Source organism: Danio rerio, chromosome 3 (assembly GCF_052040795.2).
Source record: "Danio rerio strain M-AB ecotype USA chromosome 3, GRCz13ab, whole genome shotgun sequence".
In the NCBI taxonomy this organism is placed as follows: Eukaryota; Metazoa; Chordata; class Actinopteri; order Cypriniformes; family Danionidae; genus Danio; species Danio rerio.
In genome coordinates this window covers 39186083-39258171 of record NC_141023.1, presented here as the reverse complement: position 1 = coordinate 39258171, position 72089 = coordinate 39186083, and the positions used below count along the sequence as shown (strand labels likewise).

Genomic DNA, 72089 nt, shown 5'->3' with positions numbered 1-72089 from the left:
GTCCTATTTCTGTCTTCTTGTATCACACGGCTCTTTGAATTTTATTGATTTCTAGTGTGTTTTATCATTTGTTAATATCCATTCTGTCAGTACTCTACCATGACAGAAACAATTAGATGCATGTATTAAAACTGCATATTCAAGGAGAACACATTTTAAATATTTAAAGCCTAGTTTGCCAAAAAATGAGAATTATGTTTTTGATTTTGCACCCATGTGTCATTACAAACCTGAATTTAAAATGAAAATTGAGATCTTTTAGATGAAAACTGGAAGTTCCCTCATCCTCCACAGACGGCAATATTCCAGAATGGTACCACAAACATCTTCAAAACAGATCATATGCCTTTAGTGGTTCAATGAGAATATTAAAATGCTAGGAGAACACTTCTGTGCGCACATAAAACAAACAAAATATACTTTTTTCAGCAGATTGTTCTCCTCAATGTCAGTATAGGGTGCACGTTCATGTGTTCGTTTGGCTGTACATCAGAGGTATTACTTCAGATGTGCCTGTGCTTTGTTTCAAACATCCAGTTATACATCACTGCAATGTTCGTAAACATGTGCAATACACTGACACTAAGGGGAAGAAACTGGTAAAGTTATAATTTAGACGTTATCTGTTTAGAACAGCTTATCTCTTTAACCCGACTGCATTTTTAAAATTTGCATTGTATTCTATTGACTTTTATAGTGTTTTTATTTAAACTGATTATTCTAGCTCTCCTGTACAGTGACCTTAAGTGTCAAGAAAGACGCTTTTAAATAAGATGCATTATTATTATTATTATATTATTAATTATTACATTATAGCAAATGTTATTCCATAGCTTGATGAGATTCTGATTGAACCACTGGAAGCATATGATCTGTTTTGAGGATGATTTTTTAGGTTTTTTTAAGTATCTTACTCAGTTTGGCACTTCTGGCCATTTTTCTGGCCATTGACATTGAACAAGTCAGAAACCTTGCTGTTTATGAAGATGAAAGAGCTCTGAAATTTCCCCTAAAGTTTTTTTATTTGTGTTTTGAAGATGAATGGGGTCTTTTGGGGTTTGGAACAACATGAGCATGAATAATTAATAACATATTTTTCTTTTTGGGTGAATTAATCACTTCAATCATGATTGCGTGTTAGTTTTTCAGTTGGCATTAAGTGGCCCAAAGTGTGCAAAGGAAATATCAACATCCAACAGCCTGAACCGCTAACGCAAGGGAGGATGGATCCATGCTTTCATGCAGTTTCTGCTAAATTCTGACCCTATACCATCTGATTGTCACAGCAGAAATCATGACTAATGTAGGTTTGTTGAGCCTATATGAACTGAAACCTCAGTTTAGTGTTATTGTTAGCTGACAGGTGTTCAGACCTTTTTTTCTAGAACATTCTTTGTAAACCGATGGTTCTGTGTGTGTGAAAGTCTCAGCAGATCAGCAGTTTTTGAAATACTCAGACCAGCCTGTTTGTGACAAACAAGTTTTTTTTTTTTTTGCATTTCTTCCCTTTTCTGATGCTCGGTTTGAGCTTCCTTTTGTTGGAACCTATAGAAGCTTTAGGTTACACTTTAGATCAAATAACACATATTCAACAATAACAAATACTTTCTCATTAGCATACTAACTACTTCCTATTGATAGTGTGATAGTTGTATGAGTTTAGATTTGAGTTAAGGAATCTCTACAATACTGTTGTGCAGAGCTTAGTAAGTACTTACAAACACCCTATATGCTAGTAAAATGTGTGCTAATAAGCAATTAGTTAATAGTGCTTACGTGTAAAGAAACGTGTAACCTGTTTTAACATTCATTCATTTATTTTCCTTCGGCTTAGTCACCTTATTCATCATGGGTCGCCACAGTGGAATGAACTGCCAACTTATCCAGCATTTGTTTTACAAAGCAAATGCCCTTCCAGCTGCAACCTACTATCTATACACTCATTCACACACATACACTACGGCTAATTTAGCTTATTCAATTTACCTATAGCACAGGTGTTTGGACTGTTGGGGAAACCGGAGCACACCGAGGAAATCCACGCCTACACGAGGGGGAACATGCAAACTCCACATAGAATGCCAAACTGACCCAGCTGGAACTCAAACCAGTGAACGTCTTGCTGTGAGATGACAGTGCTAACCACTGAGCCACCATGTCACCCGGTTTTAACATCAAACGCATCCAAAATAAAAATAAAGGTTCTTTATTGCCATTGATAGGTCTGTGAAGGGGCTGGGTTGTGACTAGAAAGGTATTCGCTATGAAAAACAGCCATACAAAACATTCCCCTGCAGCCCAAGAACGGTTACTCACTGAAGCTAAGCAGGGCTGAGCCTGGTCAGTACTTGGATAGGAGACCATATGGGAAAACTAGGTTGCTGTTGGAAGTTGTGTTGTTGAGGCAAACAGGGGGTGCTCAACTTGTGGTCTGTGAGTCCTAATGCCCCAATAAATATAAGGGCACACTGTACTGTCTGTGAGCACTGTCTTTCGGAGGAGACGTTAAACTGAAGTCCTGACTCTTTGTTGTTCTCATTAAAAATTCCATGGCAATACTCATAAAGAGTAGGGGTGTAACCCTGGTGTCCTGGCTAAATTCCCTCCCTCGGTTCCTACCCATCATGGCCTCCCAATCATCCCCATCCATCACGGTCTTTCCACTCCACCTATAGCTGGTGTGTGGAGAGCGTTGTCCTGTCGTGATTGTGAAGCGCTTTGGGTATATGGCCATACATGATAATAAAAACATATGCCAGAGTAATTGGCAGTTCATTCAGCTGTGGCGACCCCTGAGAGATCAGGAACCAAGCAGAAGAATTGTGTGTAAATGGTTATGTTAAGCAAATTTAACAGATTTAACCTTTCCATTTCACAGAAAGTTTGTGTATGGTGTAAAATAAGTTCTTTAACACTGAATGCTCTTTGAAAAACCAATAACTTTTTGATTAACCAAAAAATAAAGAGTTCAGATGCAAAAACAGTGCAAAAGAAAGTGCAGCCTGAAATTTCCATAATTTGCATTTTTTTCCAGAGTTCTATGTTTAAGTTGAGTTATTTCATTTTAAAGACCTTTAAAAGAGTGTATCCTTTAACATAAACTTGAACCTACACACAAGACCCTGATAAAAACTGTTATTTTTGAAGGAAGTTTCAAACGGCTTTGGGGTTTTTTCATCTAAAGTCTTTAAATGTTTTAAACTTTTAATTTTAAGAGAGCAAGCAAAAATTAAACCCCAAAGACACTTCAGAGTAAAATAAGACCACTTTGTGTGAAAGATGCAGCCTGCATGCTATACATTTCCTCACAGCACCTCCATATAAGAACATGAGAGGTGACTCATGCTGCTCTATGGGGATGTTTTTCATCTCGAAAAAAACACACACACACATATGTTCTTTGAATCATGAATTCTTACAGATGATCTCCTCGGCTATTAAAAAATCATCTCCAGCTATTTCCAGACACGCCAGCAGTGTATGCAACCCCACACTAACGCACAGATTCACCAGATAAACTTGGCCACAAAAAACAGCAGTCAGATCTGCAGTCAGGCAAACGCACGTGTTTCTTCACTCGTCATACGCAGGTCCGGCTCTCTGATGACGGGAAGTTTTCGAGAGGCTATTCTTCTCGTCGTCCTCCCATCATTTTCAACTTTCCTGTTTCTCACATAGCCGCGTTTCCTTCTATTAAAGCACGCAGAGACAGGAACTGCCACCCCTACCTCCCTCCCACATGCTCTCTATCTCTCTTTCTCTGGTTTAGACCCACACACATCCTTGTTCTCTCGGTTCATTTATCAGGGTGAAGTGTTTGACAGCGAGCGTGTCTCTGGACGCTCCGGTTCAGCGTGGATGCTCTCTGGACTCCTCTTTCCCTCTGTTCAGGATTCTGTGGTGGGACAATTACATACATCGATCTTCTGAGGTGTGGCTTTACCTCCAGCTCAGGATGGAAGCAGTAGCACTTTATAACTTTTGTGCCACAGAAAGTGATGAGCTAAGCTTTCAGAAGGGGGATGTTCTCAAGGTAGGAGCGTTTGGTTTTGTTTTATCCTCAGAGATTTGAGTTTTTTCCATGCATGATATGATTTAGTCAGATCTGTTGGCTGTTCTTCCACTAGATTACTAATATGGAAGATGATCCGAATTGGTACACAGCAGAGTTCGTGAACAGGAAGGGCTACGTACCCAAAAACTATATCAGTTTAAGACCGCACGCGTAAGTACTGTTTGTAATCATTACATGTTGATTTGGTGCTTAAGAAACATTTCACCATAAATAAATCATAAATAAGTCTTTAAATAAGTCATGACAACATACAGGGAAATATTTAATAAAGGGGCAGTGAATGGGATTTATTTTATCTAATTGCATCATGTGCTGATTAATCTAATTAATCACATTTAATAAGTACATAAATATTGGGTGGGAAATTTACCCCCAAAATGACATTTAAAATGAATGATGTTTATGAAGACTGCTAATTATATTACAAAAAAAAAAAAAAAACTGTTTACTACCATAAGCCTATGTTTTTATTATTTGTGAATTGCAACAGTTTAAAACTATTTAAAATAAAGTCACTGCTTGGTTTAACAAATTAAATTAAATCAGAAATAAAATGTATTTTTACAACAGAATTTTTCTATTAAATTAAATAATTCTCAAATACATTTAATTAAATATGATGTTGAAAGTGAATTCTTTTACTTACATAAAAAATATACAACATATTCAAGACATTTATTACACATTTCCTCCATGGATAAAATAATTATGCAATAAATATCTTCATCTTATGTTTTTTCTATATATTTTTTTTATTTTCATGTCATTTTTGCTATGTTTTGAAAAAAGGTTTTAAAAATTACACAAAAAATGACAATGCTTTTCGAATATAGATTAAGGCATCACACATGTGTGTTCTTGTGTAAGTTACTAGTGATGTGGTGTTCACACTGACCCTTAAAGAATGTAGAAATGAGCATTTACATCATCCAGTGTCTCTTTTTCCAATTGTTTGTTTATTTGGCTCAAATTGATTTTACTATGTTAATGGTAGCTGCGATCATGTGATGCATGACGCACTCAAAGACTCAGTAATATAATGTCGTAACAGTTGCGCTATAGGCTAGAGAAATGCAATATTGAACACTTGAATAAAAGAGATACAGATATGGTCTGCCTCTTATTATGTCCGTGTGTCTATAGGAACTTGGATTTCATGTAGGTTCTGCATGTAAAAGGAGCTGCATTGAGAACCAAATCGATACAAATGCACACGTCCATCAAACCTAAAGTTCAGTGTTTTAATGTGTATGTGATTCGTACCACCCCTAGTGGAGAGATATAAGAGCATGGGATGGGCAGGACAATGTGTCTTAATTGTAACACATAATTGTTTTTGCATAATCTAACTATTAGTAACAGCCCTAGTTTAAAATTCTTAACTTGCTTAAATGTTAGAGTTCACACAAATATTTTCTCACCATTCCTAAACTTTTATGAATTTTTCACTTTTATTGAACACAAAACAAGATATTCAGAAGAACGAAGGAAAAAGGCAGCTGTTGACATCCATACCACGGACAAAAAATACTATGGAAATCAATGGCTGTATTTTCCCAACATTGTTCAGAATATTTTGTTTAGGTTCAACAGCAGAAATTTTTTTCTATCAGGTTCAGCCTGATCTCGCGAGGAAACGTATTTTACGTTTTGTCAGTTTAGTGGCTAATTCATACGAATTCAAGTGCAGTGGTACGAAAATGTACGATTTTAAAAAGGAGGCGTGGCATCTAACCCCACCCCTAACCCTAACCGTCATTAGGTGATGAGCAAATCGTTCTAAATTGAATGAATTAGATCGTACAAATTCAAACGAATTAGCCACATAATAAAAAAGTTACGAATTGCAGTGAGATTTTCGTTGAGTTTGGAAACAAGTGAAGGATGAGAAAAAGTTGGCAGAATTTTCATTTTTGGGCAAACTATCCCTTTAATATTCATTTCATTCTTTAAAGATCTGGTAAATTATTACAAATTTCAAATAAATGTTGTCATTGAGAGGGCTTTTTTTGTAGAAAATTTAAATTGGCCCAAAAATCAAATGAATCCAATTGTTGTGGTTGAATTTCAGATTTCTTTTTTATTCTGAAAATGAATGAAACATATCTGAAAAAAGGATATATATTTTGGCTATTTTGACCAATTATTTAAAATATAAATTTAAAAAAAATCTACAATTACGCTAAAAAATAACAGAGTACGCCACTGTATCTCATGATATCCTGAGAAAGAAAGCACAGCCTCTAAAACAACAACAACGTCCTTCAGCTTACAGTGCTCAGCATATGCGAGTACACCTCCCACAAATCTCTCATTTCAATTCATATTTTCTATAGGATGCTTCGCAATATTTTATATGTGCACATACATTAGTTTAGTCAGTACTAAAGCCAAATCTGGAGCTTATCTAACAAAATAAATTACAATAATGGTTCAGAAATTAGTAGCCCAAATGTACTGTTGAAGTCAGAATTAATAGCCATATTATAGTCTACAGAACAAACTATTAGTTTTAGAAATGTGTTGAAAAAAATATTCTCTCTATTAAACATACATTGCGGGAAAAATAAACAGGGGGCTAATATTTCAGGAGGCCTTATAGTTCTGACTTCAACTGTTTATGTTAGGGAAAATATTCAATAAAATCTAAGATAGGGTAAAATGTTCAATAAAACAAAAAAAATACATAAAATTTTGTAGAAATATTGTAGCTTATAATTGTTTTTGCAATATTTTGTATGAATTTAAATTTATTATCTTTCCATTTCTAAAGATGTTCTGTGGCTAAAATATGATTTTAATAAATATATTTTTTAATAAATCTGTTTTGTTCAAATGCACCAATAAATATTAACCATATTTACTGGGAAATGGAATAAAATATTCATTTTAAAAATGAGGTGTACTCATTTATGCTGAGCACTGTATGATCTGTAGTTTTCTATAGCAATAAAAACAAAAACAAAAAAGACTCAATCGTTTTTACATCCCAGAAGCCTGTCTAGCTGTATACTGCATGCCTAATAATGGTGCTGACGTGCCTCGATCTTGCCCACAGATGGTTTGCGGGTCGAATCTCCAGACATGTGGCAGAGAATCGTCTGCACCAGCGGGACTGTGGAAGTTTCTTAGTCCGAGAAAGTGAAAGCGCACCTGGAGAATTCTCCATGTCAGTGAGGTAAGACACAAACCATGTCTGCAGCTGAGCTTGGGTCACTGTATTTTAATATTTGCTGCACGCCTCATAAAAGCATAACTAGAAATTGATTGTAGGGTCCATCAAGAGCACTCTGACCTACTTGGCAAACGACAGCAACATCCCCTGCTGCTTAAGAAAATGTACCATGAAGTTGTCTGAAAATGAGAGCACCAGAAAGCTATTACATCGGAGCACAGATTTCATTTAAAATTCATCAAGCGCATTGGTGCTTGCGATCACATTATTATTCCATCCGGCTCATTTAACATCCATTCCTTGATGGCCTGGTTGGGTTTGGATGGCAGAGCACAAGCTTTCCTGGCTGGGATAGTCAGATGTGCAGTTCGGAGCGGGTCTGGCCTCAGGTGTGGCTTGAGTTACTGTGAGATCAAATGTAAGGCACACTGCGAGAACTGAAATTGGCAGCTGGTGGGCAGGTGTGATGCACACATCTAATGTGTGATGCAGTGATAATGTGTGACTTCCATGCATGCCTTGAGAAAGCAGATGGAATTTATTAATCATCACCTCTGTAGCTGTAACTATTAATTAAAGTGGCAGAGGTGTGATGTCTGATCAATTAAATCTAACTCTGATATTTTGGCTTAGACACACTAGAGGATTTTTCAATTCTTGGTTTTAAAAATGTGGTGGACAGACACCCTTTTAAAATAATACATCAGTAAAAGGTGTATTATTTTACTTTAAAAAGTACTTGAATATTATTGTACTTGAAGAAACTTTGTTTGTTTGAAATGTTTGAAATATGCTCATTTTACAACTCCTCTAAAGTAAAACAGTTGAGCTTTACCATTTTTCAATTCAATCAGTCAATCCCTGAGAGGTTTTAGCTTAGAATTAATCATTGAAATGGATTAGACCATTATCATCTCGCTCAAAAATGGCCAAAGGATTTAGATAATTTCCCTATTTAAACTTGGTTTACTGTGAGATTAAATGATTGTATTTCATACCACACGACTATTCTAGTTACACATTGTTAGGACCAACTGAAAATAAAAAAGTAGCTGTCTTCAAGGTTGATATAGTGGAGAACTATACTCTCATTCTGTCGTAATGATCAAGGGACTTTTCTTCTGTACTGTGGGTGCAGCAGGCGCAATAATATTATGTGGCGCAGCCGGCACATACTCTTTGTGCAAGAGGGTGGTCACTTTGGAAGACATCTAGCTGGGATTATTTTCAGGAGCTGTATGATATCATTGCCTCATGTGCCCATATGTTCATTTTGGACCTTTTTCATTAAGATATTTTAGTGTATTCAGCTGCATAACCTACTTTGATAATACTTTAGTTGTATTAAATGTCTCAAATATTTTTTTTATATAATCTGGTCATCATTAATCATTTATTACGCAATCTGATCTGCCATGACTGCCGCAAATTACTTGATGGCTCCATTGTCAACTCCACCCCAAAATGCACTTTGCTAATTTCGTTGACCACCATCTGAAGCCTTTATATAAGTTAAACGCACCTATTGGGTCTGACAGTTTGATTTCAATCACTAAAACATAAACTGTGGCTGCACAATATTGGAAAAATCAGACATTGCGATATTTTGTTTTGCTGCGATAAATATTACGATATGCATATAATTTCACCAGATGATTTGAATAGGGACTTCATTAATTTAGATCGAGTGGGCAGATTAAGTATTTTTCTATGCAATGCATCTCCATAAACTACACAACAGAACAAAAGTGCTTTATGGTTTTCTGGGCAGTCTAGCAGTATCCAAATGTAGAAACTGAACAATCAAACATAAAATAACATGGTAAAAAATCATTCATTGTAAAAATCATTTCATGCAATTATAGAAATAAAATAATATTTAATAATATCTTTATCTTTTAATCTTTAATAAATAATCTAATCCTGCAGATACTCACATTGCAATATCGTTTCTTATATGATATATTGTTCAGCCCTATTATATACAATCTCCAATCATTTAACTGTTGAACTGAAAACTGATGTAATCTTTGTTTTGTCCAGTAATGTTAATTACTCTTCAAACTTTTTAAATCTTTAATACGGTACATTTACGAAAACATTTTTTGGAAATCTAGTGAAGTAAAAGTAAACACTCAAAATAAAAATATTTTAAAAATGTACTTAAAGGGTGATGAAACCCCCTTCTTTCATCTACTACAGATTAAAAAATTAAATCCGGAAAGATGTAAACTGAGGTTATGTAAACGGGCTTGACAGGGCAAAGTAGGGGAGAAAGAGGAGAGCAAGAAACTGTCATCTGTCAGTAGCTCAAACTGTGTGAGAGTGCTTGTTTTAAATGTAGACACGCACATATGTACTTACTTAAAAGGGATAAAAATCCTTGGGAACTGGATGATTTGAAAGTCGTGTCTATCAGTGTTTGAATGTCATATCAATCCACTGATGGATCTGCTGATAGACGCAGCTTTCAATCGCTCCAGTGGCTGTGTAAGCGCTCTTGTAAACCGATGATCATTATAGCCAATCACAGCCATATTTGTTGAGTGTGTGAACACAATGGTCGGTCAGCGGCACTCAAAATGCAAGCAGTAAATGCTGACATTGTCAGCATGCTATGCTGCTTACTGTGTGATCTCACGTATTGACCGAATAATTCAGAAGCAGCGTCTCAGACAGCAACGCGTCATCGAATTACTCACTATGCAAAGTTACATCACCACTAGTGACATTGCCTCTATAACAGTTTTAAACCTGGAAGATGAAACTAGGGGAGAAAAGCCTCAAAATTAGCCAGTTGTTAAATATTAAAGCAAATGATTCTAACATTGTCTTAATTAATGGTTAACACAGATAAATATGTTCAAATCTCAGAAAATATTTAATTCTATTTTCCTTCAAGAGTTTCATGACCCTTTACATACTGTAATTACGTAATATATGATATGTACGTAGTTATAATAATATGTATATGGTCTAAATAGTTTTTATTTATAGCCATCTTTAAAAAATAAGATATTTAATATTTCAGGATGTCAATGACACAACACGTCTGAGTATTTTTTGTACAAAAGTGGGTTGTGATGAGCATAAAAGGGGGCCACAGCCCACTGGGTGGCACAAATCAGGTTTAAAATTGGGCAAAAACCATGTGTTTAATGGCAAATAGAGGTCATATATAGCAAAATGAGCAATGTGAATTATTGAAAGATTAGATTTTTGATAGATTAGGCAATTGGGTTTAAGATTACCTTGAATTCAATCATTTTGCAAAGCATTTATCTTCCTGCAGATTTAATCTTTCACTCCAGAATTTAAAAAAAAAGTATCCTCTAATTTTCAGATAGCAAACGTTTGACTTTTAAAAACTATTTATATACACACAATATAGCATCAATTGGGATATTTTAATTAGTTATTAGTTTTATTAGTTTAAGACATTTGAAAAAAAATGCTTGATTAAACGAGATGTTGAGCATTAGCTGACAAACATGAAGCTTGTATTTATTTAACTATTAAGAGAATGCACTATTTTATTCTAAGCGTTTTTGAGTAAATTCTGCTTGAATCTACATTAAGTAACAAATTATTCTGTAATGTATTTCATGATAAAAAAGTGGGTGAATGCACACAAAAGAGGATTCTTTTTTAAATAATTTGACATTTATATTACAATTAAACATTTTAGAATGTTTTCTGAAGGATCATATGTCCCTGAAGATGCTGAATTTATTCAATGTTTAACAATATACAACATATATTTTTAACAAAACTTTTGTTTTTACTATTTTTATCAAATAAACCTAGCTTTGCAAAGCATCCTTTTTGACTCCAATCTTTTCCATCTATAAGTGTATGTTTAGTGCCTAGAAGCCTTTTAGCTGTGCTGCAAAACTCCTAATCAGATTAGAATGCACATGAAGTGCTTTCAAACATATCTGCATCCTCTGCTGTGTGTCAGGTCTGCTGGCAAAGGTCACCTGGTACTAAGAAGACACTGTGTGTATGTCATATAGTGTGTATTTAGTGTGTGTATGGGGTCAAGTCAATCCACTTGCATGAATGAAGATTACTGATGATAACTGACCCGTGAAATGTCTCTGAACCATCTGTTTGGTCTTAAAGTGGGGCACTGACTGACTCCTTCACAAATCCAAGCCTGAATAGCTTGAATGACATGGTCAGTATAATTTCATAGTAAATACTGCATACTGTGCTATATACACATTTGTTCACATTGCTAAAGAAAACATCCCTATTACTACTTAAACCCAAGTATTGGTCCATGTTTGTAATTTATACATGAATCATACCATGAAACTGGTCATACTGAGAAAATGTGCTGCTATATTTAATTATAAGTGAAAAGACTTTTTTTGCCAGGCTGACCACCGAGAGCAACACCTTTGCAACCATCCAGAACACCCTTGCAATACACTGGAAACCACCCAGCAACCTAGCTTAGCAACATCTTAGCAACAATTCAGACTACCTCAACAACATATTGGTAACCACAACTAGCAACACATTATTTATACTTGCGGCAACCAATTAGAATACCCTAGCAACATCCAGTATTCATACAGAAAACCCAAGCAACATCTCAGTAGTCACACAGAGCAACCTAGTAATGATTTAGATTTTTTTTAGATTTCTGGGTCTCTCAGTAGCAGAGGTCATCATAGTTTGGTAAATTTAGAGAGAAGTGAATGGGGAAAAAAGAGGAAAAAAAAGAGAACAATGTCACATTTGCCTCATCCAAACACCTTGTATATTCATTTATTTATCAATTTTTCTTCAGCTTAGGTCCTTGTTTTTCAGCGGTTGTCACAGCAGAATTTGGCACAGGCCAGTATAAGATTCCAACCGTATGATAACCTTGGATATAAACATCATGGTTTCGCGAAATTGTGATTAATGCTCAAAAATATGTTCTTTCATTGTCTGGGTAAAAACAAGTAGGGTTGTGCGATTAATCGAAATTAAATCACAATCACTATTTGAAACGTTGCGATTAGTTATTCGCAAGATGCTGCAATGTGAAATATATATGTATTATTTAGTTTCCACCACCCAAATGCGTGACTGCTGGCTGTGTGACAGTCTTACTAGTCAATTGAGTAAGCATACTTTTGTTTTGCACAATCAGAATTGCACAACTGAACTATGTCCACAATTAAAAAGAGAGAGAAAAAAAACAAGAAAGTTCTGACAAGTAGGATTATGGCTCTTGCTGCTTCAGAAGCATTACTAGATAAATTAATATCAAAGAAAAACAGCACATCGATAATATGGGAATATTTTGATCACAGACAAAACAAAAACAGATAATTTTTAAGAGCTGTTGCAGAACTGTTGCCACGGCTTACAGATTACTGAGCTGGAGCTTGACTACAAAATAAATCATAAATCAAATCGCAATTGCAATATCTGTCAAAAAAAAAAAAAAAAAAAACGCTTTTAGATATTTGCCCCAAATCAAACAGCCCTAAAAACACGAAGTTTTTTTTTTACTTTGAACACAATAGCTGCATCCAAAATCATATACTTCCAAACTGTATAGTATGCTAAAAACAGTATGCGAGCCAAGTAGTATGTCGGAATTTATAGAATTAAAAAAACAGTGAGCAAGAAGTACCTGGATGACCTACTACTTCCGGTGAGATTCTGAAGTTCGCATTCAATGGACGCTACAATATCCCATGATACACTACAAGTGAATTTATGGATGGAAGTGAAGCAGGTCACGTGATGATGACAAAATGGCATCCATAGAACGTCCGAGCGCCATTCATACTGCTCACATTCATACTGTTTAGAACAGGGGTCACCAATCCTGGTCCCGGAGGGCCAGAGTCCCTGCAGGGTTTAGCTCCATCTTGCTTCAACACACCTGCCTGGATGTTTCAAGTATACCCAGTAAGACCTTGATTAGCTTGTTCAGGTGTGTTTGATTAGGGTTGGAGCTAAAATCTGCTGGACACCGGCCCTCCAGGAACAAGTTTGGTGACCACTGGTATAGAACATACTTTTCTGTCTGTCAAGTAATACACTCTAATTCTAATTGCAGTACCTACTGAGTAGTAGGTGATATTTTATTTTGAAAAATATTTTAAATGTTTTGGAGCAGTAAACATGTCAGGCAAAATAATTCAATAGATTCATTGAATGAAATTCCGCCATCTTCATTAGTTTCAAAAACACAAAACAGCATCTTTGGATATCTTTTCTGATACTGTTATACTGATACTGAGATAATGTTGTTCTAAAAAAAGAAAAACAACATAGGAACGGTATGGCAGAATATTTGACGGTTTTAAAATCTTGACTTTTACAAATCATGTAAATCTTGAAAAAACGTAAGTCTCATGCCTAAGTGGAATGAACCACCAACTTATCCAGCATGTGTTTTATGCAGTTGGAAATACTGGAAAACATCCATACACTCTCACATTCACACCATGGCCAATTTTAGTTCTTCCAATTCACTTACAGCGCATGTCTTTGAACTGTGGGGAAAACCTGGAAGAAAACCCACACCAACACAGGGAGAACATGCAAACTCCACACAGAAATGCCAACTGACACAGTTGGGGTTTCAACCAGCAACATTCTTGCTGTGAGGTGACAGTGCTAACCACTGAGCCACCATGATGCAACACCTCGTATTACCATTAAATTAATTTTTTCATTTAATGCAAAGTTGATATAATACAAAGATTAGCTTAATATAATATTAAAATATTAAAAGCCTTTGAGGATTTAAGATGATATGCGTCTATAATCCTTTACCTGGCACCATATCAAAACAGTAACTGTCAGAAGTACTCTAGAAACACTGTAGTAAACATTCAGTGCTGTAGTACAACACATAATAAGTGAATATCCACCCTGAAATAATTAAAGATGACACTGCAGAGAATAATTCAGCCTGACAGTCATCTTTGGTGAAAGAACAGAATGCTAGCAAGCAGGTCTTGCGTTGGAGAGCAAAAACTGCCACTGTGCTTCTGATAAAATCATTAAACTGTCAATCACAGTGGTTTAAAAAAAACAACATTGTTAAAGCAGCGAACATATAGACCATGCAACATACCGCAGCCGTGTGCTGTAGTCTAAACCCATGCAAAATGCACCTGGCCTGCTACAAACCACAACAGTGAAGAGTGACGCACTGAATGTAGGTCATTGTTAATGACATTGACGGCTGAAAGAGAAGACTGATTTGCTGACAAGCCACTCGTGCGCATCTATATTTAAGTGCAGCTTCTGCCCTCACCAATGGCCTAAACCTCATCTTCAGCACATTATGCCATCAAAACTTCAGACCATCAAAGTGGAGTGACCTGCTAGAAAACTCAACTTCTTATATGCTTTCGACTTTCCTGGTGACTTTGAACATGAGATAGGATGCAATTTGTGTTATTTGAAATCTATTCACTTGTGACTATTTGAACTTACCACCATATTTGGCTAGACCTGTGACTCATTTCAAGACTGCACTTGTGACTACTAGTTTAATCCGTTTTTAAATAGCAACGTGTGACCCCTCTTTTAAGGAAGTTTAGCATATCACATTGACTGACGCAAGCTTTTAATTTTACAAAAGAGCAAGCTATTAAAAATTCACCTACTTAAAATGAGCAGGCTTTGGCATTTGGTTTGAACGTAAACTGAGTGACAAATGGATTTGATCACTGACAATGTGTATCTTAGTGAATCCACAAAAACAAAAGATTAGATGACTCCTCGCTTGTAGCTTTGATCCACTTCTCTCTCAAATATTAAGATATCTTATTAATATTCATCAAGTGAAAATTCATCTTTTAGACATGTTTTCTTCATGCAGATGAAAGAACAAAGTTTAAAACATTGAATTATTTAAATGTTATTAATTTGACATTGATTTGCAGAAAAACAGTGAAAAGTTTACTGAGAAGACAAAATGACTGATTGGAGAACAGCTGTTTACCAGCCCTAAGTGTTCAAGACAATGCAGGGAGGATGTTTTGAACATTACAGTTTTGAGTCTGCATTATTGTGGTCAACATCAGCAAGGTCTTTCGGTGAAGCAGTTTAGTTATGAAGTTTGTTTGTGTATGGCTGGCCAGATGCGTTGATATTTAGTTTGATATTTCTAACGCAATGAATTTTTTAAAAAGTTTTTGAAATGATAACTCTGGCACAATATATTGTGTATATGTGATGTCAAAAAGTACATGTTATATAGCATTATTATCTATAGCATGAAAGTAATTGGCGGCACAGTGGCTCAGATTTAGCACTGTTGCCTCACAACAAGAAGGTCGTGGGTTCGAGTCCTGCGCTATAGATGAATTGAATAAACTAACTTGACCAATATGTTGACTGTGTGTGTGAATGAGTGTGCATGAGTGTTTCCCAGTACTGGATTATGGCTGGAAGGGCGTCTGCTGCGTAAAACGTATGCTGGATAAGTTGGCGGTTTATTCCACTGTGGCAATCTCTGACATAAAGACTAAGCTAAAGGAAAATGAATGAATGAATGCATGTAGGTACACTGTTAAACCCAAAACGTTAAGGTAACTCAAATCATTTGAGGAAACCGACTGCAACAAACAATTTAAGTTCAAACACTAATCCTGAGTACTATGAACTTAATTTATTTGAGTAAATGAAGCAATTTGCATAGTAAAGCCCAATAAATGAAGAGAACTCAAACCAACTGAGTACTGTAAAACCTAATAAGTTATGGCAACTGTTTGAGGAAACCATTTGAGTTAAAAAACTAATCCATAGGAGTACTGTGAACTTACTCCATTTAAGTTGAAGTAATGAGGTATTTAATTAACTCATTACCAACAACACTTCAAGTTCAAACTCTAGAATTAACCTTCAATCAATTTTCAGTCATTTCATTTGATAAAGTTGACTGTTGGGTTTTACAGTGTAATACAGAGGTACTGTATTTGCTATATTGTTATTGTCATGTGATCTTTCAGGGAATCTTTATCGCTATTCACAATTTTTCTTTTTTTTTTGCTTGCTATTTTATAAGTACAGTGAAATATTTTGTAACATAACTGCATATCGCCTGCTGCACAGTAGTGATTTCAGATGGCAGCCAAAGTCATTTTGCAACCAACAGCAAAACCTGTTTAAAGGTAATGTGAAAATGGTAACCTTTATGGTGCTATAGACACATGCATGAAAAATGGTGGTGATCGTTGTCTGGAACAGGACTGTTATTAACTAAACTAAACTAAAAATAAAATAAAATAAATAGTAATAATAAAAAATAAAACAAAATAAATAAAACAAAACTAAAAATAAAATAAAATAATAAAATGAAATAAAATAGAGTAAAACAAAACAAAACTAAAATAAAAACAAAACAAAATAAAAGTTGGAAAACCTAAGTTTCAGATCAAGTATTAAAATTACTAAAATTAAAATGAAAACGAAGCTAATAAAATCTCTTTTAAATTTAAAACATTCAAACTGAAAAAAGCATCACGCTAAAACTGACAACATTAGTAGTCTGTAAATAATACTAAAATAGTGTTGTTGTTGTTTTGCAACTTCAGGCTTTTTGGGGGTTATGACATGATACCTTATACAGAGCTTTTCCTGTAAATACTCTGATATTCTGTAGAGCTGTGTGTTTATTCAGAATTGTTGTTTCCTTTGACCAGCTATGGGGACCATGTACAGCACTTCAAGGTGTTGAAGGACAGAGAAGGCTATTACTTTGTTTGGGAGGAAATCTTCCCTTCCCTAAACCAGCTGGTGGACTTCTACAAGACAAACAGCATTGCGAAGGAAAGGACAGTTTTTCTGAGGGATTTAGATCACACACTAAAGGTAAGACAACACAATTATGACTACTTTTTGAAAATACCAGTGCCAGCAATGATGACTTCACACCTGAATGACAGAAGCGTAGCTAATGACTCCATTGGAAAACATCAGCAAATTTGTGAAAACAAAAGTATGTATGTTTCAGATGCCACCACAAAAACAGGAAAGGTGATTTGTGTTCAGATTCACGTGTTCTAAGATAAAGGTCCCGTGAAGTACTTTTTAATTCAATGTTTGAAAAAATCTCGACTAAAACATGAAGAAAGGAAGGGACATAGTGTAGCCTCTCCCCCTTTTTAAAAAACAGCCAATAGTGTTTCATTTTTAGCACAGCTCTACTAGTGAGAGTGGTTGAGCTCAAGCACATCAAATGAAAAGCAAATAAGAAGCTTCTTGAAGGAGGCGGGGCATGTCAGATTCTAGAGAGCATTTGATTGGTCAAGTTTGATGAGATTCTGAAGTATGAGGTTATGTTAATAAAACCATTGATTCATTTAGGCGGAAGTGAACTACAAGCTTTACATATTTTTATCAGGTTTCTAGAGTTCACACTTAGCTGATGATTGATTATAAAGCTTGATTGGTATGCTGTCCTGGAAGAGAGCCCTGAGCTCATAAGATCCTTGAGCCTGGGTCTCCCTCCAGTTTGCAAGACGAGAGGGGAATTTGAACTCAGGTAGATCTCGAGAACTCCCCTGCTGTAGTAGCTAATGAACAGATAGTGATTGCTCTTAAGAGTTAACTACTTACTAGGAGCATGTCTATGGTGCTGATTTGGATTAGTCAATTAACTTAAGTTGCATGTTTTTGGACGGTGGGAGGAAACCAGGGAACCCGGGGGAAAACCACGTGAGCACAAGGAGAACATGTAAACTCCGCACAGAAACGTCAGCTGGCTTGGTAAGGACCAGAGCCAGTGACGTTCTGCTGTGAGGAAACAGTGCGGACCACTGGGCCACCGGGCCACCCATTTAGGAAAAGAGGAGGAGTAGGGGTGGAAGGGGGGGGGTCTTCAAAACAAAGATGGCTGTCATATGGAACTTAAGGTATTTATAGTAGCTTAGGAATCGTCTGATTGGTGAATCATAAATTGAATATTGCGGGTCGGCTATAAGCAATCACAAGTACGTGATTCTCTTGAAAGTAGTTTATAAATAAACTTCACTTATATCTTCTAAACGTGAATTTTGTGACTGTTTTGGACACACTAGCTTATCGATATCTTAAAAGCTAGCAATACTAATGCTTACATCTAAAAAAAAATATTTTAATTTTATGGGACCTTTAAGTGAACCTTGCGTAGACTCAATTATAATTTACTTAATTATTACAGCTCATATGATGACTTAAAGTGGTTCAAATGAAGTAAATATTTAAAATTACATGTTTTGGTGGACTTCACACTTACAGCTGTGCACGCTGTCTGTGAAGTGAGTTTTTTATAGATCACAACCTTTGTGTGGGAAGTGGCATACGCATGTTTCCACTTCCGTTTTTGTGCATACACCCTGTTTATATATGAGACCTCTTTGTCAGGTTTTTTAAGGACACATTCTATGTTAATCAAACTATTAACATAATTGAGCAATTCCAGCATTATGGATGTGATATTAGCAGTAAAAACAAAACATAAGTTCACAGAGAAAGTTTAAGTTAACATTATATTGAAACATCAGTTTATATTTTCCAAAACAACCAAGCACTAAGTTATGGGATCAGAAAAATATCGATCTGTAAACATTTTTATATTTTAAATAAGGAAATTAAACATTTGTTATGGATGTGACCAAAAAGTATGCAAGTTTGCAGTGTACAACATACTTTGTAGAAATTCTGTGAATTAAACTGCACAACTTAAAAGAAATAATGCTAATCAAAGGATAACAGTCGGCTCACTATAAAACAAAAATGACTGATTTTATTTATTTAACATTATTGCATGTATGAGAAAAAGGCTTCGTTATGACACTGGTGGGACTTCAAAATTGATTATGGTTTGAAAACATTGACAGCAACATTTCTGATATATTTACAGTACTTTAAAGGGCCATGACCCCAATCCCCCCTTTAAAATGCTTGCTTACACAGAAAACTTGCATATCAGGAAAAAGCAGCTGTTTTTAAAAACTGTTAAAACATCTTAGGTGTTTCATATTTGTGAGACATATGAAGTGCGAAGATGTCCAAAATGTGGCCTAAATGTGTAGAATGTAAAGGCAGGAGTGGCTCTGCTGACCTTTGTCTGTTATTGTTTCCCATCAGAGGCCTCATCACGCACATGCCCTGTTTGACTTCAATCCAGAGCACAACTCCCAGCTGCACTTCCTGCGGGGTGATGTCATAGACCTGCTGGACTGCTCTGATTCCCAGCGCTGGAAAGGTCGCTGTCGTGGCCGCGTGGGCTTTTTCCCTCCTGAGTATGTCCAACCCATTTATCACTGACTCTGAAGGACAATAACAACACTGCGTGTACATATCAGTAGTAGATTGCAGGCTTATTGTACTGGTTTGATATGATGGGAACGATCAAGCTGAGTGTGTTTAAAAATGACTTTGGGACGAGCAAACAGAAATGTTACTAAAACACAATCATGCTATTGACACTACAATAACACCTTTCAGGTTTTTCAGAATTCTCACAAACCATCAACTTCACTATACAAAACAATATGCTTTAGCGTATTAAAATGAAAACGGAGAGTCTGATTTTTCTATTAATACAATCTCTTCACTGCACTTTGCTTACAAAGTTTGGATATTGGCTCTAATACTTCTATAATCAAATGATTTATTTATTATAACACATATTGTCTCTGTATATATATACTGTAAATATATATGTTGTTGATAGCTGTTGTCTGATTTTCCTTTAATGATGTAAATGTTACCATTATGATGACTGAGTATGAATGTGTGAAATGAATACAAATGAAAGTTAATATGTACATGTCAGTCCTTTTGATGCTCCACATTCATTTTGTTTTCTCCAATGGAACTTTTACAGTTTATACTTAAAGTTATTTGTTTAATTTCAAACATTGTTGGGTATATTAAAAGGCACCTTTAATGAAAATCACCTTTTGTAAGCTGTTTGGACAGAATTATGTGTAGGTATAGTGTGTCCACATTCATACTGGGGTGATATAAAGACAATAAGCATCTTTTTTTTAATTTCCTGAGGTTAAAATAGCATCCAAATCCCTCCCATTTTGAGACCCACTACAACATGATGAAGGAATGCGTTTTTTTCACTGCCGACCGAATTGATTGACAGATGTATTAACATGTCTCCATAGTAACGCGTACAATGAGGGCTTAATTTGTGCCGGAACAACCTCATTTTACTGCTACCCTCCTCTCATGCACCTCTTGTTGTGAATCGTGAGGTCCCAGAACAGATCGGGGTAACGGATCCGGCATGCTACCCGAGGATGTAGAGGTGTCGCGCATGAAAGTGGAGAGAAAGTGGGGGGGGGGGTAGAGAGATAGTGGGGCGTTGGATAGCGGAGGGGTGTGAGAGCCGTGAAGTAAGTTAAGAGCTGGGGCGGGGGTTTGTACTTGCAGACAAAAGTGAAGAGGGTTGGGGGGGTCACGAAAAGTATACAGCGGATGGGGGAGGAGGGGAATCGGTAAATTAAGGTGCCGGATCAGATTTCAGAGGTGCTGGATCCGGCGTGTTCTGGCACAAATTTAGCCCGGGATATAATCATATCAACAAGACAGGACGAGCGCAAAGCAACCGGGATTAAAAGATCTGTTCAGCTCTCTGTGACCATCAATCATTGTCAAATGTGATCAAGAATGAGTTTTACAAGTTTAAAAAGTTTTTAAAACAGTGCATGTGTGTAATGAATTACAGCGATTTTACCTTCTTTTACATCACAGCCGCATATCAGTACAATTATATAAGAAGACGATTCAATCCTGGCTTATGGACGTTAAATCAGGTTTATTTTGTACATTAACATTACAGATATCTATAGAACAGTGGATATTAACGTGTATCCTGTTACATTTGCCATGCAAAAACAATGCAAAGTTAAATGCTGCATGTGTGTGTCTGTGTGACTGCGTGAACTTTGTAATGGCATTGTGTGTGACTAATCGTTGCAACTCCACAACAAATACATCAAATATTAATTGGGAAAGTTCTTACTGTAGTATTTCTCACAAACGTTACACGAGATCTGCTTCCTTCATGTCTGTCACTGTGCTTTTTATCTGATGCAGCCAAGGTGGAGATTGAGGCACACTCTGACAGGCACGCTGGAACGGTGTGCAGGGAGAACTAGCATTTAAGGCACAGCCACCAAAAAAAAGCTACATGGTCTACAGAGCAGAAAAACTAATTTTCTGAAAGATATAATAAATAATCTGATGGGTGTTTGAGCTGAAGCTTTACAGACACATTCTGGAGAGACAAAAGACTTCTCTTAAATCGTGAAAAGGAGGTAAAATAGGTGCTCTTAAAAAGTCTCAATGAACCGGAAGCTGCAACTTTTATTTTTTTTATTTTGTGACGCAGCTCCTAGAAAAACCGAATATAAAATGAGTAAACAGTGCGCGTGGCTTGTTTTTCTACAGCGAGCTGAGTGGATGTAGTAAAGTAGACATCTCATTCAGAAGGATCGGGGGGAAAAAGTTGGGGAAGAGTTATTACAACCTAACAGACACCTCCTCCTCACCATTACTGTTTGATGTCAAAAGTAGCTATGTCTCCATCCAAAGATGCAAAAGACATTTAAGTGCAAAACAGGAATATAGCATAAAAGACGTGCGAACAAAGCAGCATATTCATCTAATGAGTTAAAGAGAACAAAATCGTTACTTCCTGAGTTACTGGCATCAAATGTTAAAAGTAAAAGCAAAATTTGCTGCGGTAGAAGAAGCTGTGTCGATCTTTTTATTCATTTAATACTAAATTCTGCGCCTCAGAAGACGATGTCGACACACAATGAACACGCGTTCGAAGGCATGTGACGCAGAGCACAGACGCTCTTGACAGTTCTGGAGGTCATTAATAATGTAATAACACTAATACCGAAAGGATTATGGTGTTTAAGAATGACCAAAACAACATTTCAGATGTTTTACAGTGTGCTCAGCCTGCTGGTTTGTCCATTCATAGACATTTTTATATAACATGATCTCATAACAAAATCACATGACTTTTTAAAATGCGCCTACTGGAATTTTGTTTGGTAAAAGTGTTTCCATTATAGTTTATGTGCATCTTTTCTTGTCAAATCAAAAGTTTATCCTTCTCAGTTATGCGCATATGTTTTTTATGCACATTTTTAAAACTTATGCGCATCATGGCGTTTCCATCAATCATTTATATGCATGCACATAAACGCACATAAAAGTAGGTGGATGGAAACATAGCTACTGACAGTTGGAGGTGTGTGGTTAAATATGTTAGCATATTCCTAAAATATACATAATCTGACAATTAAACTGTAAAAAACAGAAAGTGCATTTTTGGATTTCAATTAAAAATCAGAAGGGCAAACTATTTTTTCCCTTAATGACATTCACAAATGAATTGTACACCACAAAACTAGCAATGTGAGCTGACAAAGTTATATGGCTAGTTTTGATTTCATGTGGACTTTAATAGCAACATTAACTAAATACTTTAAAAATATGATCAGTAATCTAAATTCCTTAGTTTGGTTAAGTAATTACTTTTGAATTGCTTTTAACTACTTTCAACCTATTTGTTCCCAAATTTAAGAGCTTGAAATGCAGATGTGATCGTTCTATATTTTAGTGACATTGTGGGAATAATTTGTTGTGATTTGATTCATTTTAAAAACATTAAAATGTAGTACAGTGGCTCAGTGGCTCAGTGGTTAGCACTGTCGCCTCACAGCAAGAAGGTCGCTGGCTCAAACCCTGGCTGGGTCAGTTGCCGTTTTTGTGTGGAGTTCACAAGTTCTTCCCGTGTCGAAAGACATGTGGTATAGATTAATTGGATAAGCTAAATTGGTCATCATAGTGTATGTATGTGAATGAGTGTGTATGGATGTTTCCTAGTGCTGCGTTGCATCTGAAAGGGCATCCGCTGCATAAAACACATGCTGGATAAGTTGGCGGTTTATTCCGCTGTGGCGACCCCTGATAAATAAAGGGACTATAAAGGAAAAGGAATATAAAGGAAATAAAATGTAAAGTAATTGCCAGTATGCAACATTTCTGGAATCACATTATGTAATTCAGATTAGCCTACATGTAATAGATTAACACACATGCATCTGAACATCCCCTTTTTGATACATTAACATAATTTAACACATTATATTACCAATATTTGCACGAATTACATTATTATGGTGTTTAAAAAGCTAATTCACGTCAACTCATTTAAAAGATTTCAAAAGAATCAGTGACACTCTGAAATGTATTGTGGCTAAACCACAGGCAGCCTTTCTGGGTCATCTGTCACTTCAAAATGAATGACTGCAGTATTAGGTGCTGTGTGTGTACAGTTAACAATAATACCAAATACTTACAAGACCAGCACGACGCAGCAGCTCATTTTACTGCCTAACTGCTGTGAAAGTATCATGGTATGTTTGAACCAATGGTTTGAACTCATGGAAAACAGCAATCTCTAAAAGTTTGATAACGCCGAGTTCTCGCGTTGGTTGTTAGTCACGTGACTGAGGTGTGCACGCTCACCTGCTTAACTTGAGCATTTGTCGTGAACACGCATAATAGAAAGTATTGCTGACAGGATCAACCAGATGAGCAGAGGTGACTCAAGGAACCGGATCTAACATTGTTTGCGTACGTCTTTTTTAATATACGAAATTTTAATGAGTGGTTTCAACAGTTAAACTGTACCTGTCAATAACAAAACTATGTTAAATGCTGTTTAAAATACAACTGAGCTCAAGTAATGGCACTGTCACAGGTCCAGTGCCTTGATGACAATCACATCAACGCGCGCACTAATGAGTCCAAGCCGGAGTTTTTGTACAGTGAAGGTCAGAGACTCGCGTTGGAGACACTGATCCACGCCGGACGGGACGCTTTTGAGGACTACATCAAAACAAACAGCATCCGCTGCTTTCTGTCGGACCTTGAGCTTGAGAGGATTCTCGGGACCGCGGAGGTTTATTCCCCGGGATCTCCTCAAAATAATGCTGAGGTTTACTGGGAAGGTGATGGGGAAGAGATTTCCCTACAGTACTGGCCCGACCGCTCGGACCGCTCCATCCCGCAGCTGGATATCGGATGGCCGGACCGGGCGTCCTACCGCGGGGTGACCCGTGTTCAGGTGTACACTCAACCCCCTTATGAGGGACAGTCACATATTAAAGGGGTCGTGAGAAAAATGATCGGCCAAGCACAGAAGGTAGGTGATGAATGTTTTATGAGGGGATGATTTTTGTTGTGAGCTCTGGTGAATAAGACAGTACTGTTCAAAGTACAGTGGGCATGTAGAGATCTACACGTGTGCTCGAGCTCATAAAACAGGCTGATGTCATATATATTTTTGAGTTGTAGGGCTGGGCACCGCTGGAACTTACTAACTAAAGATTTAAACACTTCTTAGGCTATATGGGGTTTAAAGCAGCACATCAATAAACAGCCTTAGTATTGTTACCACATATTCAACCATGTAGGCTACTGTTTTAAATTTGTTTTCTGAGCTCCTCCAAATTTGAATGTTATATATTTTAAACATTATTTACAGAAATAAAGTGTAATAGTATACAAAAAAGGTGTCCGAATTCTAATTAAATATTGCTATATAATAATAACAATTAACTGGCATAACATTTTTAGACTTTGCCACTATCATTCAAACCACTAGGTTTTACATATTTGTCTTAAAATTCTTAAAAATAAAATTCAGTGTTACTTATTTTAGGTAATGAGATTAAGTTGTTTTTTCCTTGCATCTCTTCTGTAGCCTGAATGATGATTTCACCTAAACCATTTTTAACAATAAATAACAAAACATTAAAGTAGATGATTTAATTACCTTTTCAATGTAAATAAAGTACTTTAATTTGATATAGAAGCAAATGATATAAATATAATATATAAATATAATAAATAAATAATGGTAATATAATTAATCCACACTGAACAAATAAGAGTATAAATAAATGTAAATAGTTATAATTACAAAGTGTTGATTTAACATTATAGTTGTCAATTATTAGCACCGTTTATTTTTTCCCCCAATTCTGTTTAACAGAGAGAATGCTTTTTTAACACATTTCTAAACATAATAGTTTTAATAACTCATTTCTAATAACTAATTTATTTTATCTTAGCTATAATGACAGTAAATAATATTTTACTAGATATTTTTCAAGACTCATTCGGTTTAAAGTGACATTTAAAGGCTTAACTAGGTTAATTAGGTTAACTAGGCAGGTTAGGGTATTTAGGCAAGTTATTATATAACGATGGTTTGCTCTGTAGACTATCGTAAAAAGAATATAGCTAAAAGGGGCTAATAATTTTGACCTTAAATATTTTTTTTAAACTGTTTTTATTCTAGTCGAAAAAAAGAAATAAGACTTTCTCCAGAAAGAGAAAGACATTTTATATTATCAGACATACAGTGAAAAATTCCTTGCTCTGTTAAACATCAAACACACTTAAGTAAATTAAATGGAATAGAAAATACCAGATCATACTCAAGATCCTCTTTTAAAAACATTATAGGAATATGAATTACAAGTTTAGGCAAAAGTTTATCATCCCATAAAAATATAATTCAGAAAAAAATAAACATTTGGACCACAATAACAAAGTACAGTATGTTTTTGACAGCTCTTACATTGTATAGTTTTTGTTTGTTTGTTTGTTTTGTTTTACCACTAAGTTCTTGCTGAGACCCTTTCCTTTGCAGGTTATTGCAGTTGTCATGGACTTATTCACCGATATTGACATCTTTAAAGATCTCCTAGATGCAAGTTACAGGCGAAAGGTTGCTGTGTACATTATGCTGGAGGCCACTGGAGTAAAGCACTTCATGAGGATGTGTGAGAAAGCAGGCATGCACACTGGACACCTCAAGGCATGTCACAATTTGACCTAGAGTTTAAGATTATTAATGATTCGTTCACAGAAATAATTAAAATATACAGCGCTTTTATTACATTATTAAAACCAAATGAGAGAAAACTTTTGTTACCAAAACTACTCCAAATCAGAAAGTCAACAGCCTGAGGCGACTGTGAACACTTATGACTCTTGACACTCTTGTTAATCGAGACAGAACAGATTTCTGTTGCTGGAATTTAATTATGCAACACACACACAAAACATTTTTAAATAGACCAGAATTTTATACTGCATTAAGTCATTTCATCTATAGTGTTGTTTACACACAATGTAATACAAACAAACCAAACATACTTACTACAAAACTTCTAGATTATGTGTAACAAACATTATGGCCCAGTTTCACAAACAGATTAGGCCATTAAATTAGCCTATTTAAGCCACATTTATAAAAATGGCCTTAGAAAAATACATTACTGGTGTGCAACTGGAGACAAAAGATGACTGACATCTTTTGAGACATCTCACTGCATGGTATTTTTAGTTGAGACAGCTCAAACATGCAATTTAATATTGACTAGCCTCAAACCTTGTCTGTAAAGCCGTGGACATATGCAAATATCTTGACCTAAATATTTGCTATATTAGCTTTTGTCTATCACCTAAAGGTATCGCGTGCACTTGGTGGTAGTACAACTCTGGTTGAATGTATAAAAAACACAAATGATGATGAAGACCTGATCACAACCAGAATAATTCTGTTTTGGCCTTATATGTTTGTTTTAATTGTTTTATCAATTAAAGTTATATGTCACGGAAAACATGCATACACATATGTACATACATTTTTTTTCTATAAAAACCTTAAACAAACATGCTTTGTTTCACCAACAGAATTTGCGAGTGCGCAGCATTAGGGGTGCAGAATTCCTCAGTCGATCCTCAAAAAGAGTGTATGGAAGCCAAAGCCAGAAGTTCATGTTTATTGACGGTGACAAAGCAGTCTCAGGGTCATATAGGTAAGTCTGGTTATAGCAATCTTATGCAAGGTTACATTTATAATTCTAGTTACTTAGAAATCCTTATGCTAGTATTAAAATTTAAAAAGAACCTCTTAACTTTCAGCTTCACATGGTCTGCCTCCAGACTGGACAGAAACCTCATCACCGTTCTCACCGGCCAGGCAGTCGACACATTTGACACACTGTTTCAGGACATGTACATGTTATCTAATGGAGTGTGCCTGAGCAAGATTAATCTGAGCAGTGAGCCTGAACCTGAATACGTCCCTCAGGCAGTACCCACTCCACTTCCATCAGCCACCAAAGCACTCAAGCTCATTAACCCGAAATACACTCTGGTCTCCAACTGTGCTTTTACCACCAATGGACCTGTATCTGACCAGACAAGTGCCCAGAACAGCACTTCTAAGAATCAGACAGAAGTTGTCAAAGTCACCCCAGTGGTGCCACCTGTTCACCCGGGACTGCTCAACCTGGAAAAGGCGAACATGATCAATTATATCCCAACCTGGCCTGATCCTGACCCACCGAGTGACGTCATTGGTTTCATTAATATAAGAGATGCTAACAAGCCGTTGCAAGCTCACCTAATGCGTTCAGAACTCTTTGAAGTGTCTCAAGCCATTCGATTCAAGGATCCTGTTCATGAGCCAGTGGAATCTTCATTTCTGAGAGCTAGTTCTGGACCCGTATCTCAAACATCGTCTCACCCTGAGGTTCCAGCTCAGAAGCAAACACCAGGAGAAGCTCAGATGGATTTTGATAAAAATCAACATCAAACAAGCAACCAGAGTGAAAATCTTGTTTTGCCTTTGGAAAAGCCAAAAATTATGCATGTGCTAGCATTTAATAAAGTAGATAAAGAGGAACTGTGTGTGTCAGACAAAGACCTGGACACTAAGTCTTTGCAGAGCAAAAACATTTGCACCAAAAAAGACTTTGCCAAAGCAATTTCATCTTTTCAAGACGATACAGTCTCAGATACAAAGGGAATCCAGGATACTTTACAACCTCTAAACTGTTCTAACCATACCTCAGAAGAGTTGTACTGGAAATCATCAGCAGTCTCCAACAAATCTGATCTTGTGGAGTCATTTGCAATCCTAAAAAGCCCTTCTGTCAAGCAAAGCCAAGATGACCAAATCATAACTGATGTTGTCACTCAAAACCACATTGAAACAAAACCAGAAACAAATCAAAATGGCTGGAATGGTACAGAGATGTCTAACTGTGACTCTAGCATGTCTTCATTGTCTGATGAATACTATGAGTGTTTTAGCCCAGTGGCTGATTTCAGGTCTGTGGAAGATATCTTTGTGCCTGAAGAAACACGAGAATCTTTGCCTAATCCGATCAAAAAGGGTCATCAAGGGCAAGCAATTCTTCGTTCAAAATCATGCCCTGCTCAAGACTGTGAAGATTTGGGTAATTCTCAGAACTATTTTACTCCGAAACTTTTGAAAACCTCTTGCAGTATTATCTTCAATTTCTTATCAGCAGAGTGCAAAACAACAGCTGCACTTTCCAAAACCACCTTTGCCCAAGAAAACGACAAAGGTGCTATAATAAATGATAGTAAACAACCGGTCAAAGATAGTGAAAGCTGCTGTTTCTTACAGACTCCTAATGGTTATTTAAACTTCTCTTTAACATCAGATGAGTACTTTGAGTGCAGTGACACAGTGGGTTTGAAGTCAGAGATTGACTGTGTGGTTTCAAAGGAACTCAGTTCAGCTGAAAACATTAATGAACCTCAGCGAATAACAAAGCTCATACTGGAAGCTGAGAAACTACCTGAGCTAGGCTGTCAAAACATTAAAGAGAAAGTTGAACCTGAAATGCATTCTGGACAGGAGCAGCCTGAATTTCAACATGTACAAGACATGACAGCTGATAGTAACCTGCCAGATGGCTCAAGGGCAGTTTTATTATCTGAAGATAATACTCAAGCTCAATCGAATGACAAACTTCTCAAACAAGTACAAGATTCTGAAGTTACATCAAAGCCAGCGGTAGACACTGAATCGATGAGCAGTGTTTTGCAACAACAAATGGCACGTGCATCTCAACAGTTTTTAGAGAGACAAACCAAGGCAGTGTCTGTAGAGTTAACTGAAAAAATGTCAATACAGGACTTACAAATAGAATCACTACAAGAGGTATTACCTCATGCAAGTCAGAATATAAATAGTAAGGATAAGTTTGTTCTATTTGATAAGAGAAATTCAAACCCAGAGTTTGAGTCGGAGGTTAGTGTAGATGTAGTATGTGAGGAACACTTTGTAAAGTCACTCCAGGATTTACAACCTGAGTTAGGTTCAGACTTAATACCCAAACCTCCAGAAGTAAACAAGGTAGCTGAAAAAATGGCAATGCAGGACTTACAGCTTAAGGCAAGTCTAAATTTAATGTGTGAGGAATCTAAAAAAGAATCAGTACAAGGGTTACAGCCTAATGCAAGTCTGGATTTAATAGGTGAGGTAAAGCCTCTATGGTCATCTAAGAAAAATTCTGAGTCTGGCTTTGTGTCTGAGGTTAGTGTAGATGTAGCATGTGAGGAACAGTCTGTACAGACACTCCAGGACTTACATCCCGGATCAAGTTCAGACTTGCAACTCAAATCTTCAGAAGTAAATGTGTGTACAAAGAAATCTGAAAAGAAGGCAATGCAGGACTTACAACTTGAAGAAGGTCTAGATTTAATGTGTGAGGAATCTGAAAAAGAATCACTACAAGGGTTACAACCTGATACAAGTCTAGGTTTAACAGGCAAAGAGAATCCTCTACTGTTAGCTAAGAAGATTTCAAACCCAAACCTTGAGTGTGAGGTTAATCGAGATGTAGAATGTGAGGAAAAGTCTGTAAAGTCACTTCAGGACTTGCAACCTAAACCAAGTTCAAACACACTACTCAAACCTACAGAATTAAATGTGTCTCTAGAGGTAGCTGAAAACATTGCAATGCAGGACTTACAACTTGAAGTAAGTCTTAAGGAATCTGAAAAAGAATCACCACAAGGGTTACAACCAACTGCAATTACTTTAATAGATGAGAAGCCTCTACTTTTAGCTATGAAACATTCTGACTCTGGCTTTTTGTCTGAGGTTAGTGTAGATGTAGTGTGTGAGAAACATTCTGTAAAACCACTTCAGGACTTACAACCTGAAGTAAGTCTAGACCTAATGCTCAAACCTGCAGAGGGAAATGTTATCCTGCACTCTGCAACCGACAGTGTGTTTAATAGCTCAATACTGCAAGATAAGGCAGATGTAACTTCTGTAATTCCAGAGAAGCCGGAGATAACAAAGTTAATAGAGTTGCCTAAGATTAAGGAACTGCAAAAGTCATTGACTTGTTTAGATTGTAGTTCAAAACACCAACATAACCTCAGATCCGAAGAAGATGTGAATGAGCATTTAAGGTTACCGAATGATGAGGTCAGTCAAGCAGTGTTAAAGATAAAATCTGAGCAGCACAATTCTCAGATGAAATTTCCAGAACAATTTGAATCCATTGAGCTGTTGATATTAGAAGATTCCGACCTCCAAATGACAGAGCAGGACCAGTCTGATCCCGGAAGTCCAATAGTTGCACTGAGCAAAGAAACAAAGATATGCAAAACCAAGCCTATACAAATGAAAACTACAAGTGATAGAAAACTTACAGAGGAGAAGCTGGGTCATGAAGTTTACAGTAGAAATGGGAAGGAAACATGTTACCCAACTGCCCCTGATGAGGGGAAACAAGAAGGGGAACATATTTGTACAAATCAAACGAACAAGAACCTGCCAGAGGCAAAACCCAAGATGGAAAGTCTGGCAAGGAAGGTAATGAATTCTTTCAGTACTATCAAGAAGCAAACTCTAGTTCTGAATTAAGGGATAATATCATTAATTCATGTTCTGTTCTTCATACTAGCACTCACTTCAGACGTCATCCAGAATTCCTATTCAAGCTAGAAGAGGGTCAACCAAGTTACCCATTGGCAAACTAGACACTTCTAACTGCTCATCTGGGCTTCAAGCTCCTAAGTGTGGCATACATAAACAACTGCCTGGAAAAGCTATGGGACAGAAGAAGACTAGCATTACACCCCCTTCATCTCCTGAAAAGCTATCCATAGGAAAAATCACTCCAGTTAGGCCAACACAAATACCACAGAGACCCACTTGGACAGTCCCCACACCGAACAGTCCCACCTCTCCCACAAACCAGAACCAGCAGACTGCACCCAGAATCAGGCCACCAGACCAGCCAAATGTTTCCAGGAAACGGTCTGCATCCATGTCAAAGTATAGCAGGTCTTCTTCTGAAATTTCATGTACGCGACAGGTTAAGAAGCAGGTGGTTAAAGGCGTTCTGCCGAGCCCATAAAATAGCAGTGTTTACACTGGGAATGCGATTAATGCCGAGTTCAGACTGCACAATTTTCAAAGTAGTCACAGATGTTTTCACACTGCATGACTATCTGAGCTTGCGTTTCATCGCTACATTGTTTACACTGCAAGATAGATCGGTGGCCGGGAGTTTCACACTGCTTGACTTTGGAATAGGAAGAATTGCAGACAACTTTGTCTTTGTTCGCAAACTACATCTCACATCCAAACACAAGCGAGAACTGACATGGAAACAAGGTAGTGTATCTTTTGTTATTAACTACACAATGAGAAAGAAGCTTTTAGTGGGGTAGTGGTTGTGGTATTTCTCGGATGACATGTCAAACAGACATGGGCGCTTCTGCCAAATTTCAACTAGTTTTTCCTTCATTTCTTGGGCTCAAATAGATCAAAAAGAAGCATTTTTAACTTCTACCCTAACTTCCCGCTGACCTGCAGATACTTAACTAGTGGATGCCACTCTCTCATTGGCTGTAGGTAATCGTCAATGTTATTTTCAATAAGAACACATTTCACACGCCATGGTTTGAATGGCTGACAGCTCCAGATATTTAGCATGCCAAATATGTCATGGGTGTCAGCGACTCATCTGCAATTCTCTCAGATCTTGTCACAATAGTTCACACTGTGTGATTGTTACTCAGCTGAATAAGCACTGCTTTGCCTGTGATTTTGTGCATTCGATGGCGATTTTTCAAAACTTGTAGGCGAGTCAAAATTGGGGCTAAAATCATGCAGTCTGAACTCGGCATAACAGGGGAAAAAAAACAGCGTGATGGATGTAATGTGTATTTATGTAGTACATTAGGCGTGTATGGCCATACACCCAAAGCACTTCACAATCATGAGGGGGTCTCCACAAAATCACCAATTTTCAGCATACACTTGGATGATGCGATGGCAGCCACAGGACAACGGTGCGCTCACCACACACCAGCTATAGGTGGAGTAGAGAGACAGTGATAAAGCCAATTCAGTGGATGGGGATGATTGAAATGCCATGATGGTTAAGGGCCGAGAGGGATTTTGGCCAGTTACACCCCTACTCTTTACGAGAAGTGCCATAGGATTTTTTAATGACCACAGAGAATCAGTACCTTGGTTTCTCGTCTCATCCGAAAGACAGTGCTCACTGACAGTATAGCGTCCCCTTTACCTTTATTGGGGCATTAGGACTCACAGACTACAAGTTGAGCACCTCCTGCTGGCCTCACTAACACCACCTTCAACAGCAACCTAGATTTCCCATGTGGTCTCCCATCCAGGTACTGACCAGGCTCAGCCCTCCTTAGCTTCAGTCAGTAAGCGGTCTTGTAATGAATCTTTTGATGAATGCCCTGTTCCAATTCTGAGGTTCTTCAAGTGTTTGTGCTACTTCCAAAATGAAGGATGGATGTATTTGAAACATTTGTTTATGATTTGATTCATGAAAATAGTCATATTTGGTGTAGGCATGGCGCAAGGTAATAGTGCGATCTGCTGTAAATTTATTTAATGAATGCAATGATGTGCAATAGAAAAAAATATATATATTTTAGTATTTGTTTTTATTGAACTTATGTTGAACTTTGTGAGTTGATCAGTATTTATTGTTGTTATTGTACTTTGTTTGTTAATCTCATGTGAAACTTTGTTTTATTCATTCCGTTTACCAGCGCAATTGTATCTCGCTATAGAGCACTTAAGCAAACAGGGTTTTCCCTATTCAAACAGGTTTCATCATGTTGTATGTAAATTTTAGTTATACCTTTATGATAGTTCCTAAAGTTATTCTAAAACTCTATATTTATTTTTCTATTTAGCTTATTTCAAAATGTCTCAGTAAACTATCAAAAATCAACATTTGCTTTATTTATCTAATACGCAAAGCCTACTGAAGGAAAAACTGGACATGTATGCTGTTTATGTTTTGATTGAGGTCAGAAACTGCAGACTTTGTTTGGCTGAAGATTACAACTCTCAGACTCTACATTTGTAAACCAGCATTTATCAGATCGAAACAGACCTTCATCTGATCATCTGATTATGGCTGAACTTTACTCCCTTATTCAATATTATGATGTTTTACCATCATTGTTCTTTATTGGAGCAACTTCACACTGGGTTTAAACTAATCAGACCACAATATTCAGCATTTCACCACCATTTAATATCAAGCTAACTTGTTTACTCAGCAACCTGCTTCCTCTCTATTGCAGCAGACTATTGTGTTATAAGATTACAGTTCTGGGAAACTTTGCTGAGTGATTTACATTGAAGTTAGATTAGACATCTAAATAAGTTTGCCATAATGTCTGTGTGAGTTTTATGCTGTCAGAAAAGGCAAATAAGCATGATATCAGCAGAAGCAAGCAAATTCAGAGAATTATTGTGACACTAATGACCCCACTAAAGGAGTTGTTTCAATAAGAAAAGCATCACACCCAACATAAGAACGCTTTTAATATTCATTATTATCAGATGTTCCATCCAGTTCAACGTGCATTACATATATAGCACAGTGATTATATGGTTACATCTTGTTTGGATGCTAACCACAAACTTTTTATTCGCCTATTTAGCTCGCCCAAATTGAAACCCAGTACATCAGCAACCTGTTGAACCACTGTTATTTGCAATAGTAATATGTGCACAATGATTTACTTGTTGATGCAGTGTTGTAATAGAAAAACAACAGAGCCAACTGTTGTGTCATGTGTGCTGTTTGAGTAATTGACTAATGCATTGAAAGGAGTGTGGAGTTTAATAAGAGAATTCATTCATTTTGTATTAGAAAAGTTGTCGTTATTGGCCCTTTATTAAGAAGCAAAGTCAGTAACGTCACACATTGGTAGAAAATATATTTCTTTCTGAATCGTGAAGTAAATGTGCCATTCCAAACATTCTCCAGAACATAATTTATTTTAAAAAATGTTGAATTGAGAAGGGGAAACCTATAAAGAATTACATCAAATTGAAAAACTGAAAGACATGGTTTAGCATCTACAGTTAAAATGGACCAAAGAATAGTCAGAATAGCAAACATGCAACAAAATATCACCGTCAGACAAATCAAGATCATCTGAAATGACCTGTAAGTGCAGATATTAAGATGATGTCTGAGGAAATCATGCTATGGGGATGTTTTTCATACTGTGTCGTTGGTGCTATTTATCATTTCTGAGTATCAGGGATCAGTGTAAATGCATCCAAATACGTGGAGATGAGGTTTTTCTATTCTGAAGAAGGAATGCCCCTGAAATTAGTGTTTCATCCAGACAATGACCACATTAAAACAAGTAATCGAGCAACAAGTTGGTTTCAGGTGAAATAGATTGAGGAAACGAAGTGGCCTGCTCAATCCCCTGACCTCAACCCAATTGAAAACTTGTGGTAGACATTAAAAGAGAAGTTTCTGAAGAAACATTCAAAGAAACTGCGGTGTAGTTGTTCTTAATGAACTGAAAGAATTTTTTGGTGACACTTTATAATAACTATGCACTATGAATCATTTATTAAGCATTAGCAGATCGTGAATTCATTATCTGTTAAGCATTAAATCTACATTAATAAACGTTAGTAAGCAGTTTATAACTGCAGAAACAAATGCTGTATTCTTGACTTACAAGCATATGTATAATGTGCTTAATAATTGAGCTTTGATACTTTGTTAATGATTCTTTTTTATTACTAAATTAAGTATTGCATTATATACAAACAAGTTATTTAAGAATAGGCTGTGGTTTTTAAAGATCAATCAGAATGAGTAAGTAAATGATTATTAAACTACTCAAATCAACATTTATATATTATTATTCAGGCATATAATAGTAGTTAATTTGTTTATTAATACATGCTTTATGAACTCAACTTCATCCAGTTTTGTGACCTTATCTAAAGTTAGGACTATTTATGCTTTATAAATCTTAAATAAATGACATTTAAATGCTCAGTTATATTATAAACAAGAAAATAAAGAGAAAATAAATGACTATATTCATTTCTATTCATTTCAAGATACACAAACAAAACTGTATCAAATGAAAAATAAATCAATTGCAATTGATTCATATCAAATTGCAGTCTTAACTAAAATAAAAAATACTGTACAGTTTAAACATTGCTAAATAACATTGAAATGTTGCATCATATTACATTGTTAAATTCTTGTATTGTCTAATCATCCAATTTTACAGTGATTTTATTTTAAGATAGGATTGCAAAGATGTATGGTTCATTTGATACTGAGCCTTTAATTGTCATACAGCAGTTACCAAAGCAATAGTTAAAGAACTAAATATTAGTGAGGTGATATCAACTGATATTACTGAAATAATGTCTATAGATTAAAAATGTTAAGATATTGATGCTGCTTTTTTTAACACTTTTTTTTAAATATTGGCCACCTATAAATAAAAAAATACACAAAAGTGGAACACACAAAAACAGGAAAATGCTTTAGAGCAATGTTTTTTGCTCGCTGAGAGTACTGTCAGGTCAACAAATGTTGCATCAATGTTTACATGAACAACTTTAAATGAAGGTGGATTAAAGCGTATATATATATATTAAAGTGTGGGCTGCAATATTTTTTAAGTACACATTAGAAATTCAGCGATGCAGGTTTGTGAACTTGGCTTCTAGGTGTGGCTAGGTTTGAATGAGCATTAGTCATGTACTAAATACAAAAAATAGAGAACACCAGTTTGCAGACCCTGCTGCTGCTGAAAACACTTCTGTAAACGAATCTCCAAGAAAAGAAGACATGCCAGACATTTTTTTTTTACTTCCCTGTGAAACTAGTTTCAAGTTAACGTCTATCATACGTCTGAAACTTTGGATAGCGGTACTTTCCGTCACAGACGTCTTGTCACAATTATCTGCCTTAAGGTTGCTAGAATCATTATGCAAACAGAAGCGGTCTGTTTATCGTCTGACCCACTGAGGCTTTGCTTTGGTCATTTAATGCTGAGAATACATGTTTTTTTCCCAGACCAATCCTGTCACACAGTGGCATAATTGATCTATTAGGGAGTTAAAACCAGTTAAAATTCATCCAGTTTCTAAAATTAAGCCTATATGACATTGGTGTTTCTAGCATAACTCTGGAAATATTTGAACAGGGGATTTTGTAGAGTGCTGCCCTCTGTTGGCTAATTATTTTGAACTAAGCTCAACCAGCATCAGACAGATCCCTAGAAGCCAGCAAACAGTGTGTTCTCCGGTGATGGAAAGAGTACTGAAAAAATCTAACCCAAGTAAAAGTACCATTACTTGCCTAAAATGTAGAGCAAGTAGAGTAAATGTATCTGTTGTAAATAATACTCAAAGTATGAGTAAAAAGTAGACCTTTCAAAAGTACTCAATAGTAGTATTACACTGTGAAAAGCTGACACATTTACTTGTGATTTTTGGATGTGTGTATGTGTAACATTCTGTAGTGCATCTAGTTATTGCCCAGCAGGCACACTACATCTATGTTAGGTGACCAAAATTCAATGTCTAGTCAGCATCTAAGGACAACGTTATTTTGACTTACAATAACATCATCAAATGGCATTGATATTTGGTTGATTTTAGGTTATTAGAAAGTGACCAAAATCCAACATCTTAAACCAACACCATATTGACGTCAAATACTGACATTTATTCGTCAGGTGTGGAAACCAAAAACCAAATACTGATAGACGTCCACGCAACATCAAGCTGTAACATCATTAGACATCGATATTTGGTTTTTAGGTTGAATGTTAGACATTGAGGTCGACCTTACGTTGGGTTCTGATGTCAACCCAATTTTCATTTAAAACAAAATGCAATGTATGTATGTATGTATTTTTTAATTTAATACCACGTCAGCAACCAAGGCTATTTTCATGGCAGGAATCTTTCAACAATAAATATACAATTTAAAAATCAACAAACAAAATAAAACAAATTAAGTAGAATTTTTATCATGTATTAACACAAAAAATCTTAAAATCTTTTCTGGTTTCACTTTGTTAAAAATGTCCTTCAAAGATTTCAAAATGCAATGTCCCCTAGATGTTGGGGTACAAAGTCTATCTGACGTCATCAGTGACATCCATCTAAACAATCTCTGGGTCAATGTGTGGAAAAAGATTTTGGACAACTTCTTGGACACTTATAAATCGCCCATGTCTCGAGGTTGTTCATTATGATGCAATTTACTTTCTATGAGCGATTTGATTGAACAGGAACCACAGGACTGATTTTCTAATCCCCATAGACAAGAAATAAAGTAGTGGCAGCAGGTTGAAGGAAAGTACTGGAGTAAAAGTAGCGATACTGCACTATAAATGTACTCAAGGGAAAGTAAAAGTACACAGTTTTAAAACTACTAAGTAAATTACAATTCCTGAGACCAACTCCTCGATTAAAACAATTTGAGTATTTGTAATTTGTTACTTTCCACAACTGGTGTTCTCAGAGTCTAAAATGAACTAGCATAAATCAACAAACCCGAAACTCCAGATCTGACAACGCTGTCAGTCTAACCTGCCAACCAGAAAAAGGGCGGATCAATAATTAAACACTGCACACATGACATCAGTAAGTCTTTAACCTGTTTATTCATCGTCATCAAGTGCTGTGAATAAATACAAAAGCCTGACATATTAGTCACATAACAAAAACCCTGCATTTCATTTGAAAATGAGAAGTTCTCAGAGGCAAATTCTGGCCGCTATGACCAAACATTTATGAGGCAAACATTTCCACGGTCCCGTTACTGGCAAAACTTCAAACCTAAGCTCTCGTGTCAAAGTGTTAGTAGAAGAATCGAGCAAGAAAAAACATTCAGTCAAGTGCATTAGGCTTTAGTTTCAATCTTAAGCACTATATTGAAATCTATGAACGTACCTTGCGTGTACAAAATAAATGTTAATTTAACATCAGCACTAACACGGACAGAACACAAATCAACTAGTGGCACCGAAAACGCACAATTCATGAGGCACTGACACTGATATGTCACAGCATAGAGTTCTGAATTGGAAACATTTTGGAGTTGTTGGCCACACAGTGGAGTTATCCGTTCTTTAAATATTAAAAAGAAAAAAGAGAAAAGACAGAAGATCTACAGCTAAAAGAGCCGAAGATGTCCTTTTAGCATCCAGTGGTTCTCCCTTTAAATCGAAATCTTAAAAAGTGACAACATTTGAGATCACGAGGTGAAAAATTCCTGCACTTCAAGCCTGTTTTCACATTAGCACGCAAGACTGAAAGGGAAAGTAAATGACACGTCAACATTTATTCACCCTCTGAGTGCTTTCAAACCTTTATGAGTTTCTTTTATTTTCGTTGAAATCAAAAGAAGATACTTTGAAGATTGTTGAAAGCATCCGTAGTAAAAAAAAAAATACAATAGTAGTCAATGGCCTCCAGTTTTTATCGTTATTTAGAAATATCTATGGAGGATGAGTAAATGATGACAGTATAATCATTTTCTGGTCAACAACCCTTTACACATCCTGGTTCTTCGAGCGTACTATTATTATTTCAAAATATTACACATAAAACAAGCGGTTTGGAGAGATGACAAACAGAGAAACGGTTAATGACACAAGCAATAGGGACAGAAAAAAACTCTTGACCTATGACTGACTGTACAAGAACCTGCTAATCATCCATACCTATATTACGAAACAGGTAAGACATGGATTCTCCATTGTGGATGCGGCGAATGGCTTCTGACAGGATCATGCTGATGTCCACTGTTTTGATCTTGGGACACTGGAGCTTTTGGATCTCATGTGGAATGGTGTTGGTGACAACCACCTGATTGTAGAGACACCAAAAAGTCAGTCAGTATTCATAAACAACAACAGGCATCGTTCTGACAGGACGATGCTAAAGCTGACCTCGTCTATAGCCGACTCCTCTATTAGCCGAGGAGCATCTGAGGAGAGGATCCCATGAGTGGCCATCACGAAGATCTTGTAGGCGCCTCTTTCTTTCAGAGTTTCGGCGGCTGCTAGGAAACTGTCAACATCATCAATGATGTCATCCTTTAGATGAAAACAAGACGTATTAGAAGAAGGATACATTTAAAATAGCACAATGAAGACATTCAAATCATCCAGAACTAACCACTATGATGGCAATTCGTCCTCCTACATCTCCAACTACAGTTATCGGTGGTTTTTCTTTGGGAATCAGCACTACACAAGAGAAAAAGGCAATAAGAAATGGAGATTAAGAAGTCAAATGAAACAACTGAGTGAGTTTGTACGAGGTGAGATTCTCACATGGTATTTCTAGGCTTGGATGGATGGCGCCAATGTTTTTGACAGTAGGTGGTGAATGGCGTCCATCAACCAGGTCTGATTCTGCATCCTGTGCTTCACCGTGAATCACAGCAATGCCCAGACGCAATCTTTCAGCAAATGACTGGGCCCTGTAAACACACAGACAATTGTGTTGTTTTTGTTTTGTTGCGCCATGAGCTCCGGTCCCCTGGTTAACAACCAGTTTTCTATAAAAAAATTCATATTGGAAACTCAAATAAAAACAGCAAGAATTAATTTACTATTTATACATCTGATTTTGTTTTTGTTAATCTTATATAGACAAATGTAAAAAAAAAAAAAAAAAAAAAATGTTATATATATATATATATATATATATATATATATATATATATATATATATATATATATATATATATATATATATATATATATATATATATATTTATATGCTTACTGATACCGGTCAACCCTCCCATTTTCCCTGGGATTCTCCCTTATTTTGCAATTCTATCCTTCCATCATCCCTTAAAGGTATTTTCCTGTAATTCTCCTGTTTTTTTAATCTTTCTATAAAGGATGGCAATAATAAACATTAACGAGCCGATCCTACATATAGGCAACTCATACTGCCGAACCACCAGGGGACACCCCTTGCTCTTAAATATGAGTCTGTTCTGTGCTTTTATTTTATTTAAGCATGAAAACACTTTGAAATAAATTTATAAATGAAGGGATTCCCTTCATTTCCATTACAGGTGCCGTTGCCCCTCATATACAATCCTTAAAACAAGACTATCAGATGATAAATAGATGCTGTTTCCCAAACGGATTCTGTACACAATTTGAAGCGGAGAGAAAGTGGACACCCTGGGTATTTAATGCATGTTTGAATAGACATATACACATAATAATAATAACAACAACAACAACAACATCTAAACATGTCGATCTTGAGGGGGGGTAATTTTGTTTTAAATGAGCATACAAAGTTAGGAAAGAAATCGAATGCTTTCATTATAGATCTTTGCATTTGTAAAGTGACTCCTCTGTTATTTAATATGGTCAAAAGAAAAATCTAAATCCCTTATTTTCACATCCCAATGTTGACAGGCATGCTGACAAACTACACTCCTGAAATGAAAGCATTTGCACACACTGAAGGTCCTGACATGTTTTTGACAAAGAGCACATTTATTTTTCATGTAGACTTAGCGCTGGACAATAATAATAGTATAATAACAATAACTGTCCAAATATAATTCTTCCTCAATAAAGTGATTCTTTGTTCGAAAAGTGTTAAGATACAAGGTCTATCTAGATGTGTATTAAATGCTTAAGAAAGTAATAGAAATAATTACAGTAATAGTTAAGCTATGGATTTGCATTTTTCATTTGCATGTATTCAGGCTATAGTTTAGCATATATAAAAATCAGAAAAAACAAAGTTACGTTTCAGCATGGTAATGAGGTACAAAATGTGTAGTTTATCGTGTATGTTGGTTTTTTTTTTAAAGATTTATTTTCATAAAAGATTAGAAGTTTTCCCTTTATTAGGATAGGACAGCATATTGACAGAAAGAGAAGTTGAAGGGGGTGAGATTGCGAAACGCTCAAACTCGGGACACCCACAGCACAGTTGTGGTATATGTCGGCAAACTAGCTATGTTTCCATCCAGCTATTTTAGACGCATTTTGGAGATGAGGCGCATTAAAAAAAAATCAGTTGATGGAAACGCCTAGATGCGCATACATTTTGAAAATGTGCATTAAAACATAAGCGCATAACTGAGTAGGATAAACTTTTTATTCGATAAGAAAAAAAATGTGCATGAACTGCAATGAAAACACTTTACCAAACATATTCCAGTAAGAGCAATAAAAAGGTCATGGGATTTTGTTATAAAAGATCATGTGATGATAAAAATGTGTCTGAATGGACAAACCAGTAGAGTAAGCAAATTGTAAAACATCTGAAATGTTGTTTTAGGTCATTATAAAAAACCTTAACAGTTTGTGTATTAGTGTTATTATATTATTAATTACCTCCTTCATGCCTTCAAACCACCACCACACGTTCAATGCATGATAGCATTTGTCCGATAAGGCACAAGTAATTAATTAAAGTAAAGATTGACGCAGCTTCTAAAGCAGAAAATTCAGTTTTTACTTTTGATATTTGGCGCCAGGTAATCAGGAAGTGGCAATTTTGTTCTCTTTGGCTCATTGGATGGAAACGCTGCTTTGTTTGCACATCTTTTATGCAATATTCCAGTTTTGTGCATAAATTTAACTAGCATATTTGAAAAAAAACATAGCTAGCGACAACTGGGCTATCAGCGTCCACAGGCAATGTTTAATTTTAATTATAAACAGAATATTTCAATACAATTTCTACAGATGTTATTGTTTTACGGAACATAAATTTTCATCTAAACCGGTTTCAATACAAGTTTTATTAATATCAATATAAACATTGTAACTCGGATATGAAAAATATTCATCAGGTTGATGCATTTTCATGTTCTGACAATAAAAGAGTAGTCTAAATCAAAAGTTACCTGTCTGCTTTCTACATTGTTTACACAGGAGCATCTGCCTTTAAACTAGAAAGAAATACAGATTTGAGATTGAATGTTATAAGCATAACTATTAACTGATCTGAAAAATTTGTTCAAGGTATTTTTTGTAAAGATCACTCCTATTAAAAAAACCCTAAAAACCTAAAGGGCCTGAGCAGCTGTATAATGTTAGTGAAAATACAGATGCAGCCCACATAGCTGAGAAATGGAGATCAATATATGAAATTCTACAGAGTGGTTTCCTCTTAGTACCAAAAAAAGAAAACAGATAAAAACAGACACGTGTGGGAAAATCAACAGTTAAATTAAGCTCTGCAATTTGACACTACAATCCACTCCACTTTATTTACTCAGCGATATACATAATATGGCTTTAATTAAAGGGACTTTACAAAATTAAACGTGAAAAAAACTGTCAGTTTTGTTTTCAACATATAAAGCAGCTCTTCACTCTACACTTTTACTAATGAATGTCTGATTTAAACTGACTACACATAAAAAATGAGCCAAAGAAACATTTCAATGTCAAAACATCCAGCCATGCACATTTTTTCAGCATGTTTACTTTGGTTTTCTCTTTCAAACGTTAAAAAACTCTAAACAAATGTTTTTGATCACTTTTTCCTTTCAAAATGGTCACACCAGTTCATTCATTGATTCTATTTAAAATAAATCAGGGCCTTAAAAGTCAACAATCTAAAGATGTACAATCTTAGTGTTTACAGACAAAACAGTGTTTGCAGATTTATAGTGTCACATGTTCCTATAAAACAGGCTCTAATAGTCTGCTGTGCTGAAAACAGTCTACCACCACATGGAATCCAAAAACATTTACTTTCAAAATTAGATGAAGTTTTGTACATTGGGATGCATGGATCTTAAAAACTATTTAATATATCAATACAAAATTGACACTGGATGTATCTGAAAGCCAAAACCATCATCTCGCCATGCTTCAACCTCACGATTGCACAACTTTTACAACTATTGTTTTAGCCATCATGACTGAACAACTTGCATGACAATACAGAGGTAAGACAGGACTTTACCTTTTGGCTGATGCTGGAGATTTGGCCACAATTACAGCATTTCTGTAATCAGGAATCTGAATGCAGAAAAAAAATAGCAAAAATAAATATGGTCATAGTTTAAAAAATATAAAAGTAGAGGAAGACATTTACAGCTAAGGTAAAAATAGCTGTATACTATGTAAAAAAACTGCAAAAATTCTAGTTTATCTAGATTTACTGCATTTATTAGGTATGAATTTTGGAAAATGGTAATATTTGTATTATTCTATAAACGTTAGGTATATCCACTAAACTACATCTAAAATATTTCAAGCATGTTTGGATTCTTTACTTTTGGGTTGGGCTGAATAACCAGTGTTTTCACTAGAGGTGATGATAAAAACAAAACAAAAAAAAAACATTCAAGGTTATTCCACCAAATATGGATTTCTTATGCTCTGAAATTAAAGCACTGGTATGGTGTCGTACAAAAATCTCTATAAACATGTCTGAAAACATCTTTATTATTTATTTAGATTTTTTTTTTTTAAATCTGTAGTTTCAGTTTTATTTAAACTACATGTTTAAGTGGTCTCTTAATTCATTTTAGTACACACACAGTTGCACACACACAGTTGCACACACACAGTTGCACACACACAGTTGCACACACACACACACTTAATTCTAGCCGAAGACACAAGACCTTCCCTCTGACTTGAGGCTGGTTTATACTTTTGCATCTAGCGATCTCCAGAATGCATGGCGCATGCCTTGCGCATAGTAATGAATTTAAACTTCTGCATGCTGTTTGTGCTGCTCTGCAATAACACTTCTTAAACACTAGCTGGCTAGTGGTTAAGTTATTACCCTCTGTATTAATTTCTTCGGGGGTGTTTTGTTTTTTCTGAAATGCTACCTTAATGTACAAGTAGCTAAAACTCACTCGTTCTGAAGCAAGAACCTGTAAAAGTCCTTAAATCAGATTATAAGACTTCAGAGGTTCAATCGGAAGATTATCAAGCTACGAGAAGACTTTTGTGCACATTAAACAAAAATAACTTCTTTATTCAACATTTTCTTCTCCTCTTTCTCAGTACACATTTATTTATTTTTTTGCTATTTTTATGGACTTCGAACGTCTCAAGACCCTTTCTGTCAATAGAGGATGAGGGAGCTCTCAGACTTTAAAAAATATCTTAATGTGTATGGAACATAATGAGGGTGAGTAATTAATAGCATCACTTTCATAGCATCAGACGAGTCCAGTTTCTATTCTGCATTTTATTTTTGAGCAGCATAGGTGACATATTGCTAAAGTGAAACTAGACTGACCTATTATTAAACCTGAATGCCCAGACAGCACAAACAGGAAGAGCAACAACAAAATCAACAGGAATTGCAAATAAGCTCCACACAAGGACCTACTTCTTCCTGGATGTACTGCAGCAGGAATGGAGAGGCCCGGAGATTATCCACTGGAATGTTGAAGAAACCCTGGATTTCCTTTTGATGCAAATCCATAGTAATGAGATGAGTCAGACCTGATTGATGCCACAATGGACACAGCAAATGAGTTGAAGGACTGGATTTGCACAAAACACAAATGAGAGGACAATTTAGTGATGGACGGACTCATTTACCAGCTTTACACATCATTGAGGCCAACAGTTTGGAGACGATGGAGCCTCTCTTCCTCATTTTGCACTGTTTGCTGTAGGGGAAATAGGGAATGACGCCGATGATGTTTCGAGCGCAGGACGTCCTGCAGGCGTACACCATAATGAGCAGCTCCATGATGGTGGTGTTAACATCCCTGCAGATGGGGAAGAAGAAAGATTACAAGAACTGGGGTTTGAGAAACAGAATTTGCATTCACATACATTTGAGTGACATTTGATGTCTCTACAAAGCTAATGTGGTGTACTGATCGATTGTTTACATTTCATGTTGATACGTGTGCAACATAATAACTTTAAGAAACTTGAACATTTCTGCATAAGTTTGCACCAAAAAAGCCTATGCAAATGATCACGCTTAAAAACCAAAAGTTAAACTTCTTATTGGTCAAACCAGCTCCAGAGGATGGGAACAAAATTATTCTTATAAAAGCTTGTGCCTAAGGCCACTGCCCGAGGAAGGACCACAGAAAAAGACTTGAACTCAGAGGACTCAGAGCAGGCAGGGACCCAGACAAAATGAGTCACTCACAGCTCAGACATTCCCATCTCTGATACTTTCCTTTCTTTTCTGTCGAGTCTAGTTTAAATTTAGCGTGCCTTAAAACCAGTAGTCAAACACAAATAGCCATTTTGCCGATAAATAAATCTTAATTCTCTTTGAGATAATTTGCTACAGCGGTCAAGTAAACCAGGGCTTCAGTAGAGGAAAAAAACAGAAATTGATTGTGAATTGTTGATTATAGTTTTACAGTTAAAGCTCCCATGTAGTATTTTTTCTCTATTCGACTTTTATGTTAAAACCAATAAATGGCAGTATTTTAGGTAAAATATAAATGTTTTTTAAGGATGCTATTATTGATTTAGAACATTCTATTACTTGATACAACACAATTCCACTGTAAAATCGTATTTGACATTTGTTTGTGCTTTAATGTCACATTAACAAATAATAACTTGACTTCTAGTTGATCATTTGGTATCAGAAGTGGCTTATATGAAAGGCAAATGCCTCTAGATTACGCTTATTTTACCAAAATGAAATATGATCAAGCCTTGATTTTTAATTATTTAATTGGGACAGTAAGGTCTGACTTTGGTTAGACAAAAGTCTCGTCACTTAACAGAAATAATGTGCGGTATAGAATATAAAGTCATGCTGCAGTGGAAAAAGAATGAATATAGTGTATGACTCCCATGAGCTTGAAGGACTGCATCCATACATCTCTGCAATGACTCAAATAACTTATTAATAAAGTCATCTGGAATGATAGAGAAAGCGTTCTTGCAGGACTCATCAAGATTATTTGGATTCATCTTCACTGCCTCCTCAATCTTACCCCAGACATGCTCAATAATGTTTATTTCTGGTGACTGGGCTGGCCAATCCTAGAGCACCTTGAACTTTTTTGCTTTCAGGAACTTTGATGTTGAGGCTGATGAATGAGAAGGAGTGATATACTGCTGGAGAATTTTCCCACTCCTATGGTTTGTAATGTAATGGGCAGCACAAATGTCTCGATACCTCAGGCTGTTGATGTTGCCATCCACTCTGCAGATCTTTTGCATACTGAATGTAACCGCAAACCATGATTTTTTACTTCACCAAACTTGACTGATTTTTGTGAGAATCGTGGGTCTATGTGGATTCCAACAGGTCTTCTGCAGTATTTGTGATGATTGGGATGCAGTTCAACAGATGATTCATCAGAAAAATCTACTTTCTGCCACTTTTACAAATGATCAACTAGAAGTCAAGTTATTATTTGTAGCTCTTACAGCTGTAATCGATGACAATACTTTTATCAAGTAGTGTATTTAGAGCCCTTTTAACATTTTTAGAGGACACAGGATTGGGTCATAGCATTTAGTTGGTTAAAGTAAGGATTTTGGTGATTCTGTCCATTTCGGAGATTGAGGATCTCAGTACAAAGGTGGAGGAGCTGAACACGCAGTGCCAGCTTGGCCTAGGAACTGATGCTCTGAGGTGGATGGGTCACTTTCCAGTATTTTGTTCTTCCCCAAGCTACACAGACATTACAAATCCATCACACAAGTGCATAAAAAGTACAGCAGGTGGCAGTAATACTCCTAAGGAGTAAATGGCCAGTAAACAAAAAAGACAAGAGACAGACAGATATTACATAATAATAACAGCTTCATACATCAGTTAGAGACATTAAAGCTAATGATCCATTTTATGACACAGAACTTCTCATGACAAAAGACAATTTTTTGCATTCCAATCTGTACTTTTCCTCACAACATCCCAGACTTACTTTTTTTGAGCAAAAATCTTTAAGTAAATCTTTCTCTTTGAGTCCTTATGTGGTAAGACTCATCTATTCTATATTCAGTGACAAGAATAAAAAAAGACAAGAATTAATTAGTCATTTAGGGCTTCACTCCGATTGTTAACAGTGTGTATTAACTGTGCAAATCATCAAATAATTCTTTATCTAAATAAACATATCTGACAAGATTTTGGCATGTAAACTAGATACATTGAATGCGTCACCTATAGAAATCAACATGAAAGTTTACAGGATAGACATTATTTTTTGTATAATTTTGTTTTCTGCACTAAACGCTTGATGCTCATTTGTGTTCTTCTAAAATCAGTAAATCATATGTATCAGCAGCGAGGAACAAGGTAGTGTAAATGATGAAATACATCTCATATTTATGTGAAATATGCCTTCAAGGCTTCTTACTTGGACACGGTCTGGATGATGAAAACATCTTTGCCGCGCACAGACTCTTCAATCTGAACCCTTGTTTCTGTGGGAAAAGAAATGTTACTTTAATTTTTTTTTTCTTGCTTGGTTCAAGATAAATATTGAACTTCACACAAACAGACTGCCTATTTAAGTTTGCATAGGGATTTGACTGTACAGGCAGAGTTTCATCAGCGTCTGCATGTGCATGTGGGAGTGCAAGCATATCTCTCTCTTTTTTCCACAACACGCAAGCTTGACCCAAAACAAAGACTGTCAGTTTAATTGGGCAAAAGAAGCTCACGGCCCAGCTCTGTTTTGTTTGCTCTCTCCACAATGGCATGCAAAGAATGAACAGCCACTACAGCAGCAAAGATGGGAGACATTTGATGAAAGTTGAGGTGAAAAAAAGACCATCACCTCTGTTCGCCTCCTGATAGACCTGCACCTTCCCAAGCTCCACCCCCAATCGCCTGTGCAGGAACAAATGTTCAGGAAAATTGATGAAATATAACAGCTTAAACATTAAACCCAAAGCTTTCACCGAAAACATTAGTATTTTGACATTATGGTTGTTCAGGTTAGCAAATCTAAATATGATAGGTCTATAACAATGCTAATTCTACATGTACACTACCAGTCAAAAGTTTGGGGTGAGTAGGATTTTTAAATGTTTTATAATACGCTTATCCTGCTCACCAAATTGTAAAATAGTGAACATTTTATTTCACTGTAAAATAACTGTTCAAAAGTAGTTTATCATTTAATTTAATCATTTATTCCAGTGATTTTAATAATGAATTTTCTGCATCATTACATCAGTCTTCAGTCACATGATCCTTTAGAAATCACTCTAATATTAAATATTATTATTGTGTTATTATTATTGTTGTTGTTAAGAGTAATAAAAACAAGAATGACAGAAGCAGTACTTTCATTTGAAACTACAGTGAAAATTATATTTAAATACTACATAGAAAGCAGTCATTAAAATGTTAATATTTAACACTTTAACAATTGTTTTTCTTTTTACATTTATTAAATGCCTTGATAAACCTTGATAAACAGAATCATTTTATTTAAAAGAAAATAAAAACCCGGAAAAAAAATTAACCCCAAAATTTTGACCGGAAGTGTATATATTTATTTTTTGCTATTTAAAAGAATTTAACAGCACTGTGTTGGTTTTTAGGATTGCAGAAACTAAAGCAATTTCATGACAATGCAGCAAAATAAAAGTTTGGTCTAACTTGAAGAGGTTGAGACGGAAATATGCTATAGTTTTATAATAAATATATACGAACAAAGTAAGTGTTATATAATATTAATAAAAACAAAATAGCTATTTAAAGTAAAAGAGCGTTGGCGCAATAGCCTAGCGGTCAGCGCGTCGACATAAGGTGCTGTAGCACTTGAGGGCGTCCTGAGTTCGAATCCCGGCTTGAGGACATTTCCAGTCCCTAACCCCACTCTCTCTCCCACTTCACTTTCTTTCTGAAATAATGTCCTATCCACTTAATCCACTTAGTAAAGGCAAAAAGGCCAAAAATAAATCTACAAAAAAAAAAAATGCTAATAAATGTTAGTTTGAATACCATTTAAAAAAAAAAAAAAGTAATGAGCAACCAAAAAAAAAAGTAGCTGTTAACATAATTTATATATATATATATATATATATATATATATATATATATATATATATATATATATATATATATATATATATATATATATATAATGTTAACTGCTTCTTTTTTTTTAAATGTAACGATGAAAATGATTGTTCTAATCCTACAATTCCTATTTCATGGTAAGATTTATTTCCTTTATTAGTCTGTTTGTTTTACTTATGAATTTACAAACTATCAATAATTTTATTTAGATATTAATTTATATTAATCACTGTTATCATTAATTCACCAATTTACTCAATTTCCCACACCTTACTGAAATTTACCATGGTTTCAATACAACCATTAATAATAAAAACATTTTATTAAATACATAATAACCATGAATTTAAGGCATACTGTTTACTGTTTGTATAACCAGTCAAATACCATGGTTATCCCGTGTTTGATGTAGCAAAACGTGAAAGATGAATTTGTGGTTACCATGGTCTTTTGGTTTCAATTGTAGTAAAACCATGGTTAACTTTCTTAAGGGCCGGACCCCGAAGCCCAGTGTGAAGAGCTCTGCTGTTGGTGGACTCACTCTGCGATCCTCCGGGCCAGCTCTCTGCTGGAGGGGTTGGAGTTGGCCGTGAAGATGACCAGGCCTCCTTTAGGAGCACTCATGTCCAGTGTTTGCTTTAGGTCGACCTCTTGGGACTCAGGCAGTGGCTCCCTGGGCACCCAGGCACTGCTGAGCCCTTCCTAACAACAGGACCACAGGCACACTGTTAGTTTAACAGCAGACTTTCCTGCAAGACATGGGGAAGATGGCATGTTTACAAACACATACACACATATATGAGGAAAAATGTGAGACGACTAGCTAACCACAAACACATTATATCTAATGTTACAGCATTACAGACTCTTCTGCGACTGCGCGACAGTGAATCACGATTCGTGACTAGTCAACCTGTCTGGCGTGTTTGATGATGACAATACTGCATGACTGAAAAACTCGACATCCACAACACAACGAGCACTCAGAGAATACATAACGGAGTCACAATAATAACAAGAACTTGTTAAAAATGAAGTAATCACGCTAAATAGTTTGGTAAGTTTAGACATTATATTAGCAATGCTGCTAAGATATGAGATGTTGCTAGGGATTGATATTATTGATATATTCAGAACTATACACAGAGCGTAATACAGTAGAGCTGATTTAATGAAGTAAAAATATAGCCAAATCTCACCAGTTTTAATCTTTAAATCGATCCCTTCGCTTGGTTACTGTATCACATGCAACAATGTGAACTTTGCTACCCACAAGAAACACTTAAGATGGCTGCTCGACGGAAGAGCTTTCAAAATAAAAGACCTTACAAAACATTGCAAAGGTAGTCGACACACAAACACAAAACAAAATGTTTACAGACAAAATAGGCATACACATTTTTGTTTTATCTTATATCTGTTTTCACACTTATTAATTTAAATTAGGAATTTCCTTGTATTTTCATAGTGAGAGATTTTTTTTGTAATAAAAATACTGTAACTATAAACTCAATATAAATTGATATAGCTGGACAAGACAAATAGCAGTGTCTGATAAGATAGATAGACAGACAGAAAGCCAGACAGGGAGGGAGGGACAGACAGACAGACAGACATATGTAGATGTAAGACCAGTCTTTTAAAATGTAATATCTATGTATTTTTACCCAAAAGTGAGCATTTACTCATCCTTCACTCACACTCAAGTGGTTCCAAACCAGTATGATTTTCTTTTTTTTCTGTTGAACACTATAAAGAAAATATTATAAAGAATGTTAGAAACCGGTGTCTAATTTGACATCTATAGTAGAATAAATACTATGAATGCCAGTTGTTACTGGTCTCTAAGATTTTTCAAAATGATGTATTTTGTCAGACAGAAAAAACAGACTTAAGGAGGTTTGTGACGAATGGATCATGATTAAATGAAGACTTAAAACTACGTCTTTCTGTAGCATTCAAAATTTCGTTAACAACTGTTGTGAAATCTGACAGCTCAAAGTGGACAATGAGGATCTGCCACATGGTTAGTTGGCTTTTCATCATGCCACATGATGAAAGCCAGACACCCCTGATGCTTTTCACACAGAAGTGCAACTCTGTACCTCCATCTAGTGGTTAATAAAACATTTCCATTTTCCACTTGGTTCCTAAAGTTGAACTGACACATCACATAAGGAGAATAAGGGGAAATGAAATTAACATCCTGAAAAGGCAACACAGTCAGCAGACATTTAACCCCAAAAATATTTGCAAAACAAAGAGCGAGGACACACGAACGTCATCGTTAGCCACAAAAAGAGAAATGAAACTTCTTTAGTAATAGAAGAACTAGATATTATTTTAACAGGTCTCACACTCACACACACACACACACACAAACTCGCGCACACACACACACACACACACACACTCGCACTAACACACACTCGCACTCACACACACACACTTGCGCACACAAAATATTTTAAAACCAAAAGAAAAAAAAACAGAATGTCAGGAACATTAACACTTTATTCCCTGATTAGGATTTACAAAGAAGACAATAAATTAAAGCACACATTATAAAAATTCACCAAAAATGATTCAGTCTTTGATGAGATGCAACTTTAGTAAGTCAGAATGTTTTTTTAAAAAATGTTAAAATTGAAAATCAACAGAAATAATAATTAGTCAAATCACTACGAACGACTTTAAAGCACAAAAGGGAATATGGTTATTGTAAATTTCAGGTGTATGAAATCAACACATGATTAGCAAATGTAATTTTTTTCCTGATGCACTCATAAAGAGCAGAAATAATGGTGAACGGGGAAGGCAGCAGCTGCAGAAAAAGCAATTCCCAGACTGTCCCCTACGGTGGCTGTGGCCATCGCAAATTCTCTCTCCCGCTCAACACTCTGTCAAGAAACAAAATACAAGACATAATGCATAAGAAAACATTCACTCGTTGAGTCTAACATCATGCGGCTGAGTTTCTGGGTCTAAACATTCTATCACACCGGTGTCAAACTCAGTTCCTGGAGGGCTGCACCTCTGCACAGTTTAGTTTCAACCCTAATTAAGCACACCTGATCAAACTAATGGAGTCCTTCAGGCTTGTTTGAAACCTACAGGTAAAGCTGCGGTCACACTAGAGTTTGAGCATGCAAAATTCTGTGGTACTGCGCTGCAAAAAGGGACGGGATTAAACAAGATGATTAGACATTTTAAAAAGTTTGCTCCATATTTAAAATTTTTGTCCATAGAGGTCATGTTTTGATCCTCGATGGGTCTCATGCAGTCAAGTGATGTGATTTCCCAGGTCAGGGTTCACCAAGCTTGAACTTTGCAACACAGCAAACTGTGAAACTTGTCGCACAATCTTGCCTTTCCGGTCTGACGCATTTGCGTGCGTATGAATGGAAGTCTATACGGCAGTGGCGCCTGCAGCTGTATGGCTGTACGCACTGTGCGTACCTACCATAAGAGGGCGGGAATTAATGGCGCCTTTTATTATTCATTTGTGACATCATTTAAATTGATTAATAAACAGTATACACTACAGCTGTCTGCTTTTCTATTATTGTGCCAAATCGTTTTAAGAACACTTCAGTACGGTTACGATTGTTTCTCCACTGAGCCTGGAACGGCGCGACACGATTACAAACTGTTCTCGGCCTGGAATTCTCCGCATGGAGACAACCGTGCTGAACTGTGCAGACAGATTCTGTGTGTTGATGCCGCGGTTCTGTTGCCAAGATGACACAGCTGGCTCAGCAGAAGTGCGCTAATTATCAGATATCTACAAATAAACTATACTATATTTAACATTAAAAAAAGATACAGGTCTAAACGATGCAGTTTTGAAAAGGGGTTTTAAACCATAAAGCAGTCTCTGTCAGAGAATTACTGTCCTACCACATTCTTACGAACATATTTTATTTATTAAAATCATTATTTCATTGACTTAGATAAAACCAAGTATAATAAAAATTACTGACTCGTTGTCTAAAATTTTAAAATAATAAAATAGCCTATTATTTTATTTGTGGCAAGAGCTTGAATAATTTAATTGACATCCTGGGCAATGAGACCTTTACTTCGCCTGACTGACTGCGAGTTTATTGCATGCAGCGCTGCATTTGGTAGCACAAAAACTCGCTCTGATCCGGGAGAGAACTTTACCAACAGCTACATGCACTGCTAAAAGACTTTTTTTTTTTGCTACGCATCGAATAAAGACACGCTTAACATCATCAATGTCCACAGTCCTATACATCCTATATCCATGAAACATGAACTTGCAGACTCTTTGAACAACGAGGAAATATAATGTCGGTATTGTTTTTAATAAAAAAAGAAGCAAAAAATGTTTTATAAAAATAAAATGGGCAATTTTCACCATTTTTTTTACAATACAGTTAAAAAAAAGTTGGACATTTATTGGGCCATGTAACGTTTCTGTGTGTGTGTTTTTTTTTTTGTTCTTGGTGATCTTTAATATAAACTGGGTAGCTATGCAAAATATTTTCTAAAATGTCAAGCAGGAATTTGTCTATTGCTTTAATTATGAAGATATATTCATAATTATTAAAATAAATATGTACATAATTAAATTAGATATTTAAATTTAATATTAAAATATTTAAATTAAAATAAATAACATAAATATTAGATAAATATTAAAAAAAAATAAAAAATAAAAATGATAAAAATACAAAGATAAAAAGAGCCGAATTTTGCTAAATTATATAAGTTATATGTTTTTATTTCACTTGATGCATTCGTAACAGCTATCAGAATGAGGGCGGGGCCGTGCTGGATTTGTGTGTACTTTGGAATAAAATCCTGCAATCCCCTGTATAAGGGGAGAAAAGTCTAGTGTGACCGCAGCGTAAATGTGTTGAAGCAGGGTTGGATCTAAACAGTGCAGGGGTGCGGCCCTCCAGGATCTGAGTTTGACACCCCTGATCCATCAGATGCCAAAAGCAAACAAATAGCACTAATACACACTCTCGTTGTGCTTTAATACTCCTGAAAATCATGATCATAAAGCTTATACCCATACCTAATCTCAGATGGTCAGACAGTGATTCATATGTCATTAATCATAAAAATATTGGTGGCTGTGATGCAGCAAGTACAGGCACAGTTGTACCATGATTTTGTAAAATAAATAATTAAATAAAGGAGGTGACGGGTGGGGTGGGGAGAGGGTCAAATCACAAAATCCATTCCAAAGGGAGATATTTAGTTTTAATAATCAGTATTCAAGTACTACAACAAATGGCTCATTTGATCTACAAGTGCTGGTTCCCGGGCTTTATGATTTCAAATATGCTTTTTTAGTCGAGAATGTAGTTGTTTAGATTGCAACTATGCAGTTTATTTGTAAGAATAGTGCCTATTTTAAAATATTTACAATTTCTAAGAGAGCTTGTTGGCGGCCATTAGCCTACCAAAGTGTAGTAGACCAAAGACGGTTGACGTTGTCCATCCACAATTTGGTGCCAGGACCGCATAATAAGCCCTTGCTTTGATTAAAACTGTTCTGTGTTTTCTTGAGCGCGAAGCTAAAAAATGGAAGCCTCACTGTTTTTAATGTGGACCGGATAGAGTCAATAAGAAGCTGCGAATAAGAAGCTGAATTAAGCCTCGTCCCTCCTTAACGCAAACACAACAGCAGTCTGGTAGTGATTGCACTGCATTTTTCGAGGTTAATTATTGTGATATTGTAAAGGTCGCTTAATGTATGATATGCATTGTGCATAAATGTCCCCTTTAAGAAGACTTGTGTGGTTGTTTTACCTTTGAGATGTAAGTTCAGTTCTGGCGAGCTCTGAGGAGAAGTGTGTGATGGTCCCTCCACTGCTGTATCATTCTTTTATTTCAATAATGTAACATTTTATTTTGCGACGGATGTTTGAGTGTGTCTTTCTTATCCTTTTGCCTACTCATTGTCGTTGACTGGCATGTATGTAGACGACAGCACTTGAGAGAAACGCATAAAGGCCTATAGGAAGAGCGAAATGGTTTCTGTCTCCTTTTTTTATTCCCTAAATTCTCCGGGTAAACATTGGGACACCTGGCACCCGTCACAATACCGATGACAACAGAAAAATACTGTAGACTATAATAGACTGTAGGGAGATACATGTGTAGATGGAGGGTAATTCATGTCACGTTCAGCCTTATAATCTTAAAAAGAAGCAAAATTAGATTTTTTGTCATCACTTTAGACATTACGCTATAGAGAATCATTCAAACACTAGCTCTAAAGTGACGTTGGTGAATTAGTAATGGCTTCTGCTGTTCTGACGTCAGCTGCAGATGTGAATGAATGGCAGAAGAAAGTAGTTCTTAATACAAAAGGGTTTCTCTGTGTTTGATTTTCTTTTTTATATACAAGATTGTGCCATCAAACTGTTGTTTAAACATAATATCACACTCGTAGCAGTGTGATATGGCTGTATATCAGCACTGGTGGGACGCTAAGGCACTTGGCCTGCGGCCTCGTGCCAATGAACGCTTCCCTTCAGTGCTGATATACAGCCATATCGCACTGCTACTCGTGTGATATTGCTCATATATATATATATATATACATATACACACATACACACACACAGTTATATTGGGCCTTTGCCAATACTGGAACTAACAGAACCATTTGTAAGTTATGTGAAAAATGTGTTTAATGCAACCCCAAACTGATTCAAGATTTTGTAAAAGAGCATAACAGGATCCCCTTGATACGTGACAAGACTATGTAAACAATTATAACAATTCATAAAGTTTTCTCAATTTAAACAAGTAAATGCTTGAACCCAGAAACAGAAAGAAGCAAATTTATTGATATGAAAGTTAAAAGGTTTGAATGATGTTCACCTACCTCCTCCCTGATGAAAAAGAAGGTATTTACATATGCTGCTCCTCCCAATAGACCCTCAAAGGCAATAATAACAAACACCACAGATATGTTTGGCAAGAACTGGTAATACACCGCGAATACCAACAGAACAGCATTGGCACACTGAGTGAGAAAGAGTAACGCATGTCATGAAAAGGGTTACAAATGTATTAACTACTGTTGTATATGTATGTGTTAGCTCATGCTATCGTGTGTTTTACATCATATTTCACCTGTAAGAGGGACATGAGAAAAATCTTCCTGATTTTAAAACAGAAGAGAGACGTACGCGACACAAACACTCCAATCTGATAAACTGTCTGATACCTGCAGAGGAGAACATGACAACATTTAGATTGAAATAAAGAACATCATAATTCAAGCACACTGGTCTAAAACAGGGCTTTTCAACCTTTTAGGACACACGCCACTTTCTCCACTTTCACTCGCTTGAGTGAAACTGCCGAACTGCAGTTAAAGTCAAAAAATAAAGATGAAACACCAGAAATTACATAAAACTCTGCAGGAAACATGGTTAGCCTGGTGACACAACATTTAAAAAGCACTTCATGTAAACACCTTAATTATTGTCTTATTCAGACTAAGGCAAATAACTAGATTACTGATGTCCATGTAAACGTAGTCAGTAGTGTCTTTAAAGTAAGTGAAAGATCCAGAAGGGAAGATTTGATTCAAAAGGGCACTTTTTGCAACCCAGGCTCATTCTGAAAACATTTCTGGAGAGCACCAAATACATCCTAGGAGCTACATTTTTTTGCAGTTTTTGTTTTTGTGAATCCACTAGAGGCCACTGTGTATGCTAATTAGATCTCAAATTTCTCTTGCGAGTGCCATTTGCGTCTGCTCTTCTCACTTAAATCCACCAGAGGCCGCTGTCTGACTGACTGACTGACTAATCGACTGACCCACCCTCCTTCTTCCCTAAACCCAACCAATAGTATTTTCTAAAGGACCGATTGACCTGCTAAAAAAAATAAAAAAAATAAATAAAATTTCCAAAAAAGAAAAGCCCTTGCCTGATTTTTACCACATTTTCAGATTTTACCACATTCTTACTCTGTTTTTTTCTTGTTTATTTTATTTTTTGGATTCTGTTTTTGACGCACCCACTTTCTGGAAATGTACTTTACCGGACTCGAACCCAGTCAAGCGAGAAAACCAACCATACAGAGGTAAGCGGTCAGCTGGTAAGTGCAAAAAGAAATGGCATCATAACACCCCGTAGCGATCTTTTAAAGATAAAATGTAGCCATATGTACTTCTGGCTACATAATTTGCAATCTCCAGAAACGTACATAGAGCTACATTTTCAGAATAAGTCTTTGTTGACTTTTTGTCAGATGGCTCACCAGTTTTACTTTTTTTCCCCCTTAATAATTATAAAAAGCACCCGGTCCATTTTATTTGTACATTAACTCTACAAGTGACAGTTAGCTGTGGACCTAAAGTTAACCAGATTCACTCTAGTGATCGTATAAAAATAGTCATCATAATTTACTCGAGTGCACACCTCGAATTCTCACACCCCTCTTAATACACCCCACAGGTTGAAAACCCCTGGTCTAGAACATTCATAAAAGTGCATTTTTGATGTTCCCTTAAAGGTTCACAAAACCCTCAAGTACTTTTTTGAGATTTTAATAGATTTGTGTGTGTTGAGCATCAGTTAAAACAATGTTAGCACCTGTCAGCTTTAATTGTGGGAAAAACTGGACAATTTTGCTTTTGTTAGCTAATTTCATCTTCCGGGATTAAAATAATTTTTGTGGTGGGATCAAAATCGGTGACGCATGGCACACAGTATTTAGCTGTTCATGAAGGGTCATATGTGTTTGTTTCCATGATCCACAGGGTTTTGTTTCATGTTTTTCTCTGCGATGCCGTCAGGGCCAATACAGCAAAGCTGTTTGTGTCCAGCAAGCATTTTTGTCAGGAGAGCAGTATGAGAGGTGGAGTATGCTGTCTTTTATCAGGAGTTCGTGCAGATTTAGACACATCGCCGTGCTGCTGTGTTTGCCTAAATCTTCAAGATTACCAACAGGGCTAATGGTTAAAATAGACAGGGCAGGAGACCTGCAGCACTGAGTCTGCATTCAGACCTATGATTCAGACCCGGGGATTGAGGGAAACGTCCTCATTTATAGTGTTTACATGAACATGAATATCTTTATAATGATATAAATTGTGGTTGTCTGTATATGAAATTACGAATAACAAATGTAGCAGGGCATAAAATTACTGTTTATTTCTTTGCATTTTAACTTTATAAACTATAAAATCCTGCGTCTCCTCGCGGTTTGCGTCTCATTTTGTGAACTAACTGACAACAGTTGTTCGCTGCCCTCCTCCCCTGCTGGCCACGCCCACTCCTGCCCTTTGCTCGCGGAGCTCCACACCCATTATGATGCATCTTTTTAAATAATACAATTCTGAGGTAGACCTAAACCGAAAGAGGGGGGTGTCATGACCCTTTAAAAGGATAGTTCACCAAAAAAGTATTCTGTCATCATTTCCCCATGTTGTTTCAAATATCCCATCCCATTATGTCTTCTGTGGAACACAAAAGAAGATATTTTGAGAAATGTCTTGTGTGTTTTTATTCTTTTGTCAATATAACAGAAGTCAAAGAGTACCAAGACTTTTTGTTCATTAACATTCTTCAAAATATCTTCCTTTGAGTTGCACAGAGAAGATAGTCAGTCATACAACTCTAAAGCTGCATGAGGATACATTAAATAATAATAAAAGGAAACACTACCAGGATAAAAATGTGTTTTATGACTGAGACTGGATCTTTTTTGCAGCATTACGGCACAAAGAACTTTTCTCTTGAGGACATTATTATAGGGCATTATTTATACAGCTTTTATACATTTTAATAATTCTGTCTTATAATTACTACTAAATACATTTTTATTTAAAGTATCTTTACCCATATCTCTTTTTTTTCTATTAATTGATGCATTTAAAAAAATGCTCTAGCAAAAGTTATTTTACAATTAAAGGCCTTTTTGGATAAATATATACTTTGGTTAATCAAGGACACATTCAATTAATAAAAAGTTACAGTTATGACATTTACAATATTAGAAAATATCTCTATTTTACATAAATGCTGTTTTGCTGAATGTTTACTTTCTCAAAGATCACAAACATTTTACACTGTCCGCAAAAGCATTAATCAGGTAATGCTTTTTTAGATTAATAATAATACATTTCACATTAAATTTGGAATAATGATTTGATTCTGAAGACTTAAAATAATAAAATAATTACCAAGATTTACCAAAGAAAATTATTTGGAAAAGTAAATATTTTAAGTGTTATATTATACAACATCACTGAATTTCTTATCAAATGAATCTATTAATTTAGACCCCAAGGTACATTAGTAGTGCAACATTACTAATAGTTGTGAAGGAAATTTTTAATAAACAACATATTTTTGTCAAATGCAGACAGCAGCTAAGCTCTTTTGTACTGGTCAAGGCCAAAGTCACACACATTGTAACACTCTTAGTCAGGAGTTAGGAAAGCACAACAAGATCATTTTTTTCCCACCAGAAGCATATCTTTTCTGGAGTTTGGCACATATTTGAGTGTGCGTGCACTGAGGGGTTTAAATCCGAAAAAAAAACAGGTGTAACACGTGTCATCCTGTAGGAATATTTTAATACTAAACAATTTCCTATTTTAAACTACTTTTTTGCTTTGCTCTACCCCTGACTGACTGAAGTCTAGCCTGATGATATGATGTCTTACCAGCGATATTGTTCAGCGTGTGAAAGTCTGGAGTCAGGAAAGTAGAGTAGCTCCATCTAATGAGAGATGAATGAATTTATAGTGAGTATTATTGCTGTATTGCTGTTTTACTGTTAATTTCTGATAGAGAAAACACTCACCAGTCCTTGGTTGATGAAATACTCAGCAAAGTAAACCAAAGCAAGAGGAAAAATAAACTTCAACAGACCCTGAAAAAAAACACACGTGTAAGAGCACAAACAAAAGAACTAGACTATAAAGTATCTATCTCTGTTTCCAATCAAAAGCTGCGTAAATATTGTAATGTATTGGATAAAATATTTGCTAATAAATTACTCTTTTGATCCCATGTTCAAGAGAATAAAACAGTAATTTCCTAAAAAAATATAGCATGATTTATGACTAATAAAAATTAATGTTTATACAAGCTAAGAAGCCATTTTAGATTTTTTTTTTGTCCAAGGTAAACAAACGTCGCACCTTTAAGTGAAAGACAACACATATTATCACACACAGTAACACACTCACTCATTTCTTCATTCATTTGTATTGAGTAACAGTTTTATACATTATAAATAAACATTTAAAGAACTGAATAGAAGCAAAAACTAACTTGGTCACTCAAACATTTGTGCAAATTAAAATCACATCTTGGTGTTTCCATTCAATGTTTATGTAATATAAAATGGACAAAATAAGATGTGGACCGAAACATAGCTAATAAAGAACATTTTAATTGTGCTGGGCACATAAAAGGTGTTTAATTGAAAATAAGGATACTAACTGAATTTAGATGTTTAAAACGCAGCCCTAAAGCAGGTCTGTGTCTGATCAGAATTCAGCGTTTAAAGATGTTATACTGCTTTAAACAGTAAACGGAAAAGTCAAAACATTTATCGTTTAAACATATAAAGATAAAGAGATTTTAGATTTGGTTTCTGTGCCGCCTTTGCTGTGTAAAGATGCCTCAATACAACTATTGCAAACAAGGATCACATGCAAATTCATTGCAAGTAAGCATCATATGACTAACTGGATATGCCTCGTGTTACCTCAGTAATTGTATAATGACTTAATATAACAATATTACAGAGATACAGTTATTGGAACATGTGAAGCATAAGCCTGTGGGATTTACAGTTGATTTTCAGAATTATTAGCCCTGCTGTTAAATTTGAATTATTTCATGTTTTCTCAATTTCTGTTTAACATAGAGAAGATAATAGTTTTGATAACTAATTTCAAATAACTGATTTATTTTATCTTTGCTATGTTGACAATAAACAATATTTTACTAAATAGCTTTCAAGACATTAGTATTCAGATTAAAGTAAAATTTAAATGGGTTGACTAGCCAAGTTAGGGTAATTAGGCAAATCATTGTATAACAATGGTTTGTTCTGGAACTAATGGAAAATATTACTTAATGAGGGCTAATAATATTTACCTTAAAATTATTTTAATGGCTTTTATTCTAACCAAAATAAAACAAATAAGACTTTCTTCAGAAGAAAAAAATATTATAGGAATTACTGTGAAAAATTCCTTGCTCTGTTCAACATAATTTGGAAAATATTTAAAAATTTATAAAGAAACACTTTTTTAACAGCTCATACGCAAAGATGGCAAAAGTACACACATGCTTTACTCAAGAAGCAGTACAGATGCTCATGTTTAAAAAGACTACACTTTTGTACTCAAGTAATAGTAAAGAAGTATGGCCTCGGCAACGCAGTAGGCAGTAGTTATTACTGGCAATCGCAAGTTTAGCCACATTACTCCTATCCGGTGCTCCCTAAATTGGTTGCCGATATGTTTTAGAATTGAGTTTAAAATTGTAATGTATGTTTTTAAGGTTTAAAATGGCCTAGCTTCAACTCATCTGTCGAATCTTATCAATGTTAGGATATCTAAAAGATGACTGAGGTCATCAAACCAAAAAATGCTAGTTGTTTCCAGATCCATATTGAAAAAAGGAGATTGAGTCTTCTCAGAAGTAGGTCCTAAAATGTGGAATGGGTCACCTATGTCCATTAGAACAATTTCCAATCAATCTTTGTTCAGAGGGAAACTTTAACTACACATTCCAGAAAGAGCTTTTAAATTGGGAGAAAACTGATCCTATTGTACCTATCTGGTGCCTTGTTATTTATCGGTGATGCTTTTTGGTATGTTGGATGTATTCTATGTTGTTTTATCTCTCTTTGTTTTTAGGTTTGTACAGCACAATGCTCAAATGATATTTTCATTCAAGCCGAAAAAAAAAAACTTAATCCACGAAGCAGGTCTAACCTTAATGATGTATTTTTTCTCAGTGAAGGTCAGGGGTCCGATGTGTTTGTCATCTATCAGAAACAAGAATACACAGGCAGTACAGTCATTCGAACAGACACCATACACATCATCATATTGAAAATAAGATACAAGCAACAAATTCCACATACCTTGATCTTCCAGAGCTGGTTCAGAGTCCTCATCTGTATCCGTGTCCTCCTCAATTAAAGCTCGTCTCTCCTCAGAGTTCAGCCCTCTGGAAAGGCTCTGACTAACCTCGGGGCATCTCCACTGTGGAAATGAGTGCGGAAACACCAGGAGGACAAAATAGCTGAAAGGAAACGATGCAGTTTATGTGCTTGTGTTCAAATGTGATATACAATCTAGTAGGCTGAGAAAATTCTGCTGACCTAACAGCCAAAATAACAGGGACCACCAGCATGATCCATAGAGTAACTTGTGGGGTCAGGCCAGCCTGTGTTAATGCAGAGTAGAGTAAAGCTCCAGCGACTCCTGCTGCCCCTGTGCCGGACCCCCAGCCACTTAACACGTCACTAAAAAGATGGAAACACAAATGGAAAGCATTGAGAAACAGTGAATTTATAAATGAGCAAAAGAAAAAGTGCTCAGCTCAATATAGCATATCAACAATGTATAGTTTAAACTCAAAGGTCTGAAAACACTTGACAGGGATACATTTATATTTTTGGGTGAACAATTTCTTTAAACTGTGTTTGTAAAAATGGAATATGTATGCTAACAGTGAGTGTTTTGTGCTCATCAAGTATTTTAATTGACCAAACATACACAATATATGATGAAATTTTACTTACTGATCTATTTGCATATACAGTCTTATGCAAAATTTTAGCCACCTCTTAATAGTGTTTCTCAACCACGTTCCTAAAAAACCACCAACACCACATGTTTTGGATGTCTCCTTTGTCAGTCACACCCAATACAGGTCTTTCAGTCTGTGTTAATGTGTTGATGATCTAAATCAGATGTGTTTGGTTAAGAAGACATGGAAAATATGCAGAGCTGGTGGTCCTCCAGGAACGTGGTTGAGAAACACTGCCCTAGTAAATAACAAATTTTGGTGATTTTTTCTAATTGACATAGTATATCTTAGAAATGATAAAAAAGCACAATATTTTCAGCAAACATTTATGCATAGTTGCTAGTTTTTTTTATTCATAGTTAAATCTGTTATTTATCAAGGGGTGGCAAAACTTTTGTATAAGACTGTATTTTAAAATGTAACATATTTTTTTTGATTGAAAGCTGAATTATCAGCAACATTACTGCAGTCTTCTGTGTCAGAAATCCTTCTAATATGATTATTTGTCACTATAAAATTCATTTATTACTTTTATCAATGTTGAAAAAAGAGATTCTTAAGAACACCATTTAGTTTAGCATTAAATAATCTGATTTTATGCATCCACAGAATATCCTCACAACCTGCTAAATTTGATTGAAAATAAATACATAAAAATCACCATCAATATACACAACTAAATTCTACATCTCTCAGTCATAATACAGTTAGATTGAAGCTTGCTTATTGGGCTTTTATATTTCGATCAAAATTACACAATAATAACTGTCCATTTTTCATCTTAATCCCTACTTTTTTTTTTTAGGAGTCATCCCAAAATGGAATGAACTGTAATGAAAATAACTAATTCATTTATAAGAAAGTCCCTTTTATGCAAGTCATTTCACTTAGCGGGCATCTTTGAAACACCTCTCGGGCAGTATACTCGGGCATTCTGTCTGAATGGGAAAACATCAAATTCTCCAAAACTGCTTGAAAAGCTTACAATTCAATTCCATATTAGGAACCACCAATAAAATTAAACAACAACAGTCCCTTTAGTTTCATTTCTAAACATCCAAATTATACAAAACCTGCAGAAACTCATTTCTGGCCCGAGCCCCTCCACCGGAGTATCGTCAGTCTATAGCGACTGATGATTGGCTGTTGTACTAGAAGGTGGGCTTTATTCGCTATATAGCGATCGATGATTGGCTCATGTACTAGTAGGCAGGGCTTTACTCACCATTACCAAAGAGCATAGAATCACCAAGAGGCAACACTATAGTGCAATTTGGGAGCCATTATGAAATGAAAATTCCAATAGAAAAACAATATATTATAAGTCTGTAAAATAAACTGTTGAAAGTGCTGATGATTGTAATAGTAAGTGTTGTATTGTCGTATTTCAGTTTGTATCTCAGCTTTAATGCGTCTTTAAATAAATAAATAAAAGCAAAGCAGAAGTCTGCCAGCAATAAGATCCAATAGACAGCAGATCGCTTTCACACCAAAATGGCGGAATCCGGGGCTGTTGCTGGGCGCTGCTGGTCATTCTAAGCTCTTTGCCATTGTTCACCGTTACACTTTTCCCCATTCAAAAAGATACAAGTGACATGTCTCGTGCTTTCTAGAGTCTTTGTTTATAGATATTACAAATTTTGTTCCAAGAAAAGAGTTGCAGCTGGCAGGGCATCGCTGCGTAAAACATATGCTGGAATAGTTGGCGGTTCATTCCACTGTGGTGACCCCTGATAAATAAGGGACTAAGCCGAAGGAAAATGGATGAATAATTAATACAATTTTTTTATACTAAATAATAATGATTATTATAATTTAATTAGTGAATACTCAGCCAAAACAACAATGTCCCCACTTGAATAAATGAATGGGTTTGTTAGATGCTCTACCTGCTGAAAAACACTGAGAGCGAGAGGAAGGAAAGTTCTCCCAATCCTGAACTAACACTTGCAAAGATGACACCTGAGAAAAGATTCACAACATTAATCAGATATCATGTGCCAATTTTTAAGAAGAACACAAACACACATGCTCATTACCAATTATGCTCATCGATATTGTTGATGAAAATGACACCATCAGGAAGCTGACTACTGCCGTAAAGAAACACACCAAAACACGGAATCTGTTTACAGTAAAGAGAGAAAAGAAAACATCATCATCAATTTAGGAACAATTTTATCTGCTTTTTTTCTCTTGAATTCAATAGAACTGCACTGCAAATAATGCTTTTCATACTTTTTTGTCTTGTTTCTAGTCCAAATATCTAAAAATCCTAAATCAAAATGTATTTTGATTTATGTTGTCTTGTTTTAAGAAATAATATCTAGGCCTGTCACAACAATAAATATATCGACTTATCGCACAACACATGGACATTACCTCAATCATCTTTTGGTGAGGCAATCTACACTCGCCGGCCACTTTATTTGGTATACCTTACTAGTACTGGGTTGGACCCCATTTGTCTCCAGAACTGCCTTAAACCTTCGTGGCATAAATATAACAAGGTCCTGGAAATATTCTTCAGAAATTTTTATCCATATTGACATGATAGCATCACGCAGTTCCTGCAGATTTGTCGGATGCACATCCATGATGCGAATCCACCACATCCCAAAGGTACTCTATTGGATTGAGTTCTGGTGACTGTGGAGGCCATTTGAGCACAGTGAAGTCATTGTCATGTTCAAGAAACCAGTCGGAGATGATTCGTGCTTTATGATATGGCACATTAAGTAGCCATACACTGTGGTTATAAACCCTAGAGATGGTTGTGCGTGAAAATTCCAGGAGATCAGCTGTTTCTGAAATACTTCGACCAGCCCATCTGGCACCAACAACCATGCCACATTCACTTAAATCACCTTTCTTCCCCATTCTGATGCTCGGTGTGAACTGTAGCAGATAGTCTTGACCATGTCTATATGCCTAGATGCATTGAGTTGCTGCAATGTGATTGGCTGATTAGAAAAGATTAGAAATTAGAGCAGGTAGACAGGTGTACTTAATAAAGTGGCTGGTGAGTGTATTTCGCTCGTACATAAAAAAAACATTCAAACAACATTTTAGCTGATTGTGCAACATCTGTATCTCTAATGGAGGTGTCGGTGTCAGTATGGCTAAAAAACACCATAGTATTTACTGTAGATGACTTGTATTTACTAGTATTTAGTATTTACTTTAAGTGATAGCATATTTTCATGTGGATGTCTGACAACTGAAAATAGATCTGGTAGCAGATATCACAGGCTCTGTTACTGTTTTGCTTTGTGCTTTTTTGTTAAGATTTATTATTTATTTGTTTAGAATATATGCATTTTCATATTCTGATTCCAATGCCTGATTATTAAATTGTTAAAATGACTATAATTGACCCTAATTATTGTGTTAAGCTGCTTTGGGATGTTTGGGTCTTGGGGTGGGACTTGTGTTAAAACTAAAAAAATAAAATAAAATAGAAAGAAGGAAACTTTTATGTTTATTGTTGTATTGTATGTATTCTTTCAATATCAAAAAATGATAACACAGCAATAATTTTAAAACAATACTAACAATCAACTCACATCATTATAAAAACATTTTATAAGGAGTTCCTCCAAGTGCCATCTGAAATTTTCTTCTAGAATGAGCATTTTTCACAAACTCCTGTGTGTTCAGTAAATCCACTTTTATGGCAAAAAATAGGCTCTTTGCGTTGCCTGATGTGAAGTTACTGAACAAAAATATTGGATGGTTTTGGGTAATACTTGGAGATTTTTGCATCTGAACTCTCAAATCTAAAACAATTTTAAAAACATCCCTCAGCACTTTGAGTAAACTTGTTTCCTTGTGGCATTTCAAACATTAGATTACAGCAGAATTCACTTTATGTTAAACAATCTTAAAATATTTAGTAAAACAGTAGTTCTCAAATCTTTTATTTCCCTAAGTCCCTTTGATTTTTCCAGTTGTTTGTGATTTACTTGATAAGAATGGATCGTTTATACTCCCAATTCCTACCCAATAAAATATTAAAACATAAAAAAGGGAAAAGGGGAAAAAACTCAAATTAAATAAAATATTTTTAAGAATAAAATATGATGTGTTCTTTAGAAGAGTGTACTTGCATTATAATGCTATTACTCTCATTCTAGCATTATATAATAAGTGGCATAAAATGGTCTTAAAATGACAATAATATAGTTTATAACAATATATTTTGGTTCGATATATTGCATAACAAAAAATATATTGAGACACGTCTAATAATATATACAAAATAAGTGAGTTTTTCCTTAAAACAAGCAAAATAATCTGTCTATGAGGTAAGAAAATAATCTTATGTCAAAAGAAAAAAACAAGATTATTTTTAAAAAGTTTGTTGATTTAATAATTATTTGATAATTGGACTAGAAACTAATCTAAGTAAGAAAAACATAGCAGAGTGTTCATTTAACTGAAAAACATCAGACTTTGTCCCTTTAAGTTTAAGAACAGTTTTGCCATTGATTTCAGTGTCAATCCATCTCTTATCACAACACTACATTATTTGCATTTAAAGCTACATGGCTAAACCTGTTCATATTTAAGCAGTTAGACCTCAAATAAAGAAGTGCTTGTCAACTTACCCATAAGGCACTTTGTGTATGTAGAAAGGCGCTGTGAGTTTGATTAATAGGGTGGGTAGGATATCAGCCAACAGCACAGCCTAGAAAGAGAGACAAAACAAAAGTCTCATTATTCCCTAATCAAATATTTGCCCTCATACGACAAGGCAACATGACAGACAAGCGTATAAATGAACAGGGTAAATGAAAAATGTAAGTGAAATACAAAGGCACTTAGGGAAGACAGACTTACAGCAGTGGACACAGGATTGCAGTCATAGCGACTGCTGTTGCTACTGTTCCTGAATTCTATGTTAGTCCCATTTGGAGCTGGACTCTAGTGAGTGAACCGAACAAAAGCATCAATAGTCACACAAGTCAAAAACAAGTACAGTTTAGCATAGTTCAGTCTAGAGTGCATACAATTTATTTTATTTATTAATATTTTTGTATTAATACATTTAATAAACACTTTATTACGCTGCTGTCTGGATTACTTGATTGGTTAGTAGCAACATTCCAAGGTACAGTATGTTATCCCAAGATAACAACGACTAAATAACCATATCTACCAACATTCCCATTTATCTGGGGATTCTCCCATATTTCAATAATTTTCTGTTGTTTTCTGCAAAATAAAGTTTTTTTGTTGAAATGCCTTAGTTATTTTGTGGAAAAAGTGTTCTGGTAGCAAGGTATTGACGGGACAAAAACTCCTTCAACTGTTGAGCATGACATTGCCTTGCTGTTCATGACATTATTTCAGAATTGTTCAATTATATGTAAATTGTTCTCTAATTTTGATCGCCAGTGTGTGTGTGTGTGTGTGTGTGTGTGTATATATATATATATATATATATATATATATATATATATATATACATACACATATATATATATAAATATATATATATATATATATATATATATATATATATATATACATATATACATATATATATATATATATATATATATATATATATATATATACATATATACATATATATATATATATATATATATATATCCATGTTATACTTTATTTTGCAATCTCACTGTCAAAATGAACCAATGCATGTAAGTACTGTATAATACTAATTAAATGAGTGTATTATATTTGGATTGGACTTTTCATGACGGTTAGGTTAAGCTGCATGTAATTATCCAAAATGTATTGTTATTACTGTACTAAATAAATTTGTGTCACCGTGTATTGGTATTTACTACAGTGTAGAATTGATCCAGCTTTATTTTTAAAGGAAAATGAAGAAGTTGTGAAACATTTTAAAGAAATTTAGTCCTGAGCAATAAAAACACAATGCTCAGAGGTTTCTTACAGGTGCTGTTGTGTTTTGAGACTCTTGTTTCTGTAAGATGTCATGTGCTGCGCTCAGCATCACCACATATGCAAAGTTATTGCAAAGCCCCAGCAACCTAAACAGAGATAATACAGATTAGTTTACATATCATATCACTTAATGCAATGTTGACAGAAGATTGACTCAACGTTACCAGAACGCAACACAATTCCTCCAGCGTTGACAACGACCTGAAGACACACACAGATACACACATTTTCAGCCTAAATTATGAATAATAAAATACTGTTAAAATGTCGTTAAAGCATCTTACCTAAGGTGTCAGATGTACTGGCAGTGACAGAATTGACTGATCGATCCATTGCGACTTTCACAGGAGAAATTTGTCACATAGAGAAAACTTAAAGTCTCTCGCTGAGGCAAGTTTAAACGCAGTCAGTCATAAACACTGTAGATTCATGACAGCGGTCATCGTGTATGATCATCGCTCATCTGCGGTGTTTTATGTCGAATCAACAGAAAGGTGTTACTCTCTTCCACTTTCATCCCCTCAAATGCTTGACAGTCGAACGCAGTAATCACAGCAGCAGTCCGTGCGGCACAGAAATACATCCGACCGAGCGCACTGCAATGGCGAGAAAGGTAAATAGTTCCCAGCAGCACTACTGTGATATCATATTATGCAATGCAAATCTATTGGTTGTTACTGTCCTAAGACAAATTAAAACTAGGCAACAAACACTTAAAAGAATCAAGAATTATTGTAATAAATAAGTTCATCTTTCATTAAAGATTGTCAGCATAGCATTTCCCCCCATTAATCTATACAGTGTCCTTTGAGTTAAAGTCTAATATTTCATAATATTGAATATGTACTTTATAAACTGAATATGTACTATAAATTATGTACCATGCTACGTGTTACTTTTAAAATTGTGAATTTTATAATCTGTAGTTAAATATATTTCTTTTAAATACAGCTTTAACCTTGTTGGTAACATTGAGTCTAGTATTGGTGCCTTTGAGCATTAATTGATTAACATACAAAAACAGTCAAATCTTTCTTCTGACTTGGGCATTTTCAGGATTTTTTCTTATCTTTTAGTACTGAGACATATAGATACAAAACATATATAGATATCTGCAGTACATTGCCATTCAATACATGATAAGTTTACCTAAATAATAAACAGAACAGTAAGAATAACCATAGACATATTAATAAACAGCATATCTATTATAATGTCTATGAGAATAACTGTTAAAAATCATTAGAATGTTTTATTGCAGTTGTCAATGTCTCCATCTGTTGGTCAACCTTCATAAATGCATCAAAATAAACTTGCAGGAATAAACAAAATAAGGACATCAGAAATCATGTTTGTAGTATTTTTTGTCCGTACTTTTTCTCTTTTGAGGAATCCTAAAATCAAAAGTTTTATCCCATGTAAACAATTTCGCCAGAAAACAATAGTATATATTGTATTATTTTGTTTAATATTGTATCTATTCATGAAAATTATCAGAAAACTAGTAAGAAAACTGTGCTTAAGTTTTTTAGAACATTTGTAATAAAGTTATGAGAACATAATTACTACAATTGATAGTTTTTTTTTTTTTTTACAATTGTTTTGGTTCATAATGAAAAGTGCAAAAAATTGACGAAAGCGCTTTTAAGAAAATATATAAAATGTGTAACCAGTTTTAAAACAAATGTGCAATAATATACACCACATGACAAAAGTCTTGTCCTTGATCCCAGCTGTAAGAGCAACAAATAATAACTTGACGTCTAGTTGATCATTTGGAAAATGGCAGAAGGCAGATTTTTCTGATAAATCATCTGTTGAACTGCATCCCAATCATCACACATATTAGGATAGCACTCCTCATTCTTCAGCCTCCACATCAAAGTTCCTGAAAGCAAAGAAGGTTAAGGTGCTTCAGGATTGGCCAGCCCAGTCACCAGACATGAACATTGATGAGCATGTTTGGGGTAAGATTGAGGAATTGTAGATGGATCCAAGGAGTCTTAATGAATTCAAGATGAATCTTGAAGTCCTGCAAGAACACTTTCTTTGCCATTCCAGATGACTTTATTAAGTTATTTGAATCATTTCAGAGATGTATGAATGCAGTCCTTCAAGCTCATGGGAGTCATACACAATAATAATTCTTTTCCCACTGCACCATGACTTTATATTCTGTACTGTACATTATTTCTGTTAAGTGACAAGACTTTTGTCTAAAAGTCAGACCTTACTGTCCCAATTAAATAATTAAAAATCAAGGCTTGATCATATTTTTTTTGGGTAAAATAAGCGTAATCTAGAAGCCTTTGCCTTTCATATAAGCCATATTTGATACCAAATGATCAACTAGTAGTCAAGTTATTTTTTGTTGGTCCTAAAAGTTGGATAGGTGACAATAATTTTGTAAGGTAGTGTATATATTTATTTTTATTTACTTAATTTCTATAGCATGTTGTTGAAAAGTTTAAAGATTTCAAAACAGTAGGTTGGGAGTTATTTCCTGAAATAATTTGATTTTGGCCAGATTAACATCCACAATCCAAGCATTGTAAGGCACTCATTATTAAATCACTCATCACTAAAAAAAACAAAACTTAATTTTAAAGATCAAATGTCTACCACTCATTTTACTTTTATAAATTACCATACTCAAACTTGAATAATTGAATATTCTGTTGTTGTAATTGTAAGTCTATTGTTAATTTTCAGGCATTTTTTCAAAAAATACTAAACAGATAAAAGTGTTACTTTTGTTACTTTGCAAAAATGCTCCTCAAGTCAATAACCATCATATAAAACTAAGTTCTTGATTCAAAAATAAATAAATAAATCACCAGATAGGTGTTGAAGGGGAAATTTTGCAACAATGCTGACTCAAAACCTTACAAATGTGTCATCTGAACA

At 35.5% G+C, this 72089-nt stretch overlaps 4 protein-coding genes and 1 long non-coding RNA gene across 11 annotated transcripts in view; 2 read left to right on the top strand and 3 right to left on the bottom strand.

Annotated features, from left to right (window-relative positions):
- LOC147845969 (uncharacterized) overlaps positions 1–23766 on the bottom strand; it is a 26275-nt gene extending 2509 nt beyond the window's left edge. The window contains exons 1-2 of one of the 2 annotated variants that reach the window (XR_015481087.1): positions 23606–23766; positions 19327–19534 (exon numbers count right to left, since the gene is read on the bottom strand). This is a non-coding gene — a long non-coding RNA (uncharacterized LOC147845969). Of the gene's footprint in view, positions 1–18982; positions 19535–23605 lie in introns of those variants that run through there. The other variant, XR_015481086.1, reaches the window with a different exon arrangement.
- On the top strand, positions 3801–20163 carry grapa (GRB2 related adaptor protein a). Its single transcript, NM_001020573.1, has 5 exons — positions 3801–4033; positions 4128–4225; positions 7134–7253; positions 16925–17093; positions 19353–20163. The coding sequence occupies exons 1-5, from the start codon at positions 3956–3958 to the stop codon at positions 19530–19532; spliced, it is 645 nt and encodes a 214-aa protein (NP_001018409.1). The 5' UTR covers positions 3801–3955; the 3' UTR covers positions 19533–20163.
- A 71-nt stretch (positions 23767–23837) lies between the features above and the next one.
- sack1ga (scaffolding CK1 anchoring protein Ga) lies at positions 23838–34304 on the top strand. Of its 2 annotated transcripts, XM_087244923.1 has the most exons (6): positions 23838–23882; positions 24010–24453; positions 25969–26136; positions 27018–27142; positions 27249–30972; positions 31064–34304. In XM_087244923.1, exons 2-6 carry the CDS (start codon positions 24433–24435, stop codon positions 31517–31519), a joined length of 4494 nt encoding a protein of 1497 aa, XP_087101049.1. In that variant the 5' UTR covers positions 23838–23882; positions 24010–24432; the 3' UTR covers positions 31520–34304. The 2 variants fall into 2 exon arrangements, with proteins under 2 accessions (XP_087101049.1, XP_087101048.1); XM_087244922.1 differs by having other exon boundaries at positions 23838–24453.
- A 3787-nt stretch (positions 34305–38091) lies between these two features.
- Positions 38092–50709, bottom strand: prpsap2 (phosphoribosyl pyrophosphate synthetase-associated protein 2). 5 transcript variants are annotated; one of them, NM_213496.1, is made up of 11 exons: positions 50652–50704; positions 49994–50154; positions 48200–48252; positions 47777–47843; positions 45027–45199; positions 44812–44927; positions 43423–43478; positions 39792–39940; positions 39634–39704; positions 39405–39551; positions 38092–39321 (listed from the first exon to the last, which is right to left on the bottom strand). In NM_213496.1, exons 2-11 carry the CDS (start codon positions 50074–50076, stop codon positions 39163–39165), a joined length of 1074 nt encoding a protein of 357 aa, NP_998661.1. In that variant the 5' UTR covers positions 50077–50154; positions 50652–50704; the 3' UTR covers positions 38092–39162. The 5 variants fall into 5 exon arrangements, with proteins under 5 accessions (NP_998661.1, XP_087098543.1, XP_087098541.1 ...); XM_087242417.1 differs by having other exon boundaries at positions 38096–39321; positions 49894–50201; positions 50652–50709; XM_087242415.1 differs by having other exon boundaries at positions 38096–39321; positions 49994–50201; positions 50652–50709.
- A 1239-nt stretch (positions 50710–51948) lies between these two features.
- Positions 51949–69697, bottom strand: cln3 (CLN3 lysosomal/endosomal transmembrane protein, battenin). The gene is given in 15 exon segments (NM_001007306.1): positions 51949–52352; positions 56327–56467; positions 56578–56671; positions 60128–60183; positions 60268–60336; positions 62420–62472; positions 62572–62732; positions 62812–62955; positions 65132–65204; positions 65282–65367; positions 67853–67932; positions 68085–68168; positions 69172–69268; positions 69347–69383; positions 69467–69697. Coding segments are annotated over 15 exon segments (1341 nt in total). The 5' UTR covers positions 69516–69697; the 3' UTR covers positions 51949–52235.
- Positions 69698–72089: the final 2392 nt, after the last annotated feature.

Excerpts from the sequence above, each read along its gene's own strand:
- grapa (NM_001020573.1), top strand. The coding sequence starts at position 3,956 with ATGGAAGCAGTAGCACTTTATAACTTTTGTGCCACAGAAAGTGATGAG. Across the intron at positions 7,254-16,924 it reads GAATTCTCCATGTCAGTGAG|CTATGGGGACCATGTACAGC; the intron begins GTAAGACACAAA and ends TCCTTTGACCAG. Across the intron at positions 17,094-19,352 it reads ATTTAGATCACACACTAAAG|AGGCCTCATCACGCACATGC; the intron begins GTAAGACAACAC and ends GTTTCCCATCAG.
- sack1ga (XM_087244922.1), top strand. The coding sequence starts at position 23,995 with ATGGCACTGTCACAGGTCCAGTGCCTTGATGACAATCACATCAACGCG. Across the intron at positions 24,454-25,968 it reads TGATCGGCCAAGCACAGAAG|GTTATTGCAGTTGTCATGGA; the intron begins GTAGGTGATGAA and ends TTTCCTTTGCAG. Across the intron at positions 30,973-31,063 it reads TGGAAAGTCTGGCAAGGAAG|CACTCACTTCAGACGTCATC; the intron begins GTAATGAATTCT and ends TCTTCATACTAG.
- prpsap2 (XM_087242415.1), bottom strand. The coding sequence starts at position 50,076 with ATGAGTGCTCCTAAAGGAGGCCTGGTCATCTTCACGGCCAACTCCAAC. Across the intron at positions 47,844-48,199 it reads CTATCAGGAGGCGAACAGAG|AAACAAGGGTTCAGATTGAA; the intron begins GTGATGGTCTTT and ends CTTTTCCCACAG. Across the intron at positions 39,705-39,791 it reads TCCAAGCCTAGAAATACCAT|TGCTGATTCCCAAAGAAAAA; the intron begins GTGAGAATCTCA and ends TCTCTTGTGTAG.